Below are 72,089 nucleotides of genomic sequence, written 5' to 3'. Positions count from 1 at the left end.
CCGAGCTCGCAGCCGCAGACTATATGCATCTGGCACGCCAACGTCCGAGAGCTTCTCCGCGGTCATTTCCGGTGCGGTTCTCCTCTTGCTACCTGCGACGGTCGTTCGCTGCAGTACGGGAAGCCAGGATCCGTTTACCTTAAGGCTTTCCTCTTTCTTGTTGAAGCTGTTCGCCTGTTTTTGTATTTCTACAGCTTCTCTGAACAAGCGCGTGTGATAGTGCTTCTGTACAGCCAGAACTTCCGCGTCGCCGAATTTTACTACGTTGTCAGCCTCACTCAGTGCGTGCTCTGCCACGGCCGAGTTCTCCACCTGCCCCAACCTGCAATGTCGCTTATGCTCTTTGATCCTGGTGTTAATGGATCATCCAGTCATTCCGACATAAACTTTTCCGCATGTGCATGGTATACGGTATATTCCCGACATTGCAAGTGGGTCCCTTTTTTCCTTTGCCGATCTAAGACACTCTTTGATCTTCCTTGTCGGTTTGAAAATCGTCTTTACGCCACGTTTGCGCAATATACGGCCGATTCTGTCCGTCGCTCTGGGAATGTATGGCAGAAAGGCCGTACTCGACATTTCTTTTTCTAATTCCTTACTTCGCCGAGTGTTTGGCTCTGCAGTAAACGACCGTCGCAGGTAGCAAGAGGAGAACCGCACCGGAAATGACCGCGCAGTAACCCTCGGACGTTGGTACCTACATAGGTAGGAATGATCATCAAAATAAAATAAGAGAAATCAGAGCTCGAACAGAAAGGTTTAGGTGTTGGTTTTTCCCGCGCGCTGTTCAGGAGTGGAATGGTAGAGAGATAGTATGATTGTGGTTCGATGAACCCTCTGCCAAGCACCTAAATGTGAATTGCAGAGTAATCATGTAGATGTAGATGTACATACAGTCTGCAGCCGCGAGCTCGTCTCCAGTTCACCACCGGCAGTGGAGGATGAAGCTTTGACAATGCCAGCCACTCGTGCTGGCGAAATGTCAGTAAAATCATTAGATGAACGTCGGCCGAAGAACCCGAGACAGAAGCCAATAGGTAGTTTGTCAATATAGTTCGTGTTATATTCTGGACATTGCAAATGGGTCCCTTCTACCCTTTTGTCTTCTCGATCGGTCTGTAAATAGTCTTTACTCCTTGTTTGCGCAGCATACATCCGATTCTGTGTGTCATCCTGTGATTGTATGGGAGAAAGGCTGTACCCGACATTCCTTCTTCCAACGTGTCACATCGCCGAGTGTTTGATTTCGTGACACTTCTTATCCAACAGGTGGAGTACCCGTTGCTCCTCAGATAACTTTCCCAGTGTTCCATCTCGCGTCCGAGGCGCTGTGGCTCACATATTCGCCTTTCGTGCATTTAGAGAATATTAACTGTGACTCCTTTCTGGGTCGGGTGGTGATCTCACATTTTGTACAGGTATCGGTCCGTGAGTGTCGATTCCCGATGCACTCTGTGGCCCAGGTTCTCATCGTTCCTTGTAACGAGTGCTCCTAGAAAGTCAAGGTGTTGGTTGAAATGTCACAATGCTCGTGTGATTGTAAGCTTGACAATTCGGAAAGCAGAGACAATCCCTTCCGAAAAACAACCATAAGAACACGGGGAAAAGTCCATTTAGTGGTGAAATTGACAGACTCCTTTCCTAACTCACTTCACAGATTCACGTTAATTTATATATACAAGAGGAGTTCAAAAAGTAAGTTACACATTATTATGGCAGGCCAAGAACTTTTATATACTGACAGCCTACACATTAGAGCGCTGTTTCCCAACTTGGCGGTAATTACCCCCTGAAGCGTAAAATTAAATATTCTGAGGGATAAAAACCAAATGACTCGTTTCTGTTTCAGTCACGAAACTAAATTATTTTCAAAAGATCATCACTATTATCACAATTTTGTAAAGCTATAATACTTTTTGTATAAGGTATCAATAATTACTTTTTCTCAGTTAGTAGCATTAATTCGGTGGAGTTTACAGGTTCCTCACATAGTCCATCCATGAAAAACGTATTTCGTGCTTTGTAGCGTACATTGCTCATGATAGAAGTGAGGCTTATACGTAACAAATGCTGGATATCTAATGAAAATGTCTTCTTCAAACTGTAGATAGTTCGTGCAGTCGTCCAGAAATTACTTCGTTGAGTCGGCCACTGTAGCCGAGCAGTTCCAGGCGCTTCAGTCCGGAACCGCTCTGCTGATACGGTCGCAGCTTCGAATCCTGCCTCGGGCATGGATGTGTGTAATGTCCTTAGGTTAGTTAGGTTTAAGTAGTTCTAAGTCTAGAGGACTGATGACCTCAGATGTTTAAGTCCCATAGTGCTTAGAGCCATTCGAACCATTACTTCGTTGGAAATTTGTGGTAAGGTCTTATGGGATCGAACTGCTGAGGTCATCGGTCCCTAAGCCTACACACTACTTAATCTAACTTAAACACACACATCCATGCCCGAGGGAGGACTCGAACCTCCGACGGGGGAGCCGCACAGATAAGGCGCCTCAGGCCGCGCGGCTACCCCGCGCGGTGAAATTACTTCGTTATTTGTTTCAAAACAGGTAAGTGGATTAACTGACAGCACAACACACCAATAACTACATAACACTGTTCACAGTATTATTTTTATTATCATATTATTATTATTATTAGAGCGGTGAGACACAAAGCATTAACAACCTGAAGTCGTCCGATTTCTGCCAGTTCAGAAGTAAGAGCCCAGCAATCAAGTGACTCACAAATAGTAAGTATAGTGCAGACATCTGAACCTGTTTGATTTTAAATGGGATTGCGTTGTGCAGGTCAAGCGAGTGCCTCATTGGAGAGGAGTAATGCAAGTGAAATACGTTTTGTAGCAACATGTGAACTCTCACTGTGGATGCATAAAAAGTTCTCGGTCTACTTGACGCGTCAAATTTGGATTTGACGCGGCAAGTAAACCGAGAACTTTTTATGCAAGGACTCCGTCGCGAAAGACTTCGTAGTCTCACTGTGGATAGTTGACTTTCTTGTCTGAGAATGAGTTGTGTGTAGCACTTGCATTACACCGCAGAATTACACACACACACACACACACACACACACACACACACACACACACACACGCGCGCGCAAACACACACGAAAAATCATTCCTGTTTCAAATATTTTATGATTTTTAAAAATAAAAGTGTTCCAAGGAATATCTTTCATTCACTCATATTAGGTAAGTGCTGGGGTTGGTGATAGAGCGAGGTGGTGTGGTGGTTAGCACACTGGACTTGCATTAGGGAGGATGATGGTTCAAAACCGTATCTGGTCATCCCGATTTAAGTTTTCGATGATTTCCCCAAAATCACTTCAGGCAAATGCTGGAATGGTTCCTCTGAAACGGCAAGGCCGACTTCAATAATCCATCCGATAGGACTGATGACCTCGTTGCTTGGTCCCCTCCCACAAATCAACCAACCAACCAAAGTTGGTGATAATGTCAGGGAGGGCGGGGGGAGGCAGTGTCTGATTGCACTCAGACGTAGTGATGTAAGAAAGGTAGGGAACAACTGTTTTAGAGCGACACAGACAGATATCGTTATTCTTCAGCATGGTCGCTGAGTTTCTGTAAAGGTGATTTTAGTGTGCGACGACAGTCACAGAAAACTCTTTGAAAGATATAACTCTCATCTGAATGTACAATAACTTTTAATCCACAATCTAGATATCAGCCTTAGTCCATTGTCAAGTGTTACAAGTATCAGAATCTACACTCCTGGAAATTGAAATAAGAACACCGTGAATTCATTGTCCCAGGAAGGGGAAACTTTATTGACACATTCCTGGGGTCAGATACATCACATGATCACACTGACAGAACCACAGGCACATAGACACAGGCAACAGAGCATGCACAATGTCGGCACTAGTACAGTGTATATCCACCTTTCGCAGCAATGCAGGCTGCTATTCTCCCATGGAGACGATCGTAGAGATGCTGGATGTAGTCCTGTGGAATGGCTTGCCATGCCATTTCCACCTGGCGCTTCAGTTGGACCAGCGTTCGTGCTGGACGTGCAGACCGCGTGAGACGACGCTTCATCCAGTCCCAAACATGCTCAATGGGGGACAGATCCGGAGATCTTGCTGGCCCGGGTAGTTGACTTACACCTTCTAGAGCACGTTGGGTGGCACGGGATACATGCGGTCGTGCATTGTCCTGTTGGAACAGCAAGTTCCCTTGCCGGTCTAGGAATGGTAGAACGATGGGTTCGATGACGGTTTGGATGTATCGTGCACTATTCAGTGTCCCCTCGACGATCACCAGTGGTGTACGGCCAGTGTAGGAGATCGCTCCCCACACCATGATGCCGGGTGTTGGCCCTGTGTGCCTCGGTCGTATGCAGTCCTGATTGTGGCGCTCACCTGCACGGCGCCAAACACGCATACGACCATCATTGGCACCAAGGCAGAAGCGACTCTCATCGCTGAAGACGACACGTCTCCATTCGTCCCTCCATTCACGCCTGTCACGACACCACTGGGGGCGGGCTGCACGATGTTGGGGCGTGAGCAGAAGACGGCCTAACGGTGTGCGGGACCGTAGCCCAGCTTCATGGAGACGGTTGCGAATGGTCCTCGCCGATACCCCAGGAGCAACAGTGTCCCTAATTTGCTGGGAAGTGGCGGTGCGGTCCCCTACGGCACTGCGTAGGATCCTACGGTCTTGGCGTGCATCCGTGCGTCGCTGCGGTCCGGTCCCAGGTCGACGGGCACGTGCACCTTCCGCCGACCACTGGCGACAACATCGATGTACTGTGGAGACCCCACGCCCCACGTGTTGAGCAATTCGGCGGTACGTCCAGCCGGCCTCCCGCATGCCCACTATACGCCCTCGCTCAAAGTCCGTCAACTGCACATACGGTTCACGTCCACGCTGTCGCGGCATGCTACCAGTGTTAAAGACTGCGATGGAGCTCCGTATGCCACGGCAAACTGGCTGACACTGACGGCGGCGGTGTACAAATGCTGCCCAGCTAGCGCCATTCGACGGCCAACACCGCGGTTCCTGGTGTGTCCGCTGTGCCGTGCGTGTGATCATTGCTTGTACAGCCCTCTCGCAGTGTCCGGAGCAAGTATGGTGGGTCTGACACACCGGTGTCAATGTGTTCTTTTTTCCATTTCCAGGAGTGTATTAGAAATTAGTAGAACACAAAATTCAAATTTTCTTCTTTTAGTTATTCCATGCTCTTGTCCCTGGGGGCAGGGGTGGGCTGGCAGCAGCACAATTCGCCACTCTTCAGCCAAGAGATTACGTAAAGTATCACAGGAGAACAGTACATATATAAAATATGGGGATGAAATTTACGCATGAGAAGGGGGAAACAATTGGAGTTAAAATATACAAAAAAACAGGTAGTTTAGCAAGGCACGCTTACATAAAATCTACATAGAGATAGTGGCACTCGATGAAGAGATAGCAAATAAACTCTGGTGGCACGAGCAGCACACTTTAATACGACGTTCACAGTATGGGACGACGACACTGAACACAGACTAAAATTATGTTACATACATGGCAAGCACCAAAACACTATTCAGTAAATGCAGTAAAATTTGTAGGGCCTGCCGAAGGAGGGGGTGGTCAGAGAGGAAAGAGAGATGGGTGGTTGACAGAGGATGTGGGCTAGGAAGCAGGGGAGTGGGAGGAGTCGGTAGCACTTCAGTGGGCAGGAGATGAGGAGGGAATGTAGGGACTGGGAAAGGAGAAGTGAGATGGTCAGAGGGGGAGGGGGAAGGGGGAGCGAGAGGGATCCCAAGGAGCGAGGGGAGGGAAAGGGGAGGGTCACACAAGATTCAAAATTTTTTTTTCTGTATTGTACTTCAATTCCCCACCTGGGGCGGGCTGGCAGCAGCCAAAAGACAACAATGATAAAACAGAAGACAAAAAAGATTCAAAATCTGTATCTTCAGTTATGTAAACCAATTCTGTAAAAAGTAAATGAAAGAACATTTGTGTAACAGGCTAATTTACTGGCAGTTAGCATGACTTCTTTACTTGATATGGTTGTGGAATAAAACAGATGACCAAACCACAGATTTTGAACTTCGCTACACTGTGTCTAAGCAGGCATGGTCAGAACCTTCTACAAATATTTCTGTCCCTCAACGATAGGATTGCACTCCTTGGTCACAGGGCCATTCGGAAACCACTGTGTGAACGTCGTAATCGCTGGAAAATTTCATTCGCTGCAGATTTTTTTTTCAGTTTGTCAAAAAAAAAAAAAAAAAAAAAGGAAATCGCGTGATGCGAGATGTGGACTTTCGGTTCAGCATCGACCACGTCTGTACGTCTGTGCGGCACTGGTGAAGCAGTTGGCATCACTTCGCTATGGCTGGACACAACATTGCACTTGGCTCATATAGCCCCAGAATTTCGCCCTGAATTGTTAAATGGTGTAAATGGCTCTGAGCACTATGGGACTTCACATCTGAGGTCATCAGTCCCCTAGACCTAGAACTACTTAAACCTAACTAACCTAAGGACATCAGCAGCCGCGTGGTTCTAGAATGAACCTGAATTGTCCCACGTACTTCAACTTTGAAGTGTGCTTCCAATTGATGCGCGATTTCTTTCACACACTGTGATGCACCTGTTACTTGCACCACAGGAGAACTGTGTCTGCAGGAAACCTGGAACATGTACGCTCTTATGACAATGCATCCTCCCTTTGTTGACTGACCAAGTGCAACAGGCATGGAACAGCAGATATACCCCAACTCCCCCCCCCCCTTCCATCCAATTCCTGCAGTATGCCGATGGCACCACCTTCCTTGCCCTCGCTTCTGCCCTTCCATGGTCCCAACGCCTTCTCTAGAATCACCTTGACCTTTTTGCCACATGGTGTAACCAGTGGTTCCTCAAACTCAATCCTTCCAAAACCCAGGCAATCATTGTAGGTTGTACCACTTGCTCCTTCCGGCTCCTTGATTTTTCCCCTAACCATCTGTGGCTGTCCTGCCAACATCTCTCCCACCAAAAATGGCTCAAATGGCTCTGAGCACTAAGCAAATTAACTTCTGGTGTCATCAGTCGCCGAGAACTTAGAACTTATGAAACCTAAATAAACTAAGGACATCACACACACCCATGCCCGACGCAGGATTCGAACCTGCAACCCTAGTGGTCGCCCAGCTCCAGACTGTAGCGCCTAGAACCGCACGGCCACTCCGGCCGGCTCTCCCGCATCCTCACATACCTTCGACTCACCATTGACTGTCAACTCACCTGGATCCCTCATCTCTGCTCTATCCAATCCAAAGCCCACAACAACCTCCATCTCCTTAAATTCCTCTCTAGTCATACATGGAGATTGCACCCCTCTACCATCCTCCACCTAAAAATCCTTAATCCGTCCCATCCTCTATTATGCCAGTCCCAGTTGGACCCCCCCCCCTCAAGTTCTATAAGTCCCTCCAGATCCTTGAGAGCCGTGCACACCGCCTTGCCTCCCATCCCCCATGCGGATCCTCATTCCTTTTCCCCGACTGCTCCTTTTCCTCGAACATATCAGCGTCCTCTACACCGCTGCTGACATGATCCCACTCCAATCCCCACCCACTGCCATGCCTTCACCGCTGTGTCCCCCCTGCCATCCACCTCTACGTCCTTCATCTCCTTTCCCAAGGTGGCTTCCGTCAGCTCCCCCTCCTGGATGATGCCCTCTGTCCCTCCATTTGTCCCTCCTATCAACTCTGATCCTCAACTCCCCCTCCCTCCCTCTGTCATTTTCCCAGTCTCCCTCTCCCCCCCTTCCAACCTGTTTTCTACATGCCTACCCTCTCTTTGACTACATTCTCTCCCCAAAGTCCTTTTGCTTTACCCTCCACTGCCTTCCCCACTCCTTCTCATGTCTGCGCTACTACTCCTTTCCTGTGTCCTCTCCCTCCATCGGCTCCCCTTTTTTTTGCTTTTCCTCATCTCCTCCGTTTTTTGCCTTTCATCTGTCTGGATCCTCCCCCCCCCCCCTCCCCCTCCCCCCCATCTGCCGTCGTCTGCAGTTTTAAGTGAGTGTTCAGTGTTGTGCATCCCCTTTCAGTGTTGTAAACAGACGCTATACTGTCGCTAAGAAAACAGACTGTCGCCATGATTTTTTAATTGTGTGTCTTTCTTCGCATCATCATTATATTTTAACTTACCACAACTTTCCGCCATTCTACAGTTTTTTAAAAAGTCACCCTTTTATCGCCTGTTTTTTATTGTTTGTGATATTCTCATTCCGTTTTTCAACTCTTCTATAGTCTGTAGGGATGTAGAGCTGTAGAGCGGCCTATTACGCTGCTGCCAGACCCCCCCTCCCGCCCCCCCCTCCCACTGTCTTGGGGGGGGGGGGAGATCAAATTGCAATAAATGAAAAAACAAAAGGCATGGAACTCCATTCCACAAACTGACATCCGTCACCTGTACATCGCAACGTATGCACGTTTGCATGCTTGCACCCAGCATTCTGGGAGTCACACCGGTTATTAATGTGCAAGAATTTCGCATTTTCAGTGAGTTACCACGTGCTTACACCAACCTGTGATCTTACAGTGTTAATCACTTGAATATGTTATGTAGGCACATGTATTCCCGACGTGTAATTGTTCTACATTGATTATTTGTTGGTGCTGCAGTCTTTCTCCGTCCTTGTATTTCTTATACAAATTTTCATCATCCTGTTTACCCCTCTAGGGGCTGAATTCCCGAAACACAGAAACAAGATTTTTTTTTAATTTCTAAGCGAGAGCCTGATAACAATTTTCATAGATGTAACTTTAAATACAGAGGTTACAGTCACGAATAGAAATGCTATGACGTTACTGTAAACGTATTTCAGATGTATTTACCTGCAATAGACCAAAACAAAATTACTTCTAAAATATATAAAATCATTTCAGAACGAATAAAATGCGACCACAAAGATATTTACCGAAAACCTATGAGAAATACCAACAAGAAATTAAACAGATATGGCATAAAATGTAACAGACACAATACATTACTAGTGATACCAAAGGGTGAATATGTCAATACACTTTTAAAAATACAAATATAAAAAGTGGGTTCCATACTGAGAACAACATTAGAGATCTTATAAGGCACACCACCAGTACAAAATATCCATTTAATAAGTGAGACATCTGCAAAGTTTGATGCGACAATTGTGACGAAGTGTACGTCGACCAAACAGGTAGAAAGTTTCGGATACCTTTCAAAGTTTAAAATTGAAATTATTATTCCATTTATTCCATTCTTAGCTTTAGTCTTCGGTCAATATAATACCTTTGTAAATGCCAAGCTGTCACGTCAACAAGTCGGCATTTGTGAACCAAAACGAATAGAAAACACAAGATTCGAAATGCCGACATTTCATTATGTAAGGCATAGTTTGCTATTGCACTCAAATTATTTTAATTACGTTTACATTATTATTAAAGAGAAAAATCACAGAGTTGCTTGTCCTGGAACGCAACACGGAAGACAACGTTGGTGCCCGCTACATCGAGGCGCTGTTGTAACGCATCAGTAATGTTCTGAACGTACAGTATGCTGGGTTCATTTTTTTAAAAATAATGTAAACATGTAATGTTTAAGTATTATTACAAACAAATGTGTCTAAGTGATAAATGGACGTTTATTTACGTTTCTTTCGAATTGTTACCTAATAATTGTACTGCGTTACGCCTGATTCAATTCGTCAAGCAAAACTGGATGAGTTACACACCTGGACTGAAATCGTTGTACAACGGAAACGGTACGTTTCTCACAGGGCTTCCGATCCAAAATATTACGTGCCCATTACCCTCTACACGGTCTAGAAATTTGTACACTGAAATTTCCGAAGACAGAGCCATAAAATCACTTGAGAATAATCTAGAAGGCTGAAGCAATTTATGAACAAATAAAATTAATACAGCGTGAGTGAAAAATGAGACAGTCTTTTGACACTTTTAACAACTGAATACACTACTGGCCATTAAAATTGCTACATCACGAAAATGTGCTAACAGGTGCGAAATTTAACCGACAAGAAGAAGATGCTGTGATATGCAAATGATCAGCTTTTCACAGCATTCAAACAAGGTTGGCGCCGGTGGCGACACCTACAACGTGCTGACATGAGGAAAGTTTCCAACTTATGTCTCATACACAAACAGCAGTTGACCGACGTTGCCTGGTGAAACGTTGTTGTGATGCCTCCTGTAAGGAGGAGAAATGCGTACCATCACGTTTCCGACTTTGATAAAGGTCGGATTGTAGCCTATCGAGATTGCGGTTTATCGTATCGCGACATTGCGGCTCGCGTTGGTCCAGATACAATGACTGTTAGCAGAATATGGAATCGATGGGTTCAGGAGGGTAATACGGAACGCCGTGCTGGATCCCAACGGCCTCGTATCACTAGCAGTTGAGATGACAGGCATCTTATCCCATGGCTGTAACGGATCGTGCAGCCACGTCTCGATTCCTGAGTCAACAAATCTGGACGTTTGCAAAACAACAACCATCTGCACGAACAGTTCGACGACGTTTGCAGCAGCATGGACTATCGGCTCGGAGACCATGGCTGCGGTCACCCTTGACGCTGCATCACAGACAGGAGCGCTTGCGATGGTCTACTCAACGACGAACCTGGGATCACAAATGTCAAAACGTCATTTTTTCGGATGAATCCAGGTTCTGTTTACAGCATCACGATGGTCGCATCCGTGTTTGGCGACATCGCGGTGAACGCACATTGGAAGCGTGTATTCGTCATCGCCATACTGGCGTATCACCCAGCGTGATGATATGGGATGCCATTGGTTAGACGTCTCGCTCATCTCTTGTTCGCATTGACGGCACTTTGAACAGTGGACGTTACATAGATGTGTTACAACCCGTGGCTCTACCCTTCATTCGACCCCTGCGAAACCCTACATTTCATCAGGATAATGCACGACCGCATGTTGCAGGTCCTGTACGGGCCTTTCTGGATACAGAAAATGTTCGACTGCTGCCCTGGCCAGCACATTCTCGAGATCTCTCACCAATTGAAAACTTCTGGTCAATGGTGGCCGAGCAACTGGCTCGTCACAATACGCCAGTCACTACTCTTGATGAACTGTGGTATCGTGTTGAATCTGCATGGGCAGCTGTACCTGAACACGGCATCCAAGCTCTGTTTGACTCAATGCCCAGGCGTATCAAGGCCGTTATTACGGCCAGAGGTGGTTGTTCTGGGTACTGATTTCTCAGGATCTCTGCACCCAAATTGCGTGAAAATGTAATCACATGTCAGTTCTAGTATAATACATTTGTCCAATGTTTATCATGTGCATTTCTTCTTGGTGTTGCAATTTTAATGGCCAGTAGTGTAGATTTAGAAGATGTTGAAAATACCGCTACAGTTGTAAGGTTCGTTTTATTTTTCAGTGTGAGGCGAAACGAGCGTTGTTCTCATTGTAAGAGGTACAGAGTCGAAACGAGTACGCCGGGGCTTATCCCAGTTCACTTCTGCCCAGGGCCACGTCATCATAGCGCGCCTGTGATTAACATACAAAGGACTGAACCACAATACAAGAGTGGAATTAAAAATTAAAATAACTTTTCCAGACTTCGTCACCGCATGCTTCAGTGTATTAATGTTAATACTGTAAGATCTCTGAATGATCAAGGTAATATTTTAGGCGAAATATGTTTTCTTAATAAAAACAAATAAGTGGCGCTAAATAATAAGACTACAAGGCTGAAAGTTGTTCAAAATATGGAAATGTGTCTCAAAATTAATGGTTACAAGTCTCATCTTGATCAGAGCAATATTTTGCTCAAAATCGGCGTTTTTAGGGAAAAACTAAAGGCGCTAAGTATCAGACATAGAAAGCTGAAAAATTTCAGGTAGCCTAAGTTTAACGTAAAAACATTAAATATTTGACACCAATAGACTACCTCTATTAGTTTTCAAGGTAGTTACTGTGGTGTCACCGCCAGACACCACACTTGCTAGGTGGTAGCCTTTAAATCGGCCGCGGTCCGTTAGTATACGTCGGACCCGCGTGTCGCCACTATCAGTGATTGCAGACCGAGCGCCGCCACACGGCAGGTCTAGAGAGACTTCCTAGCACTCGCCCAGTTGTAAAGCCGACTTTGCTAGCGATGGTTCACTGACAAATTACGCTCTCATTTGCCGAGACAATAGTTAGCATAGCCTTCAGCTACGTCATTTGCTACGATCTAGCAAGGCGCCATTACCAGTTACTATTGATGGTGTAACTTAAGTACCGTCAAGAGCGATGTTCACCAATTATGGATTAAAGTTAAGTATTCCAAAAGATACATACGTTTTTTGCTACTCTCAATTCCTTGTCCTGTTCCAGGCCTCACGCCAGCCTGCGTGAGTTTAAACGCGTGCCTTTCGGCTTCCTCCTAGTGGGTTGGCTGTCTTGCCAATCCACAACAGTTACTAAAAACGAATTTAGGAACGAGAACGTCCTTATTTATGGTAGATTAAGTATCGTTTGTATTTGTAGTATAAGGTTCTAATTACAGCACTCGATTATATTCCTTCACTAATATAGCTGTACCACATATCAAGACGGTATTGTTAATAACTACGGTTACATTGAATCTTAAAGATGCAGTTCTGAGGTCATGTTCTACTCTCTGTTTCGTTCTAAAAATTCTAGCTGCAAAGTTTAAATGCAGTCGAGTTAAAACTTTTTCAGTAACTAAAGCAAACAGAGCTCTATTTATATAAATGTTAAGAAGACTGTAAATTGTTAAACAGCAGAGAAGGGACCATACCGCTACCTGTGCCTACGACGGCTGGTAGCAGAAGTTTCTTTGGCACTCTGCTGGAGCCATATATAAACACGGCCAGAGAGGCAGGCAAGAGACACAGACACTTCGCAGCTTTATATCAATCTGCTTGCGTCAGTCAAACGCCTGTCTCGGATGACATCGGAGTTGGGTAGACTTGAATGCGTTTTCCGTGAAAGTGGGAAGTGAACTCGAGAGGACTGTTCACCGTCCTGGATCGCTTAGATTTCACGGAAGTGACTGTCTGTGTGCTGCCTGTAATGTTGAAAAAACCGCGTGGCAAGCGGCGGCATTATTTTTGCACATATAAGGTGGGCAATTAAGTTTTGGTGAAAAGGCGATTGGCTATTTTACTTGGAGCTTACCGTAAAGGTCGCCTCTGAACTGTTAACAGTCTGTTCCCGATAGGGATATTATTATCATTCGGGATTTTATTATATTCTGCGCGTGAATTTTTACTGAGTATACACACATCAAAATAAGTTTTGCATCACCTCGGTTATGAGAGTTCCGGAACCTGTACAGAAAATTAGAATAGAGATCAACATAAACGTCATTCCCGACTTCTTTATTGCTCATGAAAACCACACATTGCATGTTGTACCACCATACAGCGAGACCTTCAGAGGTGGTGGTCCAGATTGCCGTACACACCGGTACCTCTAATACCCAGTAGCACGTCCCCTTGCATTGATGCATACCTGTATTCGTCGTGGCATACTACCCACAAGTTCATCAAGGTTGGTCCAGATTGCCCCACTCCTCAACGGCGATTCGGCACAGATCCCTCAAAGTGTTTGGTAGGTCAAGTCATCCATAAACAGCCCTTTTCAATCTATCCCAGGCATGTTCGATAGGGTTCATATCTGGAGAACGTGCTGGTCACTCTAGTCGAGCTATGTAGTTATCCTGAAAGAAGTCATTCACAAGATGTGCATGATGGGTTCGCGAATTGTCGTCCATGAAGACGAATGTCTCTCCAATATGCTGCCGATATGGTTGCACTATCGGTCGCAGGATGGCATTCACGTATCGTACAGCCGTTACGGCGCCTCACATGACCACCAGCGGCGTACGTCGGCCCACTTAACGCCACCCAAAAACAGCAGGGAACCTTCATCTTGGTGCACTCGCTGGACAGTGGCGTCTCCGACGATTGTCTGGTTGAAGACTTATGCGACACTTATCAGTGAAGAGAACGTGATGCCAGTCCTGAGCGGTCCATTCAACATATTGTTGGGCCAATCTGTACCGCGCTGCATGGTGTCGTGGTTGCAAAGATGGACCTTCGGGAGTGAAGTTGCGCATCATGCAGCCCATTGCGCACAGTTTGAGTTACGACGTCCTGTGGCTGCACGAAAAGCATCATTCAACATGGTGGCGTTGCTGTCAGGGTTCATCCGAGCCATAATCGATAGGTAGCAGTCATCAAATGCAGCAGTAGCCCTTGAACGGCCTGAGCGAAGCATGTCATCGACAGTTCCTGTCTCTCTTTCTCTCCTCCATGTGCGAACAACATCGCTTTGGTTCATTCCAAGACGCCTGCACATGCTTTGGTTCACTCCAAGACGCCTGGACACTTACCTTGTTGAGAGCCCTTCCTGGCACAATGTAACAATGCGGACTCGATCGAACTGCAATACTGACCGTCTAGGCATGGTTGAACCACAGACAACACGAGCCGTGTACCTCCTTTCTAGTGGAATGACTGGAACTGATCGGCTGTCGGACCCCCTCCATCTAATAGGCGCTGCTGATGCATGGTTGTTTACGTCTTTGGCGGGTTAATGACATCTCTGAACAGTCAAAGGGACTCTGTATGTGTGATACAGCACCTTCAGGAGTTTTTGGAACTGGAGAGGTGCAAAACTTTTTTTGATGTGTGTATTAACCAGTTAAAACTCAAATGGCAAGTAGGAAGATTTTCTTTCATTAAGCACAAAGAGTAATGCGGACTTGGGGACTGAAAATTATGGTCAGTATGCTCTCGATCGCTTTCTGGTTGACCGAAAAAATTATTTTCAGGCTCTTGTAAACGGCGAAGGTAGGTGTAAAGCACGCATAGGCAATTTAAGGGTATTTTCATAACGCCATAATGAAGTAATACCCATTTTGATTATTTACCCGCCGCCCCACAAATGTTTAAACAATTCCGTGCGTTGTTTTCGCTGGTGGTAGACCGCGTCCTGTTCTCATTCATCTAGCTGCTCGGGGTGGTAACCCAAAGTTATCACACCTGATAATGGGCGTGCAAGAGCCCGAAACTGGTCATGGTTTGGTCATGAAAAATAAAAAGAACCTCACAACTGAAGCGGCATTTTCAACCTCTACTACAATTCTCAGTTGCGGATGTTCCTCCAGCAGAATTGCTCGTAAACAGGTTTCAAAAACAGAGATTGGAGGTGTTATAGAGTATCTACTGCAATCTTTTCGTTAAGTATAAGTCTGTACCTGAAGGTGTCGGTGCTTATCTTTCAATACTTTTGTGAGTACCGGTAGGGTACAATAGTTTTCCTTATGATACTGCTAATGAGTAAAGTATCAGTAAGTTTCGTCCAGTCTCTATCCATACCTACTGACACTTCGACTTCCGTATGCAGGGCGTTTCCGTAACTGTTGTATCGTATTTGCATTGACCCATTACAGAACGTGCTACGAATCAACGACAGACCCACTCAAAATGGTGATGCACTGCCTCACTTCCGTGTGGATGTCCGCAACCATCTCAGTGCTGTATTTCCTGGTCTCTGGATTGGAAGGGGGGCTCCTATTCCATGACCTGCGAGGTCACCCGACCTGAATCCCTTTATTTCCTAAGAGAATGTCTAAAGTCACTTGTGTGTGAGACCCCAGTGGATATGGAGATGGGAATAGGTGCCAGAATTGTAGCTGACTGTGATGTGATTCCAAACACACCAGGGATGTTTGTCAAGGTGCGTCAGAATCTTGTTCGCCGCTATCATGCTTGCATTGAGGTTGATGGCCGTCAGTTTCAGCAGATTTTGTTTGTTTGGTTTGGCTCTGAGCACTATGGGACTTAACATCTGAGGTCATCAGTACCCTAGAACTTCGAACTACTTAAACCCAACTAACCTAAGGACATCACACACATCCATGCCCGAGGCAGGATTCGAAGCTGCGACCGTAGCGGTCGCGCGGTTCTAGACTGTAGCGCCTAGAACCGCTCGGCCACCCCGGCCGGCGCATATTTTGTAAGATACAGTAGAAATGGTACGTTCATTCTGTCAGTGATGGTATCTGCAGGTAACTGTAACTAATGTAAATAAAAAGTACACAGTAACGTGATTTTATTCCCATAATCTCCTTAAGTTGGCTCCTCCGACACGAGTTTCCCTGTCTCAAATTGTTCAGTGGAGCGTCCTGCATTGAAACGCCAAAGAAACTGCTATACGCATGTGTATATAAATACAACATATAAACGGGCAGAATACGATGACACGGTCTGCAACGCCCATATCAGACAAGTGTCTGGAGCAGTTGCTATATCGATTACTGCAGCTACAACGGTAGGTTATCAACATTTAAGTGAGTTTGAACGTGGTGTTATAGTCGACCCACGAGCGATGGGACACAGCATCGTAGAGGTAGCGATGAATTGGGGACTTTCCCTTACGACCGTTTCACAAGTGTGGCGAGAACATCAGGAATCCGGTAAAATCTACATCTACATCTACATCTACATCTACATCCATACTCCGCAAGCCACCTGACGGTGTGTGGCGGAGGGTACCCTGAGTACCTCTATCGGTTCTCCCTTCTATTCCAGTCTCGTATCGTTCGTGGAAAGAAGGATTGTCGGTATGCTTCTGTGTGGGCTCTAATCTTCTCTGATTTTATCCTCATGGCCTCTTCGCGAGATATACGTAGGTGGGAGCAATATACTGCTTGACTCTTCGGTGAAGGTATGTTCTCGAAACTTTAACAAAAGCCCGTACCGAGCTACTGAGCGTCTCTCCCGCAGAGTCTTCCACTGGAGTTTATCTATCATCTCCGTAACGCTTTCGCGATTACTAAATGATCCTGTAACGAAGGGCGCTGCTCTCCGTTGGATCTTCTCTATCTCTTCTATCAACCCTATCTGGTACGGATCCCACACTGCTGAGCAGTATTCAAGCAGTGGGCGAACAAGCGTACTGTAACCTACTTCCTTTGTTTTCGGATTGCATTTCCTTAGGATTCTTCCAATGAATCTCAGTCTGGCATCTGCTTTACCGACGATCAACTTTATATGGTCATTCCATTTTAAATCACTCCTAATGCGTACTCCCAGATAATTTATGGAATTAACTGCTTTCAGTTGCTGACCTGCTATTTTGTAGCATCATCTGAAAAAAGCCTCAGTGAACTTCCGATGTCATCCACAAGGTCATTTATGTATATTGTGAATAGCAACGGTCCTATGACACTCCCCTGCGGCACACCTGAAATCACTCTTACTTCGGAAGACTTCTCTCCATTGAGAATGACATGCTGCGTCCTGTTATCTAGGAACTCCTCAATCCAATCACACAATTGGTCTGATAGTCCATATGCTCTTACTTTGTTCATTAAACGACTGTGGGGAACTGTATCGAACGCCTTGCGGAAGTCAAGAAACACGGCATCTACCCGGGAACCCGTGTCTGTGGCCCTCTGAGTCTCGTGGACGAATAGCGCGAGCTGGGTTTCGCACGACCGCCTTTTTCGGGGAACCCGTGTCTGTGGCCCTCTGAGTCTCGTGGACGAATAGCGCGAGCTGGGTTTCGCACGACCGCCTTTTTCGAAACCCATGCTGATTCCTACAGAGTAGATTTCTAGTCTCCAGAAAAGTCATTATACTCGAACATAATACGTGTTCCAAAATTCTACAGCTGATCGACGTTAGAGATATAGGTCTATAGTTCTGCACATCTGTTCGACGTCCCTTCTTCAAAACGGGGATGACCTGTGCCCTTTTCCAATCCTTTGGAACGCTACGCTCTTCTAGAGACCTACGGTAAACCGCTGCAAGAAGGGGGGCAATTTCCTTCGCGTACTCTGTGTAAAATCGAACTGGTATCCCATCAGGTCCAGCGGCCTTTCCTCTTTTGAGCGATTTTAATTGTTTCTCTATCCCTCTGTCGTCTATATCGATATATACCATTTTGTCATCTGTGTGACAATCTAGAGAAGGAACTACAGTGCAGTCTTCCTCTGTGAAACAGCTTTGGAAAAAGACATTTAGTATTTCGACCTTTAGTCTGTTATCCTCTGTTTCAGTACCATTTTGGTCACAGAGTGTCTGGACATTTTGTTTTGATCCATCTACCGCTTTGACGTAAGATCAAAATTTCTTAGGATTTTCTGCCAAGTCAGCACATAGAACTTTACTTTCGAAGTCACTGAACGCCTCTTGCATAACTCTTCTCACACTATATTTCGCTTCGCGTAATTTTTGTTTGTCTGCAAGGCTTTGGCTATGTTTATGTTTGCTGTGAAGTTCCCTTTGCTTCCGCAGCAGTTTTCTAACTCGGTTGGTGTACCACCGTGGCAACATGGTTACTCTGCAATTCACATTTAAGTGCTTGGCAGAGGGTTCATCGAACCACAATCATACTATCTCTCTACCATTCCACTCCCGAACAGCGCGCGGGAAAAACGAACACCTAAACCTTTCTGTTCGAGCTCTGATTTGTCTTATTTTATTGTGATTATCATTCCTACCTATGAAGGTTGGACTCAACAAAATATTTTCGCATCCGGAAGAGAAAGTTGGTGACTGAAATTTCGTAAATAGATCTCGCCGCGACGAAAAACGTCTTTGCTTTAATGACTTCCATCCCAACTCGCGTATCATATCTGCCACACTCTCTCCCCTATTACGTGATAATACAAAACGAGCTGCCCTTTTTTGCACCCTTTCGATGTCCTCCGTCAATCCCACCTGGTAAGGATCCCACACCGCGCAGCAATATTCTAACAGAGGACGAACGAGTGTAGTGTAGGCTGTCTCTTTAGTGGACTTGTTGCATCTTCTAAGTGTCCTGCCAATGAAACGCAACCTTTGGCTCGCCTTCCCCGCAATATTATCTATGTGGTCTTTCCAACTGAAGTTGTTCGTAATTTTAACACCCAGGAACTTAGTTGAATTGACGGCCTTGAGAATTGTACTATTTATCGGGTAATCTAATTCCAACGGATTTCTTTTGGAAATCATGTGGATCACCTCACACTTTTCGTTATTTAGCTTTAACTGCCACCTGCCACACCATACAGCAATCTTTTCTAAATCGCTTTGCAACTGATACGGGTCTTCGGATGACGTTACTAGACGGTAAATTACAACATTTATCTGCGAACAGCCTAAGAGAACTGCTCAGATTATCACCCAGGTCATTTATATAGATCAGGAACAGCAGAGGTCCCAGGACGCTTCTCTGGGGAACACCTGATATTACTTCAGTTTTACTCGATGATTTGCCGTCTATTACTACGAACTGCGACCTTCCTGACAGGAAATCACGAATCCAGTCGCACAACTGAGACGATACCCCATAGGCCCGCAGCTTGATTAGAAGTCGCTTGTGAGGAACGGTGTCAAAAGCTTTCCGGAAATCTAGAAATACGGAATCAACTTGAGATCCCCTGTCGATAGCGGCCATTACTTCGTGCGAATAAAGAGCTAGCTGCGTTGCACAAGAACGATGTTTTCTGAAACCATGCTGATTGCGTGTCAATAGATCGTTCCCTTCGAGGTGATTCATAATGTTTGAATACAGTATATGCTCCAAAACCGTACTGCAAACCGACATGCTCAATAATATCAAATCTCTGACATCGCTGCGGCCGGGAAAAGATCAGGACCAACGGCGACTGAAGAGAATCGTTCAACGTGACAGAAGTACAACCGTTCCGTAAATTCCTGCAGATTTCAATGCTGGGTCATCAACAAGTGTCAGCGTGCGAACGTCATCAATATGAGCTTTCGGAACCGAAGGCCCACTTATGAACCCTTATGGCTTACGTACCTTTACGAATCGCCTGGACCCGTCAATACCGACATTCGACTGTTGCTGGCTGGAAACATGTTGCCTGGTTGGACGAGTCTCGTTTTAAATTGTATCGAGTAGATGGATGTGTACGTGTATGGAGACAACCTCATGAATCCATGGAACCTGCATGTCAGCAGAGGTCTGTTCAAGCTGGTGGAGGCTCTGTAATGGTGTGGGGCGTGTGCAGTTGGAGTGATATGGGACCCCTGGTACGTCTAGGTTCGCCTCTGACAGGTGACACGCACGTAAGCATTCTGTCTGGTCACCATCATCCATTCATGTCCATTGTGCATTCTGGCGGACTTGGGCAATTCCAGCAGGACAATACGACACCTCACACGTTCCAAATTGCTACAGAGTGGCTCCAAGAACACTCTTCTGAGTTTAAGCACTTCCGCTGGCCACCAGACTCCCCAGACATGAACATTATTGAGAATATCTGTAATGCCTTGCAACGTGCTGTTCAGAAGAAGCCATGGACCCTGCATGTCAGCAGGGGACTGTTAAGCTGGTGGAGGCTTTGTAATGGAGTGGGGTGTCTACAGTTGGAGTGATGTGGGATTCCTGATACGCTGACAGGTGACACGTACGTAAGCTTCGTGTCTGATCATCTGCGTCCATTCACGTCCATTGTGCATTCCGACGGACCTGGGCAATTCCACCAGGCAGATGCGACACCTCATATCTCCAGAACTGCCACAGAGAGGCTCCAGTAAGACTCTTCTGAGCTGAAACACTTCCGATGGCCACCAAACTCGTCAGACATGAACAATATTGATCATATCCGGAAAGTCTTGCAACTTCTGGAGATCTCCACCCTCTCGTACTATTACGGATTTATGAACAACCCTGCAGGATTCATGGTGTCAGTTCCTTCCAGCACTACTTCAGACATTAGTCGGGTCCATGCTACTTGCGCGGGCCCTACACTATATCAGGCAGGTGCACCAATTCCTTTGGCTCTTCATTGTTTATGTCCTGTTAAATTTTTGCACTCTCTTACGGAAACACCCTGTGTAGATATACAAGGATAAACTTGAATTTCGGCCTCTTTTGTACACTGCTATCCAGTCATGATGAAGAGGCAGCCAGCAGACGGCGATAGGCGACACGGTATTCTCTCTGCCGCGCAGACTTCCTGAAGCTCGCATCTTCAAGGCCGGCAACGGGCCTCGCTTATCAACGGAGCAGCGCAAACCGTTCCAAGGCTGCGACGCTGACTGACGCCACACTCTGCCCTCGCTTCCAGCACGTAAACACAACTTCATTTACTGCCTAACACAGTTCTTGAAGGCAGGACTCACCAAGAGAATGGCAACATGAAATGTCGTTAACACGATGAAAGCAGAAAAACTGAGGGAACTGTGGACACTAAATCAAAATTTATTATTCTCTCAAGTTCATAATAAGTAACACTAGAACAGCGGAGGAAATACTGACACTGTAATTTACGTTAATAGGTTTCCCGAAGGGCATACAGCTTTACTGTATGGTTAAATGATGATGACATCCTCTTGGGTAAAATATTCTGGAGGTAAAATAGTCCCCCATTCGGATCTCCGGGCGGGGACTACTCAGGAGGACGTCGTTATCAGGAGAAAGAAAACTGGCGTTCTACGGATCGGAGCGTGGAATGTCAGATCCCTTAATCGGGCAGGTAGGTTAGAAAATTTAAAAAGGGAAATGGATAGGTTAAAGTTGGATATAGTGGGAATTAGTGAAGTTCGGTGGCAGGAGGAACAAGACTTTTAGGCAGATGAGTACAGGGTTATAAATACAAAATCAAATAGAGGTAATGCAGGAGTAGGTTTAATAATGAATAAAAAAATAGGAATGCGGTAAGCTACTACAAACAGCATAGTGAACGCATTATTGTGGCCAATATAGACACGAAGCCCACGTCTACTACAGTAGGACAAGTTTATATGCCAACTAGCTCTGCAGATGATGAAGAAATTGATGAAATGAATGATGAGATAAAAGAAATTATTGAGGTAGTGAAGGGAGACGAAAATTTAATAGTCAAGGGTGACTGGAATTCAAGAGTAAGAAAAGGGAGACAAGGAAAGATAGTAGGTGAATATGGACTGGGGGTAAGTAATGCTAGAGGAAGCCGTCTGGTAGAATTTTGCACAGAGCATAACTTGATAACAGTTAACACTTGCTTCAAGAATCATAAAAGAAGGTTGTATACATGGAAGAATCCTGGAGATACTAGAAGGTATCATATAGATTATATAATGTAACTTCCTGGCAGATTAAAACTGTGTGCCGGACCGAGACTCGAACTCGGGACCTTTGCCTTTCGCGGGCAAGTGCTCTACCAGGAGAGCTTATGTAAAGTTTGGAAGTTTTTGTTGGAACAAAACCGTGTATTTGTTGGAACAACAAAAAGAAGCGCAAATACACGGTTGAAAGAACACAGAAGTCTTTGCCGATTAGGAAAAACAGATAAATCGGCTGTAGCAGAACACGCTTTTCAGCCAGGAAATCATTAAGTGAAGTTTTCCGAAACAAAAATTTTATCTACGACGACGAACTATTACCCACGGCTTTGTAGAGAAGCAATTGAAATATATAAACATAGGGATAATTTTAATCGGAAAGAAGAGACCATGAAACTTAGTGATATTTGGACAGTAGCACTACAGAATTGCTAGACAGTTTTATCCGTGACGAGATTACGATCGATAGTTAAGTTTTATCTCTGACAAAGGTTATCTCTGCATATCACGTGTAACTCTGGTCACGCCCACTTTCTACGATACATAAGTCGCTCTCAGGCGTCCGACCCGTCAGTCGGCAAGACTCACCGGAGGAGAAACACCCCTCTGAAGATGTCCAGCGCAGCTCTGGACGAAACGTTAGGAGCTGAAGAGTTTCATGGACCACGACCTTACATCCCGGAAGGTTTACCAGAAGATATGTCATCCGGTCGTGAAAGCCTTCATACTATGATTCAGAAATTTGCTAGTTTCTTGGCTATTACAACCAAATATTGTCAAAAATTAAAGCCAATTATTCATTTCAATTATCCTCAGTTAAGAATAGTCAAATTATGTACAAGATTTAAAAATAAACTTCCACTATTTACAGACTTAAGACTTACATCTGCTTTCCATACATCCATCATTCACAAGGTAGGTAGTTACTTGGCTTTTAAAACCAAGTATTGTCAAAAATTAAAGAATAATAAATTTTCATTAAAATGGTCTACTGCACTTGTTGAGATATTCATGGATGGAATAGAAGGAGTTGGCCACCAAAAATTCTTTTAAATTATGTTTATATTGTGACTTGTCTAAAACTAAACTCTTAATGGTTGCCTGTAACTTATTGAAAATATGCGTTGCTGAATACTGAACTCCTTCCTGGGCAAGAGTAAGTGATTTTAAATCTTTATGTATATTGTTCTTATTCCTAGTATTGATACTGTGTACTAAGCAGCTAGTTGGAAAAAGAGATGTATTATTTATAACAAACTTCATTAAGGAATAAAGATACTGAGAAGCTGTGGTTAATATGCCCAATTCTTTGAATAGGTTCCGACATGATGTTCTTGGATTTACACTATTCATTACTCTTATTATACGCTTCTGTATTCTAAAACTTTTTCTCGGTTTGTGGAGTTACCCAAAAATATGATACCATATGACATAATGGAGCGAAAATAAGTAAAATATTTCAGTTTTTTTTATATTTATATCTCCTATGTCAGACATCATTCGCATTGCAAACACAGACTTGTTTAGATGCATTAACAGTTCGTTAGTATGTCGCACCCAACTGAATTTATTATCGAGTTGTAATCCCAAGAATTTTACACTCTCAACTTCTCCTATTTCCATGTCATCATATTTTATACACATACTAGAAGGAGATCTCTTGGAAATTCTGCACTGCATATAGTGGGTCTTCTCAAAGTTTAATGACAGTGAATTGGCTATGAATCACTTATTAATGTCAGTAAAAATCTGATTAGCTGCCCTTTCTAAATTTATGTTTGGTTTACTTTTTATTGCAATGTTTGTATCATCTGCAAATAAGACAAACTTGGCATCTGGTAATGTAACAAGTCAGCTGGCCGGGGTGGACGAGCGGTTCTAGGCGCTGCAGTCCGGAACCACGCGGCTGCTACGGTCGCAGGTTCGAATCCTGCCTCGGGCATGGATGTGTGTGATGTCCTTAGGTTAGTTATGTTTAACTAGTTCTAAGTTTAGGGGACTGATGACCTCAGCTCTTAAGTCCCATAGTGCTCAGAGCCATTTGAACCATTTTAGATGTTGTTGTTCTTGTTGTTGTCTTCAGTCCTGACACTTGTTTGATGCAGCTCTCCATGTTACTCTATCCTGTGCAAGCTTTTTCATTTCCCAGTACTTACTCCAACTTAAATTCTTCTGAATCTGCTTAGTGTATTCATCTCTTGGTCTCCCTCTACGGTTTCTACCCTCCACGCTGCCCTCCAATGCCAAATTTGTGATCCCTTGATGCCTCAGAACATGTCCTACCAACCGGTCCCTTCTTCTTGTCAAGTTGTGGCATAAACTCCTCTTCTCCCCAGTTCTATTCAATACCTCCTCATTAGTTATGTGATCCACTCATCTAATCTTCAGCATTCTTCTGTAGCACCACATTTCGAAAGCTTCTATTCTCTTCTTGTCCAAACGTTTATCGTCCATGTTTCACTTCCATACATGGCTACACTCCATACAAATACTTTCAGAAACGACTTCCTGACACTTAAATCAATACTCGATGTTAACAAATTTCTCTTGTTCAGAAACGCTTTCCTTGCCATTGACAGTCTACATTTTATATGCTCTCTACTTCGACCATCATCAGTTATTTTGCTACTTTAAGTGTGTCATTTCCTAATCTAATTCCCTCAGCATCACCCGACTTAATTCGACTACATTCCATCATCCTCGTTTTGCTTTTGTTGATGTTCATCTTATATCCTCCTTTTAGATGACAGGTCATTAATATACACAAGAAAAAGTAGTGGACCTAGTATGGTTTAGTTCATGTGCGCTGGTTGGCATTGGGACACAGCGCTGCAACCGTCATTTCACCATACCCCACACATTTTCGATTGGCGACAAGCCTGATGAAGTGATGGACCAGGGCAAAAGGCTGACATCCTGTGACACCTAGAAGGCATGTGTCCGCGCAGCAACATGCAGTCGTGCATTGCCTTGCTGAAAAATGATGTCTGGGGTGTGGTGCAGAAAGGATATGGCTACGGGTCGCAGGATCAGGTTAGATTAGTACTTGTTCCATAGATCATGAATACGACACTTCGTAATGATGTGGAACGTGTCAAGTTAATAAAAGGTGTCTATACATGATATTACATGACAAAATATTACAGGACACTTAATTTTTTTTTGTTTTTTTTTTGTTTGGGGTTGGGGAAATTATCCACTTACTATAACCAAAAATGCATCTAATGAGTGGAAGGAGTTGCCATTAAGAAATTCTTTTAATTTCCTTTTAAATGCTATATGGCTATCTGTCCGACTTTTGATGCTATTAGGTAAGTGACCAAAAACATTTGTGGCAGCATAATTTAGCCCCTTCTGAGGCAAAGTTATATTTAACCTTGAGTAGTGAAGACCATCCTTTCTCCTAGTGTTGTAGCCATGCGCACTGCTATTACTTTTGAATTCGTTTGGATTGTTAATAAAAAAATTCATAAGTATATATATTGTGAGGCTATAGTGAAGACCACTAGCTCTTTCAATAAGTGTCTACAGGATGATCTTGATGAGCTCCAGCAGTTATTCTGATTACACGCTTTCGTGCAATGAACACTGTTTTACTCAATGATGAGTTACCCCAGAATATGATGCCATACGAAAGCAGAGAATGAAAAAAGGCGTGGTAAGCTAATTTACTGAGATGTATATCGACAGAATTTGCAATGACCCTAATAGCATAAGTAGCTGAACTCAAACGTTTCAGCAGATCTACAGTGTGTTTTTTCCAGTTCAACCCCTTATTAATGCATGCACCTAGAAATTTTGAATATTCTACCTTAGCTGCCGATTTCTGATCAAGGTCTATATTTAATAATGGTGTCATTCCATTTACTGTGTGGAACTGTATATACTGTGTTTGGTCAAAGTTTAATGAGAGCCCATTTGCAGAGAACCACTTAATGATTTTCTGAAAAACATCGTTTACAATTTCAGCAGCTAATTCTTGTCTGTTGGGTGTGATAGCTATGTTCGTACCATCGGCAAAAAGTACCAGCTTTGCATCTTCTTCCACGTAGGTCTCAATGGTCACAGAGCCCTGGACAAGCATCAACTGTGATTTGTGATTGTTCCCAATAGCACACTACACTGTAAGGCCGTGAGATGGCGAACCAAAATGCGACCATCATTTTCAAACAAATAGAACCTGGGCGCGTTCGAAAACACTGTCTGGTGTCATTCCTGTCCGCAGTGACGTCAGTCCATGCACCATTGCCGTGTAACATGTTTCCGCACATTCGTGAAATGTGTACGCAGAGAAGTGTATGACGCACACATACATAACCCACGCCGTAATAAACGGTGACGGAGTGTCACCCTGATACTGTACAATGTGTTCCACTGTTGCGCCGGCCGCGGTGGCCGAGCGGTTCTAGGCGTTTTAGTCCGGAACCGCGCGACTGCTACGGTCGGGGGTTCGAATCCTGCCTCGAGCATGGATGTATGTGATGTCCTTAGGTTAGTTAGGTTTAAGTAGTTCTAAGTTCTAGGCGACTGATGATGTCAGATGTTAAGTCCAATAGTGCTCAGACCCATATGAACCATTTTTTCCACTGTTTCGCCAGAGCCGAGGAGGACACAGGTATATCCTGGAATGGCATTCGGATGAGGAATCGATCTTCTCTCCGGGCGTCCTGACCCATCTCGTCGCGTTCTACGGCCCTCCATGAACCATTCTCCACACAGCCGTGCAACGTCCTCAGTACGTTACAAGTACCAGCTGTGCTCATAACAGTGTTCTGGATAGTTGTGTATGTCGTATTCGAACATAAGCAAATTGTTGGCGCTCGTGAAGTGCTTGCTTCCGTAACCAAGGGAGGTAAAGTGTTTGGTGTTTCAAGGGGCACCGTATCGAAGATTTATAGCACCTACAGGGAGAGCGGAAGACATCATCTGTTATGTCATAACACGGATGAAAGTGTGTGGAGTGATGTTACGGACGGTCACTGAAGACGGCTACGACGAAAAATAAGACGACGACAGCTGTAAAAGTCACTGCGGAACTGAATGTCGTAATCGCGAACCCTGTCAGCACCAAAACAACTAGTCTACATCTACATCTGCATCTACATGGTTACTCTGCAATTCACATTTAAGTGACTGGCAGTGGGTTCATCGAACCATTTTCATACAACTTCTCTACCATTTCACTCTCGAATGGCGCGTGCGAAAAAGGAACATCTAAATCTTTCCGTTCGAGTTTTGATTTCTATTATTTTATTATGATGGTCATTTTTCCCTACGTAGGTGGGTGTCAACAAAATATTTTCGCATTAGGAAGAGAAACTTGGTGATTGAAATTTCGTAAATAGATCTCGCCGCAAAGAAGACCGCCTTTGTTTCAGTGACTGCCACCCCAACTCGCGTATCATATCAGTGGCTCTCTCACCCCTATTGCGCGATAACACGAAACAAGCTGCCTTTCTTTGCACTTTTTCGATGACCTCCGTCAATCCTACCTGGTAAGGATCCCATACCGCGCAGCAATATTCCGGCAGAGGGCGGACAAGTGTAATGTAGGCTGTCTCTTTAGTGGGGTTGTCGCATCTTCTAAGTGTCCTGCCACCAAAGCGCAGTCTTTGTTTGACCTTCCCCACATAATTATCTATGTGGCCTTTCCAATTTTAGTCGCTCGTAATTGTAATTCATGGGTATTTAGTCGAATTGACAGCCCTTAAATTTGTGTGATTTATCGTATACCCAAAATTTATGGGATTTCTTTTGTATCCATGTGAATGACCTCGGACTTCTCTATGTTTAGTGCCAATTGCCACTTTTAACACCGTACAGAAATTCTCTCTAGATCATATTGTAATTCGAATTGACGGTAAATTACAGCATCCTCTGCAAACAATCTAAGGGGGCTGCTCAGATTATCACCTAGATCATTTATATAAATCAGGAACAGCAGAGGGCCTATGACACTACCTTGCGGAACGCTAGATATCACTTCTGTTCTACTCGATGATTTACCGTCTATCACCACGAACTGTGACCTCTCCGAGAGGAAATCACAAATCTTCAGTCACACAACTTAGACGATACTCCAATTGCACGCAATTTGATTAATAGTCGCTTGTGAGGAACGGTACTAAAAGCCTTCTGAAAATCTAGGAATTTGGAATCTATCTGAGATCCCTTGTCGACAGCACTCATTACTTCATGCGAATAAAGAGCTAGCTGTGTTGCACAAGAACGACATTTTCTGAATCCGTGTTGGTTACTCCAGAAACGAAAGATTTCAGGGTGAGGCGAAATTCAAAAATAGCTCACCGCTGATGCAAACGGCATAGCATGAAAATGTGGTGCCGAAGACATGAAACGTAGACTATGCAGCAATATGAGAAACTCATTTAGTCGGATGAATCACATTTCACACTGTTTCCAACTTCTGGTCAAGTTTATGGTGGAAGTTCGGTTATGATTTTGGCAACCATATCGTGGTATTCCTCGGGCATCACAGTTATTCTGCAAGGTCGAATAACTGTTAAGGAATGTGTGACCATTTTGGATGATCAGGCCCCATGATACAATGTTTGTTCCTCAATGGTGATGCTGAGTTTTCAAGACGACAGGGCCCTCCACACGGCTCGCATCGTCCAGGAGTGCTTTTGCGAGGACGAAGGCCACAACAGTCGCCAGATTTCAATATTAATGAGACTTTGTGGTCTACTTTGTTAGAGAAGCATGTGTGTGATTGATATCCACCTCCATTATCGTTGCCTGATCTGTTACTATTTAGCAGGAAGAATGGCATAAGAGTGCCTTGAAAACCATAGAAGACCTGTATTTGTTCATCCCGACACAACTCGATGCTCTTTACTCAACCCCTGCACTCATTCTTTACAGTAATGTGATCCGATACTTTTTATCTTATTTTTAGTTCCCGACTGGGTCAGGCCGATACTTGGTATTCGGGGTACCACATATCAAAATCAATTTCCTTTCCAAATAATCTTCAAAAGGGCGTTTCCATTTATCTGCAATTATCTATAAGTTTCATCTCTCGGTGTCAGCTGACAGCATTGCACATACGAGGGTTGGAACTTTAATACTGGCAACTATTTATTTACAGCTCGTACAAAATAGATACGTGTTTCAAAGTTTAGCCGACCTTCAAAGTAGTCACCAGCATCGCGTATAACCAACACCGACTCAAAGGAAGGCCTCGGCGCTTGTTGGTGACGTCACGTCAGCTAGGCTCGGTGAACGCCAGGTCTGTTGCAGGCGTACTCATAATGGTGGTGTCTCCCTCTGTGACACAGGAAAATGTGAAACTATTGGCGGTAGTTGACCAACACACATTGTTCTGAGAGATTTCTGCTATCAGTTAATTGTGCAATTCATTACACTTCTTAACAAATAGTGTACTCCCGAAGTTAAATTTCCACCTGTTTTAAGGATTGACATACAAAAACAACTTCGTGGTCCAGGAGCAACAGAATTCGTGCTTTTTTACCTTATTTGTAAATCTGAGGAAGTTGCGTTTGTACTGGGTTGCTTTTACAAGAAACTGTGAACATATTGGTGCTCTTCTTTAGGTATCTTGGTTGACTATGGGCTGAGGAGCACTGAATGTTAATGAAATACCTTGCGATTGTACGCGTTGCGGGAGGGGGTGGGGGACAGAAGAAGAGGCAAAAGAGAGGTACTCGTTTTATCAAATAAAATTTTTTATTTGTAAAGTTTCTCCTTTCAGTTGCAAGAGGGGAATATTTGTCTTTTCTAATGTGCATATTTTAAAAAGTTTAAGCTCAGCAGTATTTTAGATGTATGAAGCTATTTTGTTTCCTGTTTAGAATTCCTTTCGTTGAAAACGACTGTAATCTAATGACTGTCAACAGATGGACATTTACACATGTAAATTAGTTCACATTTCCAGCGACGGTGTCAAACGAAAATAAATAAATAAATAAAAGAAACGAGTTAATTGTAAGGGGGTTGGGGTAAGTTTCGATAGCAAAATGGATCAAGTAAATAAAGTTACTTGAATGTAAAATTCCCGATGCTTGCAATGGGACAAAGCAGCTTCTCATATTGACCGACGTTTGTTTCGACAGGATTCAGTAATACAGAACTATGATCTTCATTTGTAGCTTTACGATAGTAAGAAAATCTTTCATCTAAATAAAACTGCAGAATCCGAAACAATACCAAACATTTTGTCCAAAAATAAGAGATTTATAGTGATAAACACGCCCAGGCGTTTCTGCCTGCAACAGACCTGGCGTTCGCCGTGCCTAGCTGACGTGACGTCACCAACAAACGCCGAGACGTTCCTTTGAGTCGGTGCTGGTATAACCCGTTGCCAGCGATGTGGAAGTCGTAGCATACTCTTAGCAGTGCCAGTTGTGTTGACAGCTCGAACGGCGCGGTCTACTGCCCGACGAATTTGTAGCAGTTCCGAAGCGAATGCCGTGAAGTGTTTCCTTCAGTTTAGAAATCGAGTTGAACTTACGAGGACGTAAGTCAGGGGAGCGCAGTAGGTGGTATAGCACTTTGCAGCCCCATCAATCAAAAAAATCAGTAACAGCTTGCACAGTACGTGCTTGAGCATTGTCCTGCAAAATGATGGTCAGTTCCTGTAGAAAGTGTCATCACTTCTGTCTCTGAGCTGTTCATTTTTGGAACACAACCTTAGTAATCTACACAACGAAACACACATCGGCATGAGGTATGTGCCTGTCTACGTCTGCATCTATACTCTACAATCACTGTGAAGTCTACGGCAGAGGGTATATCCCATTACACCAGTTAGTAGGACTTTTGCCCGTTCCATTCACGAATAGGGTGCTGGAAGAACTATTGTTTAAATGCCTCTGTCCGTGCTGTAATTAAACTAATCTTGTCCTCACGATCTCTATATGAGAGATACGTAGAGGGTTGTTCTATAGCCTTAGAATCATCACGTAAAGCCGAGTCTTGAAACTCTGTAACAACACTTTCTCGGCATAATTCCCGTCTGTCTTTAAGAGTCTGACATGTCCGAAAGAACAGATACCACGTTCAAATAGTTAAGGCTAACCAGCCAGTGACCTTCTTCTTCTGTGTTGGATGCACACGTATTGCACGAACTCTTACGGGACGCGGTACGATTGTCTGCCGGTAGTAATGAGTGTAATGACCAGGGACACTACGAATGTAGTGGGTGGACATTAAGTTGGGAATGTGGGTCTCACAGGGAGCGTGCAAGGGATAAATCGCTGCAGTCGCACTATCTTCTGTTCGCTCGGCAGCTCAGATGAATACAGCGTCTGCCATGTAAGCAGGAGATCCCGGGTTCCAGTCCCCGTCGGGGCTCCCATTTCCAACTGTCCCCGTTGATGTATATCAACGCCTGTCGACAGCTTAGAGTCTTGCTTTAATTATCAAAAGAGTTCCATGTTTGCACCTCTTGCTGTCCTTCAAAGTAGTCACGAGCGTTGTGTAGAACCCGTTGGCAGCGATATGGAAGCCGAAGTATACCGTTAGCAGAGCCTGTTCTGTTGATGGTGCGAATAGAGCGATCTACTGCCTATCGAATCTCTGGAACAGTTCTGAAGCGAATGCCACGAGTGGTTTTTTCATCTTCAGAATCAAACCAAAGTCACAAGGACTAAAGTCCGGGGAGTATGGTGGATGGTACAGTACTTCCCAGTCCCATCGACCGAACAGAGCAGCCACAACTAGCGCTGTATGCGCCCGCGCATTGTCGTGCAAAATGATGGGTGGGTTGCGCAGAAAGTGTCGCCGCTTCTTTCGCAAAGCTGATCGCAGGTGACTTAAGTCCTTGTGACTTTGATCTGATTCCAAAGATGAAGGAACCACTTCGTGGCATTCGCTTCAAAACTGTTCCAGAGATTCGACAGGCAGTAGACCGCTCCATTCGCACCATCAACAGAACAGGCTCTGCTAACGGTATACTTCGGCTTCCACATCTCTGGCAACGGGTTCTGCACAACGCTGGTGATTACTTTGAAGGTCAGTAACAGGTGCAAACATATAACTCTTTTGTATCGGTTGTGAATAAATAGTTGCCACTATTTTAAGTTCCAACCCTCGTATTTCTAACGTAATAAATAAATAAAGCATTAATTAGACATTAATTACTGTGAACGGTTGTATCTACAGTAGGATAGAACCGCAGAAACAAATGTAGAATTACGTAACTCAATTATTTTCCTGAAGGGGAGGCTCGTTTTTGTTTTAGGAGCGAGCCAAAACGGATGCTTTTCTGTGATTACGGCAGGTTTATACGGCGCACCGCCTGTATTATTTATGTTTTGTTTAATGTAAGTGTGATTGTAAATTTATTGTTTACGTATGATAATTGAATATAGTGATATTATTTAATATGTGTTTCATTTTATGTTAAAATTCATCTCAGCTGCATTGCGTCTTGACACAGCGAAAGGTTCCGTGTTCATTAAATACATGTAAATAGTACAGTACGAGCATTTGTTCGATAGGTAAATGCTTTCGAACTCCGATAAAAGAAGTTTTCATTTGAAGAGATATCCACCGTCGAGTGAAAGGATCAGAACGGACCTTACACAGAAAGCCATTGTCAAGCGCGCCTAACAGAAATAACGTATTTACAAATAATATTTATTTAAGAAACTATTCCCTAGTATTTATCCCTGCATGAACCCGTCAGAATTAATAATAAAAGGAAATTTATACATCCCATACGACTGTATTTTTGGTAATAAGTGTGGATGCCATACCGAGTCAAATGCTCTTAGAATTTCGAGGAATATTGCATCCACTCGACTGCCCGGCTGCCTTGATCCATGGCTTTTTGTCAGTTGTAAGAGGAGAGCGCGAGTTGGTTGGTTTTCACATCATCGGCATTATCGGAAACCGTGCTGGTTGGCGTGGATCAAGTCATTCTGTTCGAGATACCTCACTACATTTCATCTCAGAATTTGTATTCCTAAGCTATTAGCCTAGAACCCAGTTACAGGTTGTCTATCTAATAGCCTCGACGGGCAACAGAAATCTGACTTTCAGTATTTCGCGTAACTATTCATCGTCATGAGGGTTCTACTCTATACCAGGTCTTCACATGTAGCTCTCCACGCAGTCCTGTTATTTGCTGCCCTCTTCGTTTCCTCATTATTGTTTCCTATTCTCACACTATTCACCTTCTGGTATCTTCTGCGTCCTCTTTGTTCTCCATCCATTCAACATTCCTTGCACAGCATCAACCAGTAAACAATCTCTTTTCATCCAGTGTCCAAGCCAACTGCGTTTTCTCTTCCTTGTTATCTTTAGAGTTTCTCTCTGCTTCCCCACTCTCTTCAACACCTCCTCACTTATTACTTTGTCTACCCACCTTATCCCTTCCATCCTCCTCCAAATCCACATCCCAGCTGCTCCTTCTTTCTTCCTCTTTCCCCAGCGTCCATGTCTCAGCTTTGTATGAAGTACTCCTCCAATCTCTTCCTCACGTCCCCTTCCACGCATCCACATAGAAGCCTCCTCTTCTATTTAAATACCTCCTTGACAGTTGCTATGCGCGTTTTCATCTCCTTATTGCATCTCATGTCTTCCGTAAGTATGCTTCCAAATAACTGAAAGCACTAACTTGTTCTATATTTTCCTGACCTAACTTTACGGTTATTCGTACATTTCTTGCACTTATCACTATTGTCCTTTTCGTATTAATTCTCATTTCGAACTTCTCACCTGTCTAATTTAATCCTTTTTCATTCCATTCACAGTTCCTTTGCTGTCTACGAATAACACCACATCATCCACAGATCGGATGCATCTACCTACCCCTTTCACTCCAATATTTCTGAAAAATAATTTCCAAGTACACGTTCAGCAGTATTGGGGAGAGACAGCAGCCTTGCCTCACTTCTCTTCCAATTCTGCTTTCCTCGGTCACCTCAATCGCAGTCTCTATTTGTGTTTTCTGTTGTAGATGAAGATTCTTAATCGGCTCCTTTCCCTTCAGTCGACTCCATTATTCCTCATAATCTTTTAATTCATTCCACTGCAATCTACCAGAGATTTTATCCAAGTCAATGAAAGCAGTGTAATCTCCTTTTCCTCTTTCAATGTACCTCTCGTCTACAATTCTCAGCAGTCTAATTGCATCTGTTGTGCTTTTCCAAATCCAAACTGTTCCTCTGCAATACGTTTTTTCAGTCTTCCGTCAAGTCTTCTGTTTATCACCCTTAGTAGAACTTTTGCTGCATCAGAAATAAAACTTACGGTTCTAAAATCCTCACATTTATTGGCATTTCTTTTCTTCTCATTCAGTGCCATTAATTCTGAAAGAAAGTCATCCGGCCATTCACTTTTTTCATATATCTTATTATAGCTAACACACCACTACTCCCAAAGCTCTTAAGCTATTTTACTGTTAGCCCATCAGTCCCACTTGTTTTACGATTCTTCATTTCTCACCAAGCCTTTTCCACTTCTTGCAAGATGCAGCATCCTTTGTCCTCTCCTATAACTCCTGTCTCCTCTCCTAATTCAATGTCTTTTAGTTTTTGGCGAGACTCATATAGACACACTACATGTTCTTGCCACCTTCCCAACACTCCCTTCTGTTTATGAAAATTGTACCATCACTTCTTTCTATTTCCATAACTGTCTTGCTATTCTTTGCTTCAAAGACTGGGTCAGCAGCTAATCTATACATAATTTCATATTTTCCTTCCTTTTCAAGTTCCTCTGTTTTTTTTTTACATCTCTATTTCATGCACGTCTTCCTTCCCTGTTCTGTTCTCTCTGTAATTCATTATTCAGCTTTCTGTACTTTCTTTTCCCTTCCTCAGTTCCTACTGTCTTCCAGTTCGTTATTTCTACCACTTCATCCAGCAGTGTCTTTGCTACCCATTCTTCCCTTACTCTTTCGAAATTCCTCACCCCCTATAACTTCTTCTGCAGATTTGTTAAGGTTTTATCTACTCCTCTTCCTTCATCGTTTGCACTCTCTTCATTACCGTTCTATCCCATCTTGATGTAAATGTGTTTTCCTACAGCATTGTTACCTTCTTCCTCTAGTTTTTCTAGGTCAAATTTCTTACTTCTTCTCCTCTCACCCTCTTCAGCCTTATTTGGAAGTTCGCCACCAGCAAGTTGTGGTCCGATTCTATGTCTGCTCCAGGGTATGTTTCCCGTGTTCGATTCCAGGCGGGGTCAGAGATTTTCACCTGCCTCGAGATGACTGGGTGTTTGTGTTCTCCTCATCGTTGCATCATCATTCATGAAAGTGACGAGATAGGACTGAGTAAAGGTTGGGGATTCGTATGGGCGCTGATAACTGCGCAGTTGAGCGCCCCACATTCCGAAACATCATCATCATCATCATCGTCATTGAACGTAGATACCAATGTATGTCTTGGTCTTGTGCGACGTTTTAACAATATATCTCCAGTCACAAGAGAAGTTTCAAGTGATTCAAATGGCTCTGAGCACTATGGGACTTGACATCTGAGGTCATCAGTCCCCTAGAACTTAGAACTACTTAAACCTAACTAACCTAAGGACATCACACACATCCATGCCCGAGGCAGGATTCGAACATGCGACCGTAGCGGTAGCGCGGTCCTAGACTGAAGCGCCTAGAACCGCTCGGCCACAACGGCCGGCACAAGAGAAGTTTCTCTGCCGAAATTAACCAGCCTTTCATCCCTGTTGTATCTGTTTCCCAATCCAAATATTCCAAACACTCCTCCTTCTTATTCCTCCACTACAACTGCATTCATATCCCTCATTACGGTGATGCAAGCATTTCCTTTTTCTTTGTGCATAATTTCTCCAGTCTTCGCATAATATTGCTCTACTTCCTCATCAGTGTGTTGACTTATTGGGCTTTATATTTCTGTTATTTTAATATCCTTCTTGTCATCTCTTAATCTCATCGTCATCAGTCTTTCGTCTGTCTACTCTACTTTCAACACATTGTTCATCAGCCATAATTACCACACTGTAGCTATCATACTTCTCCTTGCCTGAGTAAAACAGTTTGTACTCCTCACCACCCAACCCTCCCTACTTCCCCACTCACTTCGCACATGCCTAATACATCCAGTCGATTCTTTATCATTTCCTGTTCGGCATTTTCCAACTTGCAAGCCTGTAACAGTGTGAGCACATTCCATGTTCCCATTCTCAACGTTCCTTCCCTCTTCCTAATCCATTTCTTCCTTCATCCTCCACCAGCGCTTCTGTATTTGATCTCGATGTGATCATCTCCAGGAGATTCGACTGATGGAAAGTTTTGCCTCTGAATTCTTTTACAAAGAGAGCCACACCATGTGTTTCCTGGGAAAAATAATGTGGTGGTATCCCGTTTTTTTCCACATAGGCAGACGCTTGCCCAGCTGAATTCAGACGTTATTTGTAGCCACCTGAGTACATATGCTACAATTTCAATCTTCGGCCCTTGACGCCGTACTGAAGTCCATCTCCTCCGCAGCCTCCGACCTCAGAGATAGGAAAAGGAAAATGAAAGACACCCCAGGCCTCGAAACCTAATACCTTTGGACTCGCAAAAGGCAAGAATTGGCCAAGGGAGCCCTACAGAAAGGAAAAAAAGAAAAAGCCTGCCACATGTAAGTTGAAGCAATGTCAGACTCAGCTAAGGACCTATGTGCTTGTCACCCATATACTCCCAAGAAGGGACCCCCCTTGAGGGATTCCACTTGTCTGGAATCTCACCCACTCACTAGCATGGCGTATGTGATCCTACCAGGAGCATTGATACTGCCAGCATAGCTCAATAGACCACTGAGACACACAAGTCTCTCCACCAACGTTAAGGTGGTAGTCCATGGGGATGACGTAATTATTAACACTAAACATTTAAAATCTTGTCATAATTTACTCATTAAGAGGTATAATCTTAGATCGAAGATGAATATTACAGTTAGAATCTGCGTATATATGTTGAGGCAGTGTAACTAATTACACGCACATTCCCACTCTATACTCATCCAGTATGAGAATGAAAGCATTTAGAGACTTTCAACAATCTTTACACTTAATTTCAAATCTTTAAGAAACATTTTTTCGCTGATACACCCACAAAATGATGAGAGGAAAAAATTTATCGCTTACAACATTTTGCCGGCCACTATGACCGAGCGGCTCTAGGCGCGACCGCTACGGTCGCAGGTTCGAATCCTGCCTCGGGCATGGATGTGTGTGATGTCCTTAGGTTAGTTAGGATTAAGTAGTTCTAAGTTCTAGGCACCGATGACCTCAGATGTTAAGTTCCATAGTGCTCAGAGCCATTTCAACCATTTTGCTTACAACATTTACGGTGCTCATGCAGTAAAACTTCAGCGACAGATACAATATTTTAATGTATTACTTATTTAGTACTAACACTCTTCGCAGCAAACATTGCAGACAGTAATGGCAAGGAAAGCGTTTCTGAAAGAGAGAAATTTGTTAACATCGAGTATAAATTTAAGTGTCAGGAAGTCGTTTCTGGAAGTATTTGTATGGAGTGTAGCCATCTATGGAAGTGAAACATGGACGATAAATAGTTTGGACAAGAAGAGGATAGAAGCTTTTGAAATGTGGTGCTACAGAAGAATGCCGAAGATTAGATGGGTAGATCACATAACTAATGAGGAGGTATTGAATAGGATTGGGGAGAAGAGAAGTTTGTGGCACAACTTGACTAGAAGAAGGGATCGGTTGGTAGGACATGTTCTGAGGCATCAAGGGATCACCAATTTAGTGCTGGAGGGCAGCGTGGAGGGTAAAAATCGTAGAGGGAGACCAAGAGATGAATACACTAAGCAGATTCAGAAGGATGTAGGTTGCAGTAGGTACTGGGAGATGAAGAAGCTTGCACAGAATAGAGTAGCATGGAGAGCTGCATCAAACCAGTCTCAGGACTGAAGACCACAACAACAACCCACAAATGCCTCTGAATCTACCTGCAAAGTTATGTCAATGAATGACATACAGTTCAGTAAAATCGACGTAATAAACGATGCGTGAAAAACTACCTTTTGTTTAAAATGGAGTGCAAATTACTATGTTTATCATCCAGTGCTTTATAATGAGAGCATTTAGCGACTTCCAACAAATTTGAAGGATAATTTCAAACCTTTCATAAACTTTTCGTTGCTTACATGCTTAACGGCAACTATTTAACACATTAACTCGTTTATGAAGTAAGCTGCTTAAAGTTGTTTTATACACTCTGCTAAGTAAGATCGTGATCGGGTTAATCAGTAGAAAAATGTATTTGACAACAAACTAAGGCATATACGTACGTCACATATGAACAAAATAACAATACAATTACAATTATAATACGTCCAGTCACCAGTAGCGTCCATAAATGCTTGTCATCTCCGAGGCAAGCTTGAAACCAAGTTTTCCACGTACTTACAAAATAGACCTCCAAATGCGTCAGATTTGCCTTTACAGCAGTTTGGAAGTGAAGTTTACTTTCGCTTGACACAGTGTTGAGAATAAGTTTCCCGGAAAAATGTTAATAATCATTTTTTTCCTATTCTGGAACCACTTGACCAATAGAACGAAGTCTTCAAAATGTTCAAATGTGTGTGAAATCTTATGGGACTTAACTGCTAAGGTCATCAGTCCCTAAGCTTACACACTACTTAATCTAAATTATCCTAAGGAAAAACACACACACCCATGCCCGAAGAAGGACTCGAACCTCCGCCGGGACCAGCCGCACAATCCTTGACCGCATCGCCTGAGACGGCTCGGCTAATCCCGCGTGGCGAACGAAGTCTTCAAACTTATCCACGTTTTTAACCGATTTGTACAGAGTTACCCACTTTTCTACAAATTACTTTGATTTCCTTATATAGTTAGAAGACGCAGGATGACTCATTTTGGGATCTTTGGGGTGGCTACAGAAAAACACACTCTGAAAACGCGACGTTTAAGCTACACTCATGTCTCTTCTTTGTATCTCAGTCAAGAATTCAAAGTAAAAATGTGCTTTATGGACACTGCATAAAGGATAAAGGTTCCCTCTACTGGGCTGTGAAAGAACTAATGCGGTATCTTTTGCCTCATGTGTGTAATGCCGACCATGGTCTTAGTTAACAAAGTGTACGTGGAAGTTCGATTCCTTAGGGAATGAAGGTTTTACTGCTATTTTCTGAAGTAGTACAACGAATACAACGAATGGATGCAAAGGATATAGGGTGGCCATACGATAGTTTGCAGTCGAGGTGGTAATTGAGTGGGGGGGGGGGGGGGGGGAGGGGGAAGCTAGAACTGTAGTTATGGAGTATTTTTAAGTATTTGGACGACGAATGGCGACTTGTAAACACATAAATGCCCTTGTCAAGGACACAGTATTGTAATTTTCGGGTCCACTTCTGCTATTCTACTTGTAGATGGGTGTGACCTCTACCTTATTCCAACTACTGGGCACTATTTTTTAGCCCAGCGATCTACGGTAGTTCATAGTTTAAAAAGCAACCGTCGTCTCCTGAACAGCGCAAGATATTTCCAACAGGGAAGCAATGCGCTATGACTCACGCCCTCGGTTTCAACGAATTACGCAAGAGCAAGTATGAGTGCATGGTACGCTGCTGGAAATGTATCCACATGCCCAAAGCTGAGCAGAAAAAAGGGTTCGTATGGATGTGCCTTTAGTCGTTGTCCACGGTGTTGTGTTGTGTCGATTACGACATACTGACCAATGGAAGTATGTACAGTAATTGCGTGTATGTTGTTCGATAGTACCCAAGGGCGCACGTTGGCTAATCGCAGACGGAATAAAGTCCTCGTTACAAGCTGGAAAGAAAAAAAATTCACGCAAGAAGACAGGTTTTTTCAGTGATTGAAGGGTAGTGGAACTCTTTTCTATGTAAAATGCGTTTCGTGAAATACACGATGTGATTCATTAACATACTTTTTTCTCATAATACGTGTAGCTGCATTTGACGAAGAAGATTGCCGTTCAAATTTATTGTTATTCGCACGGAGCACTTTTCCGCGCAGACCGCAACGAAAAAGAAAAGCCTTTTAAATGTACTTTTCCCATACATACGAAGTAATTACGTTACTACATTTTACTATCGAGAATTAGTACTGTCTTGGTGCCAGAAACCGCCACAACATCTGGAGTAAACTAAATTGCGGTTTGTATCTCGCCGGCTCACAGGGTTGCATAACCACTCTTGTCACCAGGTGGCCCCATTCGACAAATTTGTCAGGTGGATCGTAACTTGTAAAAAAAGAGGTTGTCTTGTTAGGAGCCTCACCTTGTGCATGTTTCTCAAATTTTACTGAGTGAGAATTTAAAGGAATTCTGTTAAACGCAATCGCTAGTTTATTGCAAACATAAAATTTGCCTGTAAAGGTCTGATGTTACGAATTCACCGCTCTAGTGGCTCGTGGAACACGATGGGCCAGATTCTGTTGTAGCAGTTGTGCAGTAGGGACATCACATCGCCGCTATTACTAGGAGAAAACACCGCGACAATATCGTATCGATGAATAACTTCTTTTTGGCGTAGTAAGGCTCTGGCGCAGCGGAGATCGTCATTGGCACGCCACCAACCGTCGCACTGAATCCGGTAACGTTCCACAGGAAATGAGAGCTGACAACACGGTTCTGTTTCACCCAGCTTTCACTAGCAAATTACGCGAAGTCATTAACGCGTAGAAACCTACTGTGGTCGCGGCGGCGACTGCGCTACGAAGCGTGCACTAGAAAAGAACTTTTTAGGCCAATGATAGAGAACAATGAAACTTGCGAAATTTGAGCGAGAATCGTTTACTTTCAATCTTGTAGCGAACACTGACGCGAATCTCAAGCGTTGCTTTCGTAACTGTTTTCATACATCACCCAGTCTTTGTTTTGCAACGTACTTCCAGAAGATATTGCTTTGCATTGCGCAACCAACATGGCTGGCAATAACAGGTCATGAATTCAGCATCCATTTTATTCAGTCGACGTTTTGAGTATTAAAAACAAAATGAACATTTCGTGCAAATCTACAGTGCGTGAAGAGCATTAGCACGGCTGCTGTTTGTCTGGCAACATTCGACCTTCGTGTCTAATTTTGTCTTTCCTTATCTTGACTGAAACTTCAGTACAAGTCTGTCCTATTTACGATTTACTTACTTCCATATCAGTCGTTGAGATGATATAGACAACAATACAGTCAGCCTGTCCTTCATTATTTTAATATTTGATTATGCAATTTCAGAGTGCTATGCAAGGGAAAAGTATTGCGCTTGCTTTGCAGTCAGTGTAAAATGCGATTAAAACGTTCATGTCCTCGTATCAGGTGCAGAGCGCTACTTTTAAAACCATTTACTTCGCACCTTCTACGGGTGTAGCAGTTGCAAACTGAGTCGAAGGCAGTCTTCGTTGTTTCGCGGCAGGAAAGAAAGGCTAACGGGCGAATTGAAAATCCGTTCGACGGCAGCGAGGCGTGGCTGGCAGCTATGTTGCTGCAACAGCAGCGGATGTGGACGTTTAGATACCTCCGCGCCATCTACCCGCAGATGCGTCAAACAACATGGCGGTGCTGGGTGAAGGAGCACGTCTGGCGGTGGCCCCTCTCCCGCCATCTAGCAGCGGCAGGAGCAAACTACGCGGCGGTCCGTGCAGGAAGCGGGGAGTGTCATGGCGGGGCTGACGCCAAGTTGGCCAGAGTGCAACGCACGGAGCAGCAGTGTTGCCACGCGCTCAGCTGACGCCCACGGGAGAAACGTGCTCCGCGGCCGGACGCCGCAAAAGGGCCAACGCTGCGAAGCGGCTTTAAATATTCAGCTCCACGCCGCGGCTTCTCCCCATGGCCACCCCTTTCCGTTCAACCCCTACAAAAAAGATCCGTAGTATAGTCGCGGACATTTTCCTCTGCTGACGTCAGTTAACGGCCATAGTGCGACACGGAGTGCGTCACGCAGTATATCTCTCTCACTCTCGCTGTTGACTCACTTCTCAGAATTCTTTGTCAACGGTAGCCAAAGTCTTAACCAAATGAATCATAGTCGTCTGATGCTTAGTGTCCACCTACTACTTTTTCGTAAAATCAGAACTGTTCAGAATGTTGCACGAAAAATACAGAACAAATGAGTAAAAATGAGGATGTTGCAATTCATTCGCACAGACACACCGTAACCTTACATACTGGGTGTTCCAGAGGGAATACTCAATATTCAGAGAAATCTTAGAACAATCATTCGAAACAATAAAGTACAGTAAATATGGAAACAATAAAGTACAGTAATTATGGACACTAAAATGCGTTCCATAAGGGCTGCCAGCACATCTTCGATACTGTGAAACAAATCTCTTTTCCGGTAAGGTCTTTCCTATCCGTATTTTGAGAGATGGTAGTATGGACCGAAACAAGACAAAAATGTCCGCGAAACACGGGTTCTGCGGGGCGTATCTTACGAACTATGAGCATTTTAAAATTCACATATGAGCACCTGTTCAGCTTCGCTAGTGCGAAAAAGTCTGTTCTACTGAAGAAGTGCTCTTAGCTGTTAAGGTACGGATCTTAGAGCCCATGTTTGCCGAAGCAAGACAAAAATGTCCGCGAAATACGGGTTCTGTAGGGCGTATCTTACAAACTATAAGCACTTCTTCAGCTTCGCTAGCGCAAAAAAATCTGTTCTACTGAAGAAGTGCCCTTAGCTGTTAAGGTACGGATCTTAGAGCCCATCTTTGCTGGAATTTTTTTTCTTGTTTTGCCGCATATTACCACCTTCCAGGATATGGGGAGCAGAGAGCTCAATATAAAAGAGATTTGAATGATAAAGAAGTGCTGATGATCGCATTTTAGAGCTAATGTTTAATGGACTTTTTTGCCTGGCATAATCGTTCCTCCATATCCCTCAACATTGACCATTCATCTTGGGACACCCTGTAGTAGTACTAACTGGTGGTCAGTAGTATTACTGAGTATCAGATTTACGTTTCGTACTGAAGTCAACTATGTAGCACTGTTGGAATTTCAGTAGCACATTTGAGTAGTCCATATTTGCCGTAGAAAGTTACTCAAATTACTGACCACATCGTAGAGGCACACAAAAATGCAGACAAAAATAGCTTCCGTTATCGTCAAACCTTACGTGATCGCTTAAAAAAAAAATAATAAAAAAAAATACAAATAAAAATGGCGTCGACTCGAACCAAGGTACGCATATGCATGTACAAAAACTTAAGAAATTGCTTTGTGTATTATCTGGTTTTTTTCCCCAAACTATTAAGGTGTAAATGCAGTAACCCTAAGTAACATCCTAGCAAGTTCTTAGTTTAATATCACTGCTATTCTCCTTAACGGAATGTTAACCCTTTTCCACAAGCTGGGGGGATTTTATGCGTACTAAGCGACACAAGCATGTCTGATTAATTCGCAAACGAATGTATTAACCAATTTGTCACTTATGGTATTGTAAAGTTAAAATTTAGGTTAGCTATAACTAGCTCGATATGCTGGTGGAAAGATCGGAGGAAATTGCCTATTTAGGCACTATGATGTTCAAACCGACCTTCGGGTTGGCGAAGAGGTTACATTTTTGTCGTTTAAAAGTAGTGTACCAATCATGTAATATAATATGAACAGTATCACGTAAGACGAAAAGAATGACGGTAAAAATACTGGTTATGAGAAACTATTTTCAGTTGTGACAAAAAAAGGGGAATAATAAATTAAAGAGTACAGACTGGACTTAATTCGAGTCAGACTACAATATCTAACCGTAATATTAAGAAACATTTCGCGATGCAGAAGAACACAACAGAGCAACTTAATGCCAATCAGGAAATAACAGTTTAATATGGGCTCTTAATTAATGAAAGAGAATTGAACAAAATGCCACAAAAAATGCGCGAAACAGCGAAACGAACAGTTTTTGCGACTGAAAAGCAAAGACACACTTTGAGCAATAATACGTGTGATTATGATCTGAGAAAACAGTCTGAAGCCTAGAAGAAATGAAACTTCACTAAACAGAACTGCGAAGAACTCAAGATCCGCTGGCAGAGAACAGACAACAACTTCAAACTTACGAAACAAAATTTCAGAAAAAATTAACTGTGGGAAATGGAACAGAATACCAGACGTCTATCAAACGTTTAAGTTAAAGGTACAAACCTGTTCACCGCCGAACATGTTTCAAGAATGACATCGGATATTTAGTTTTGAACATCAAACTGAACTTCTGCTATATGGCAAACTGTGGACCTCCGCATGGTAATCTGATTTCATCTACACCTATATATATATATATATATATATATATATATACTCCGCAAGCCACCATACGGTGCATGGTGGAGGGTACCTTGCACCACTGCTAGTTATTCCGTTTTCTGTTCCACTTGCAAATGGAGCGAGTGAAGGACTTTCTACCCGGCCTCCTACGAGCCCTAGTTATTCGTATGTTGACCCTACGGTCCTTCGCGAAATGTTTGTGACAGTAGGATGATTTCACAGCCTTTCATAAATGCTGATTCCTAAACTTTCTTAATAATGTTTCGCGAGAAGAAAGTCGTCTCCCATACAGGGATTCCCAATTTGAGTTGAAGGAGCATTTCCGTAGTATTCCAGTGTTGATCGAACCTTTAATCTGACCTGGTGGAGACCCCCCCCCCCCCAAACTGGAGCTGTACACAAGAATGCGCCTCACAGATCTGCTGTACACTGTCTGCTTTATACACTCCTGGAAATGGAAAAAAGAACACATTGACACCGGTGTGTCAGACCCACCATACTTGCTCCGGACACTGCGAGAGGGCTGTACAAGCAATGATCACACGCACGGCACAGCGGACACACCAGGAACCGCGGTGTTGGCCGTCGAATAGCGCTAGCTGCGCAGCATTTGTGCACCGCCACCGTCAGTGTCAGCCAGTTTGCCGTGGCATACGGAGCTCCATCGCAGTCTTTAACACTGGTAGCATGCCGCGACAGCGTGGACGTGAACCGTATGTGCAGTTGACGGACTTTGAGCGAGGGCGTATAGTGGGCATGCGGGAGGCCGGGTGGAAGTACCGCCGAATTGCTCAACACGTGGGGCGTGAGGTCTCCACAGTACATCGATGTTGTCGCCAGTGGTCGGCGGAAGGTGCACGTGCCCGTCGACCTGGGACCGGACCGCAGCGACGCACGGATGCACGCCAAGACCGTAAGATCCAACGCAGTGCCGTAGGGGACCGCACCGCCACTTCCCAGCAAATTAGGGACCTGTTGCTCCTGGGGTATCGGCGAGGACCATTCGCAACCGTCTCCATGAAGCTGGGCTACGGTCCCGCACACCGTTAGGCCGTCTTCCGCTCACGCCCCAACATCGTGCAGCCCGCCTCCAGTGGTGTCGCGACAGGCGTGAATGGAGGGACGAATGGAGACGTGTCGTCTTCAGCGATGAGAGTCGCTTCTGCCTTGGTGCCAATGATGGTCGTATGCGTGTTTGGCGCCGTGCAGGTGAGCGCCACAATCAGGACTGCATACGACCGAGGCACACAGGGCCAACACCCGGCATCATGGTGTGGGGAGCGATCTCCTACACTGGCCATACACCACTGGTGATCGTCGAGGGGACACTGAATAGTGCACGGTACATCCAAACCGTCATCGAACCCATCGTTCTACCATTCCTAGACCGGCAAGGGAACTTGCTGTTCCAACAGGACAATGCACGTCCGCATGTATCCAGTGCCACCCAACGTGCTCTAGAAGGTGTAAGACAACTACCCTGGCCAGCAAGATCTCCGGATCTGTCCCCCATTGAGCATGTTTGGGACGGGATGAAGCGTCGTCTCACGCGGTCTGCACGTCCAGCACGAACGCTGGTCCAACTGAGGCGCTAGGTGGAAATGGCATGGCAAGCCGTTCCACAGGACTACATCCAGCATCTCTACGATCGTCTCCATGGGAGAATAGCAGCCTGCATTGCTGCGAAAGGTGGATATACACTGTACTAGTGCCGACATTGTGCATGCTCTGTTGCCTGTGTCTATGTGCCTGTGGTTCTGTCAGTGTGATCATGTGATGTATCTGACCCCAGGAATGTGTCAATAAAGTTTCCCCTTCCTGGGACAATGAATTCACTGTGTTCTTATTTCAATTTCCAGGAGTGTAGTTGAGCTACACTACCCAGGAAGAAATATAGACTGAGATCACAATTTAGTAATGATGGAGAGTAAGCTGAAGTTTAAGAGAATAGTCGGGAAGCATCGAAGCGCAAAGAAGTGCGATACGGAAATACTAAAGAATGGAGAGGTACGCTTAAAGCTCTCTGAGGCTATAGACATAGCGGTAGTGAATAACTCAGTAGGCGGGTCAGTTAAAGAGGAATGGACATCTCTGAAAAGGATAACTACAGAAGTTGGGAAAAAATCGTAGGTAGAAGGAACCAAACTATGAAGAAACCATGGGTAATAGAATAACTTCTTCAGTTAATCGACGAAAGAAGGAAGTACAAAAATATTCAGGAAAATTCAAGGATACAGAAATGCAAGTTACTTAGGAATCAAACAAATAGGAAGTGCGTGGAAGCTGACAAAATGGCTGCATGAAAAGCGCGAAGAAATCGAAAAAGAAATGATTGTCGAAAATGCTGACTCATCCTACAGAAAGTCAAAACAACCTTTGTTGAATCTAAAAGGAAGAGGAGAGAGAGCGGATAGGTGGAAAAGTCTCCATGACGAGGAAGATTTGTCTGCTGTGACAGAAGATGAAATAGGAGTCGACAGGAACGACATACGGGTTCTAGTATTAGAATCAGAATTTAAAAGAGTTTTCGACAACTTAACATCAAATAAGGCACACGGGATGGATAACATTCGACATGAATTTCTAAATTAGGGGAAGTGGCAACAAAACGGTTATTCAAGTTGATGTGCAGAATGTATGAGACCGGCGATGTCCCATTAAACTTTCATAAGACGACTGCAAGAGCCGACAACTGCGAGAATTATCGCACAGTGAGCTTAACGGCTCATGCCTCCAAGTTACTGACAAGAATAAGATACAGAAGAATGGGAAAGAGAATTGAGGAACTGTTACATGACGATCAGTTTGGTTTTAGGATAGGTAAAGGCATCATTGTGGTTGGTAACGGAAGCAAGATTGAAAAAAACTCAAAGACACTTTCATACGATTTGCCGACCCGGAAAAAGCGTTCGGCGATGTAAAATGGTGCAAAGTGTTCGAAATTCGGAGAAAAACTGGGGAAGTCTACTGTCAAAGACGTGTAATACACAGTCTTTCGTTCCTGCTGTTCTACTTATACGTCGCAGAGGTAATGAAGAAAATAAAAGAAAGGTCAAAGAGTGGAATTAAAATATAAACAGAAATGATATCAATAACAAGATTCGCTGATAACATTGCTATCCTCAGTGAAATTGGAATTACAGAATCTGCTGAATGAAACGAACGGTCTAATGAGTACCGAATATTGATTGAGAGTAAATCGAAAAAATACGACAGTAATGAGAAGTATCAGAAATGAAAACAGCGAGAAAATCAGACTTGGGGATCACGAATTGCCGAAGTTATGGAATTTTGCTACGTAGGCAGCAATATAACCCGTGATGGACAGAGCAAGAAGGACACAAAAAGCAGACTTGCACTGGCAAAAAGGGCATTCTTGGACAAGATACGACTGATAGTTTCAAACATAGGCCTTAATTTGACCTGAGGACATGCATTTGAAGCACAGCACTGTATGGTGGTGAAACGTGGAGTTTTGGAAAATCGAAACAGAAGAGAATCGAAGCACTTGAGATGTTTTGCAGCAGACGAATGTTGAAAGTTAGGTGGATTGATGAGAATGACATGGTTCAAAGGCTCTGAGCACTATGGGTCCCAACTGCTGAGGTCATTAGTCCCCTAGAACTTAGAACTAGTTAAACCTAACTAACCTAAGGACATCACAAACATCCATGCCCGAGGCAGGATTCGAACCTGCGACCGTAGCGGTCTCGCGGTTCCAGACTGCAGCGCCTTTAACCGCACGGACACTTCGGCCGGCAGAATGACATGAGGAGGTTGTCTACAGAATCGGGGAGGAAAGGTATCTATGGAAAACACTAAAATAAATAAAGAACAGAATGTCATGGTACCTGTTAACAGATCAAGGAATAACTTCCACGGTACTGGAGGGGAGCTGAAGAGGGTCAAAACTGTAGAGGGACACAGAGATCCAAATACATCCAGCAAATGATTAAGGACGTAGATTGAGATGAAGAGGTTGCCACAGGCGCGTAATTCCAGTTAGAAGACGTATGACTCAATAAAAATGAGATTTCCTGTAATTGTCCTAGTAAACCCAAGTTGCTGCGCCTAGATCTATAATCTACGTAATTGCGTATTCGAAATTCCAGCATTCCAGGATTGGTTTCGCTACTTATCCGCATTAACCTACATTTTTACACATTTCGAGAAAGTTTCCATTCATCACACCAAACAGATATTCTAGTCAAGTCACCCTGTGTCCACCTATAGTTACTCAACGACAGTCGCAGCTTTCTGTTCCCGCTATACGTCAGTTGATTACCACTTTCCCTGGAACGCGTGTGACTATACCTTTGTCTCTGATGAGCACTCGCGTCCCATGACAACGTAATGAGTCCTACCATTAAAAACGTCTTCGTGCCCCTCTCATATCTAAGAACCCATTCCGTGTATTCGGACTTCCGTTAACAGTCTGCCATGGTGCCCTGTGTCAAACGCTTTCCGGGAATCCAGGAATATGGAATCTGCCTCTTGCCCTTCATTAATGGTTCACAGGATATCGTGTGAGAAAAGGGCAAGCGGCGTTTGACACGAGAGTGCTATTTTCCGCACAGACTCTATTCTGTGTCAAGGAAATTTATTATATTCAGACATAAACTACGTTTAAGAATTATGCAGCAAAGCCGACGTTAAGGTTATTCTTGTGCAATTTTATGTGTTCATTCTTTTATCCTTCTCCTATACGGGAATCATCTGCGCTTTTTTCCAGTCGTTTGGGACTTTCCGATGGCCGAGAGATTCGCGGTAAATGCAGGTTAAGTGAGAAGCCAATTCCGAAAAGTACTCTCTGTCAAACGGGAAATATGTGGTCATCTTGCGCATGGGGTTCCCCTATTGCTTTTGAGCAAAATCTAGACTTCTCGGAATATTGCGCGAAAAGTACAGAACAAAAGAAAAGAAATCAAGACATGATGAGATTGGTTCGTAAAGACCGACCAATAATCGAACGCATCACAAGTGGAACGTCGATAACATTACTGATGAAACTGCAGCGCCTGACAAAATCAACGAACAACTCCTTAACTACGGAAGACTGATGTTGTAAGTAGACTCTGGAAGGAGTTGGTGGTATGTGAAGTTCGGAAGTCGGCGGAGTAGATACAGCTCTACAAAAAAGGAGGAAGATAAGTTTGTGTGGATTGTAGAGGAATTAACCTGCTAAATACTTCTTACAGACTCTACCCAAGAATTATTAACAGTAGAATGAGAAAGATAGTGACGCCCTCCCATGGAGGAAAAAAAATGATTTAGAACGGAACGATCTTGTTGTGACAATGTCACTACTGCACGTGACTTAAATGAAAAACGACGAGAATACAACTTCGAGACTCCTATCGTACTTACAGATTATCAAAAAGCTTTCTATAGAGTGAGTAGAAGCGAACTTCAGAACATCATCGAACTAGCAGGAAACAGGCACATAAATAGTCTATTGATGACCAAATTAATTATTTAGAAGACAGAAAATGGCCTCCAACTGGCAAGACATCGCCTAAATCAAGTACGTTAGAAATACCACCAAAAAACTTCAGTTAATCAACTGAAGCAGTGACCTTCAAGGGGAAATTTCCAGTACTGATAGTTTTATTTACGTGACATAGACCCACAGCATGGAACACATATCCAAGAAGTTTTGTTACAAATCTCTTTGGGTGTCCTAGGCTATTTCTGCCAAACTGTAAGTGACACATAAAGATACTTGTGTAATGTTCTACATCAGATCTTAGCTAAATCCCATGTTATCTACATCTACATCCATACTCCGCAAGCCACCTGACGGTGTGTGGCGGAGGGTACCTTGAGTACCTCTATCTGTTCTCCCTACTATTTCAGTCTCGTATTGTTCGTGGAAAGAAATATTGTCGGTATGCCTCTTTGTGGGCTCTAATCTCTCTGATTTTATCCTCATGGTCTCTTCGCGAGATATACGTAGGAGGGAGCAATATACTGCTTGAGTCCTCGGTGAAGGTATGTTCTCGAAACTTCAACAAAAATCCAGTACCGAGCTACTGAGCGTCTCTCTTTCAGAGTCTTCCACTGGAGTTTATCTATCATCTCCGTAACGCTTTCACGATTACTAAATGATCCTGTAACGAAGCGCTCTGCTCTCCGTTGGATCTTCTCTATCTCTTCTATCAGCCCTATCTGGTACGGATCCCACACTGGTGAGCAGTATTCAAGCAGTGGGCGAACAAGTGTACTGTAACCTACTTTCTTTGTTTTCGGATTGCATTTCCTTAGGATTCTTCCAATGAATCTCAGTCTGGCATCTGCTTTACCGGCGATTAATTTAATATGGTCATTCCATTTCAAATCACTCCTAATGCCTACTCCCAGATAATTTATGGAATTAACTGCTTCCAGTTGCTGACCTGCTATATTGTAGCTAAATGATAAAGGATCGTTCTTTCTGTGTATTCGCAGCACATTACACTTGTCTACATTGAGATTCAATTGCCATTCCCTGCACCATGCGTCAATTCGTTGCAGATCCTCTTGTATTTCAGTACAATTTTCCATTGTTACAACCTCTCGGTATACTACAGTATCATCTGCAAAAAGCCTCATTGAACTTCCGATGTTATCCCACAGGGAAATTTATATATATTGTGAATAGCAACGGTCCTACGACACTCCCCTGCAGCACACCTGAAATCACTCTTACTTTGGAAGACTTCTCTCCATTGAGCATGACATGCTGCGTTCTGTTATCTAGGAACTCTTCAATCCAATCACACAATTGGGTCTGATAGTTCATATGCTCTTACTTTGTTCATCAAACGACTGTGGGAAACTGTATCAAACGCCTTGTGGAAGTCAAGAAACACGGCATCTACCTGGGAACCCGTCTCTATGGCCCTCTGAGTCTCGTGGACGAATAGCGCGAGCTGGGTTTCACATGATCGTCTTTTTCGAAACCCATGCTGATCCCTACAGAGTAGATTTCTAGTCTCCAGAAAAGTCACTATACTCGAACATAATACACGTTCCAAAATTCTACAACTGATCGACGTTAGAGATATAGGTCTATAGTTCTGCACATCTGTTCGACGGCCCTTCTTGAAAACGAGGATGACCTGTGCCCTTTTCCAATCTTTTGGAACGCTACGCTAGAGACCTACGGTACACCGCTTCAAGAAGGGGGGCAAATTCCTTCGCGTACTCTGTGTGAAATCGGACTGGTATCCCATCAAGTCCAATGGCCTTTCCTCTTTTGAGCGATTTTAATTGTTTTTCTATCCCCTCTGTCATCTATTTCGATATCTACCATTTTGTCACCTTTGCGACAATCTAGAGAAGGAACTACAGTGCAGTCTTCCTCTGTGAAACAGCTTTGGAAAAAGCATTTAGTATTTCGGGCTTTAGGCTGTCATCCACTGTTTCAGTACCATTTTGGTCATGTTTACGGCAAAATTAACCGTTTCCACGAGCGAAACTGAAACAACAATACGTGATCAATTAACGAATGAATGCACTAACTAGTAGGTTTCATTTTGACATTGTATAGTTTAAAAATCTCCTTTGTAGGAACCAATAAAAGTTCAGAAAACAACGAATGTGAGAAACCCATTTCGCTCAGTTCGTTCGCGAGACCCAAAGAGCAGTAGATGCTGGCGCCCAGGTAGGAGCCGCGCTGCTCGACTTCTGGAATGCGTTCGACACAGTTTCGTTCTGCCACCTGACGAACAAAACTCAAGCGTGCTGAATATCAGACCACCTGTGTCACTGGATTGAGGATTTTCTGACAAACAGAATACAGCATGTCATTCTGAACAGGGAGAAGCCTTAAAGCGTAAAAGTAGCTTCGGGCTTGTCCCATGGGAGTGGTATAGGACCACTACTTGTCGCAATATATGAAATACTGGAACACGTCAGGCAATACTGACCTTACGACTTATCCTAGAAGATAGATTAAGGAAAGGCAAACCTACGTCCCTAGCATTTGTAGACTTAGAGAAAGCTTTTGACAATGTTGACTGGAATACTCTCTTTCAAATTCTGAAGGTGGCAGGGGTAAATCACAGGGAGCGAAAGGCTATTTACAATTTGTACAGAAACCAGATGGCAGTTATAAGAATCGAGGGGTATGAAAGAGAAGCAGTGGTTGGGGAGTGATACAAAGTTGTAGTCTCTCCCCGATGTTATTCAATCTGTATATTGAGCAAGCAATAAAGGAAACAAAAGAAAAGTTCGGAGTAGGTATTAAAATCCATGGAGAAGAAATAAAAACTTTGAGGTTCGCCGACGACATTGTAATTCTGTCAGAGACAGCAAGGGACTTGCAAGAGCAGCTGAACGGAATGGGCAGTGTCTTGAAAGGAGAGTATAAGATGAACATCAACAAAAGCAAAACGGGGATAATGGAATGTAGTCGAATTAAGTCGGCTGACGCTGAGGGAATTAGATTAGGAAATGAGACACTTAAAGTAGTAAAGGAGTTTTGCTATTTGGGGAGCAAAATAACTGACGGTCGAAGTAGAGAGGATATAAAATGTAGACTGGCAATGGCAAGGAAAGCGTTTCTGAAGAAGAGAAATTTGTTAACATCGAGTATAGATTTAAGTGTCAGGAAGTCATTTCTGAAAGTATTTGTATGGAGTGTAGGCATGTATGGAAGTGAAACATGGACGATAAATAGTTTGGACAAGAAGAGAATAGAAGCTTTCGAAATGTGGTGCTACAGAAGAATGCTGAAGATTAGATGGGTAGATCACATAACTAATGAGGAAGTATTGAATAGGATTGGGGAGAAGAGAAGTTTGTGGCACAACTTGACCAGAAGAAGGGATCGGTTGGTAGGACATGTGTTGAGGCATCAAGGGATGACAAATTTAGTATTGGAGGGCAGCGTGGAGGGTAAAAATCGTAGAGGGAGACCAAGAGATGAATACACTAAGCAGATTCAGAAGGATGTAGGTTGCAGTAGGTACTGGGAGATGAAGAAGCTTGCACAGGATAGAGTAGCATGGAGAGCTGCATCAAACCAGTCTCAGGACTGAAGACCACAACAACATGAAAAAGAGCAGTAGATAAAGGCGGAAATTCCCTGAGTCTTTTTGCAGACGATGCTGTTGTATACGGAGAAGTCGCAACGCTAGAAAATTGCAGCGAAATGCAGGAAGACCTTCAGAGGATCGAAGCTTGTTGTAGAGAGTGGGAACTGACCCTCAACATAAACAAATATAACGTACAGCGAATAGATAAACAGAATGACCCTTTATTGTATGATTACACAACTGCAGAACAATCAGTGGAAGCAGTCACTTCCATAAAATATGTACGGGGTGGTGCATTGATCGTGACCAGGCCAAATATCTCAAGAAGTAAGCGTTAAACGAAAAAACTACAAAGTATGAAACTTGTCTAGCGTGAAGGGGGAAACCAGATGGCGCTATGGTTGGCCCGCTAGATGGCGCTGCCATAGGTCAAACAGATATCAACTGCGTTTTTTAAAATTTGAACCCCCATTTTTTATTACATATTCGTGTAGTACGTAAAGAAATATGTTTTAGTTGGACTACTTTTTTCACTTTGTGATAGATGGCGCTGTAATAGTCACAAACATATGGCTCACAATTTGAGGCGAACAGTTGGTAACAGGTAGGTTTTTTAAATTAAAATACAGAACGTAGGTATCTTTGAACATTTTATTTCGAATGTTCCAATGTGATACATGTACCTTTGTGAACTTATCATTTCTGAGAACGCATGCTGTTACAGCATGGTTACCTGTAAATACCACATTAATGCAATAAATGCTCAAAATGATGTCCGTCAACCTCAGTGCATTTGGTAATACGTGTAATGACAGTCCTCTCAACAGCGAGTAGTTCGCCTTCCGTTATGTTAGCACATGCATTGACAATGCGCTGACGCATGTTGTCAGTGGATAACGATGGCAAATATCGTTCAACTTTCCCCACAGAAAGAAATCCGGGGACGTCAGATCCGGTGAACGTGCGGGGCATGGTATGGTGCTTCGACGACCAATCCACCTGTCATGAAATATGCTTTTCAGTACCGCTTCAACCGCACGCGAGCTATGTGCCGGACATCCATCGTGTTGGAAGTACGTCGCCATTCTGTCATGCAGTGAAACGTCTCGTAGTAACATCGGTAGGACATTACGTAGGAAATCAGCATACATTGCACCATTTAGGTTGCCATCGATAAATTGGGGGCAATTATCCTTCCTTCCATAATGCCGCACCATACATTAACCCGCCAAGGTCGCTGATGTTCCACTTGTCGCAGCCATCGTGGATTTTCCGTTGCCCAATAGTGCATATTATGCTAGTTTATGTTACCGCTGTTGGTGAATGACGCTTCGTCGTTAAATAGAACGAGTGCAAAAAAATCTGTCATCGTCCCGTAGTTTCTCTTGCGCCCAGTGGTAGAACTGTTCACGACGTTCAGAGTCGTCGCCACTCAATTCGTGGTGCATAGAAATATGGTACGGGTGCAATCCATGTTGATGTAGCATTCTCAACACCGACGTTTTTGAGATTCCCGATTCTCACGGAATTTGTCTACTACTGATGTGCGAATTAGCCGCGACAGCAGCTAAAACACCTACTCGGGCATCATCATTTGCTGCAGGTCGTGGTTGACGTTTTACATGTGGCTGAACACTTCCTGTTTCCTTAAATAACGTAACTATCCGGCGAACGGTCCGGACATTTGGATGATGTCGTCCAGGATACCGGGAAGCATACATATCACACGCCCGTTCGGCAGTTTGATCACAATAGCTATACATCAACACGATATCGACCTTTTCCGCAATTGGTAAACGGTCCATGTTAACACGGGTAATGTATCACGAAGCAAATACCGTCCGCACTGGTGGAATGTTACGTGATACCACGTACTTATACGTTTGTGGCTATTACAGCGCCATCTATCAGAAATCCAAAAAAGTGGTCCAACTAAAACATTCATATTTCTTTACGTACTACACGAATATGTAATAAAAAATGGGGGTTCCTATTTAAAAAAAAACAACGCAGTTGATATCCGTTTGACGTACGGCAGCGCCATCTAGCGGGCCAACCATAGCGCCATCTGGTTTCCCCCTTCAAGCTAGACGAGTTTCGTTCTTTGTAGTTTTTTCGTTTAACGCTTATTTCGTGAGATATTTGACCCGGTCACTATCAATGGACCACCCTGTATAAGGGGTGATCTAAAAGTTTCCGTCCGCAGGGAGTACAGTACAGAACTGATATTCCAGTCAGGCGAAGTTGTGAGTGTTAAGGTAATCACCCGTTTGGCCAAACACCTTGTCCAGCTGCTTGAAGACGTCCCTAAGTGCCTGCCGCACATTCTCGTCCCACAGGAATCGCCAACCATTCGAGATCTTTCTTAAGCGACCGAAGGCATCACAAACACATGGGGAGAGACCAGGACTATAGGGCACGTGCTTAAGTGTCTTCCACTGGTGTTGGCACAAATTCTGTGATACGCTATTTGCGATATGGTAGGCGCGATTTGTCACGCAGCAGCATGGAGCATGGCGCATCATTCCACAACGGTGGATTTCGACAGGCAGGCTGCCTCATACACATTCTTCAGTCCCCGATGGGTGTCTGCCGGTGTTTGTTCTTCGGCAGCCAACAAAAGTACATTGGCCGTCTTTAGACGCATTTGGAAATAATGTCGGCAGAGTTCACGCTGCCGCATTTATGGCTCTGAGCTCTATGGGACTTTTGAGCACTATGGGACTTCTGAGGTCATCAGTCCCCTAGAACTTAGAACTACTTAAACCTATCTAACCTAAGGACATCACACACATCCATGCCCGAGACAGGATTTGAACCTGCGACCGTAGCGGCTGCGCGGTTCCAGACTGACGCGCCTAGAACCGCTCGGCCAGACCGGCCGGCAGCCGCATTTATCGCATGCAAGTCGGCAAGATAAGAATGCCTCATTAATCCCTTGTCTACATGTCGGTGGTTATACACCCGCATAGGAGTTGCGCTACGTTCCGTATACGCTGCAGCAACGCCATCAAATGGAAACTTTTTGATCCCTCCTTAATAGGAGGATACCTAGAAACTGATTTGAAGTGGAACGACCACATAAAATTAATCGCGATTAAGGCAGATGCCAGATTGAGATTCATTGCAAGAATCCTCAGGAAAAGTAATCCATCAACAGAGCAAGTAGCTTACAAAACACTCGTTCTGCCAGTCCTTGTATATTGCTCGCCAGTATGGGATGCGGACCAGACAGGAATGGTAGAGGAAATAGAGGAGATCCAAAGAAGAGCAGCACGTTTCGTTAGCAGGTTCAAGCCTCATACAATGCACAATGTAGCGAAACGGAGAGTTTTTGTGGCTAAAAAGAAAAATGTTAAATGTGGTTCAAATGGTTCAAAGCACTATATGACTTAAGATGTGAGGTAAGCAGTCCCCTAGACTTAGAACTACTTAAACATAACTAACCTACGGACAACACACACATCCATTCCCGAGGCAGGATTCTAACCTCCGACCGTAGCAGCAGCGCGGTTCCAGGCTGAAGCGCTTAGAACCGCTCGGCCACAGCGGCCGGCATTAAATGTGGAGATGCTCTAACAACACCATAGAAAGCCTATAAGAAATGGGCTGTACTGGACAGAACATCGAAGGATCGGCCTCATACAATGCACAATTCAGCGAAACGGACACTCGTTGTGGCTAAAAAGAAAAGACACCCTATGTGGACTGTTAAATGTGGAGATGCTCTAACAACACCATAAAAAAACCTGGAAGAAATTGACTGTATTGGACAGAACTTCGAAGAATTGACTATCGAAAGGGAAAGAACAAGCAAGACTTTCGAAACCATCAAAGAAAAATTCAGAAAAACTCAGTTGCCGGAAATGAAACAGAACTTCGAGAAACGTAATACAGAAGATTACACTTGTATCACACGTTTAAGATGGAACTTCGAGGATATTGATAGCCGAACATCTATTTCAAGAATAACTTCTGATCTTCTCTTCAGTACTCCTCTGTTTGCGCTTGTTATTGTATGTTTTCTTCTAAGAGCCTGTGTGACATATTGGAATTCATGACATGCTCTAAACATGTGACGTGGCCATTATTTATGTAATGACAGAAGGGATCGTGTGGCTTAAATTGTTTTAACCCTAATCCGTGAAGATGGTCTGTGACCGAAACCGGTCGGTATTTAGTTTTTAAAAAAAAGCAGCTGATGGTCAGACATCCGTATATATATACTATGTGATCAAAAGTATCCGTACACCTGGCTGAAAATGACTTACAAGTTCGTGGCGCCCTCCATCGGTAATGCTGGAATTCATTATGTTGTTGCCCCACCCCCACCCTTAGCCTTGATGACAGCTTCCACTCTCGAAGGCGTACGTTCAATCAGGTGCTGGAAGATTTCTTGGGGAATGGCAGCCAATTCGTCACGGCGTGCTACACAGAGGACAGGTATCGATGTCGGTAGGTCAGGCCTGGCACGAAGTCGACGTTCCAAAACATCGCGAAGTTGTTCTATAGCATTCAAGTCAGGACTCTGTGCAGGCGTCCATTACAGGGATGTTATTGTCGTGTAACCACTCCGCCACAAGCTGTGCATTATGAACAGGTGCTCGATCGAGAAGAAAAATGTAATCGCCATTCCCGAATTGCTTTTCAACAGTGGGAAGCAAGAAGATGCTAAAGCATCAATGTAGGCCTGTGCTGTGATAGTGCCACGCAAAACAACAAGGGGTGCAAGCCCCCTCCATAAAAAGCACGGCCACACCATAATACCACCGCCTCCGAATTTTACTGTTGGCACTACACACGCTGGCAGATGAGGTTCATCAGGCATTCTCCATACCCGCACTCTGCCATCGGATCGCCACACTGTGTACCGTGATTCGTCACTCCACACAACGTTTTTCCACTGTTCAATCGTCCAATGTTTGTGCTCCTTACACCAAGCGAGGCGTCGTTTGGCATTTACCGGCGTGATGTGTGGCTTATGAGCAGCCGCTCGACCATGAAATCCAAGTGTTCTCACCTCCCGTCTAACTCTTATAGTACGTGCAGTGGATCCTGATGCAGTTTGGAATTCATGTGTGATGGTCCGGATAGATGTCTGCCTATTACACATTACGAGCCTCTTCAACTGTCGGCGGTGTCTGTCATTCAATAGACGAGGTCGGCCTGTACGCTTTTGTGCTGTACGTGCCCCTTCACGTTTCCACTTCACTGTCATACCGGAAACAGTGGACCTAGGGATGTTTAGGAGTGTGGAAATCTCGCGTACAGACGCGTGGCACACGTGACACCCAATCACCTGACCACGTTCAAAGTCCGTGAGTTCTGCGGAGCGCCCCATTCTGCTCTCTCAGGATGTCTAATGACTACTGAGGTTGCTGATATGGAGTACTTGGCAGTAGGTGGCAGCACAATGCACCTAATATGAAAAACGTATGTTATTGGGGGTGTCCGGGTACTTTTGATCACATAGTGTATATCTCAAGAATGGCCCCAATAAATTAAATTTGAACGTCGAACAGAATTGCTACAACCTAGAAAACTGTAGATCTCCGCACGATAATCTGACTTTCCCGGATCTTTCCAGTTCAGTCCCAGCGAATGTTGTAGTGGTATCATTCCGTAGCCTGGTTTGGTGCACCTCTCCAAGCCACTCTATCCTGTGCAAGCCTCTCCGTCTCCCCATAGGTAGTGCATCCTACATCCGTTTCCATATGATTTCTGTATTCGAACCTTGGTCTCTTCAATTTTTACCCTCCTCATGTTTCTCCATTATTAAAATAACGATTCCTTAATGCCTCGGATCATGTCTTATCAACCGGTACATTCTTTCAAATTGTGCTACAAATATCTTTTTTCCTCAAGTTGATTGAGTACTTCTTCATTCTTTATTTGATTTTCTTTCCATCAGTCGCCGAACTGGAGTGATGCGACCCACCACAAATTCCTTTCCCTTGCCCATCTTTTCATCTCAGAGTACCAATTGCAACCTATTTCCTCAATTATTTTCAGAATCTATCCCAATCTCTGTCTTCTTCTACAGTCTTTACCATTTACAGCTCCCTCTAGTACCATGAAAGTGAATCCTTGGTGTCTTAGTGGATGTTCTATCATCCTGTCCCTTCTTCTCGTCAGTGTTTTCCATATATTCCTTTCCTTGTCGATCCTGCCGAGAGCCTCCTTATTTCTTGCCTTATTAGTCCACATAATTTTCAACACTATTCCGTGAAACCACATCTCAAATTTTTCGATCCTCGTCTGTACCGGTTTTGCCACAGTCCATTTTACACTACCATAGAGTGCTGTGTTCCAAACGTTGATTCTCAGAATTTCTTCCTTGAATTAAGGCCCATGTTTGATACCAGTAAACATTTCTTGACCAGGAATGCCCTTTCTGCCAGTGCTAGTCTGCTTTTGATGTCCTCCTTTCTCCGTCCGTCATCGGTTATTTTGCTGCCTAGGTAGCGGAATTCCTTAACCTTTTCCTTTACTAAAGCCAAATTGATCGTCATCCAACACATCCCCAGTTTCGTTTCCATTTTTCTGCATATTTCTCTTGTCGGCAACTTGGGTCCATGAGCTGTTAAGTTGATCGTGCGATAATTCTCGCACTTGCCGCCTCTTGCAATCTTCGGGATTGTGTGGATGATGTTTTTCCGAAAATCTGTTGCTATATCACCAATCTTATACATTCTTCACAACAGCGTGAATAGTCGTTTTGTTGCCACTTCCCAAACGATTTTAGAAATTCCGATGGAGTATTATCTATCCCTTCTTCGTAATTTGAGCTTAAGTCATCGACAGCTCTCTTAAATTCTTATTCTAATATTCGATCCCCCATCTCTTCCCTGTCGACTGCTGTTTCTTCTTCTATCACGTCATCAGGTAAGTGCGACCCATCATAGAGGCCTTCAGTGTACTTTCTCCATCCATCCGCTCTCTCCTCTGGATTTAAAAGTGGATTTCCCACTGCACTCTTAACGTTGCCGCTCTTGATTTAATTTCGCCGATGGTTGATTTGACTTTTCTGTATGCTGGGTCAGTCCTTCCGACAATCGTGTCTTTTTCTGTTTCTCCTCAAATTAGGAAGAACGGATCGATAACACTCCAATGGAATTTCTAAAATAATTTGGGAAGTGTCAACAAAACTACTATTCACGTTGGTGTGTAGAATGTATGAGTGATACAGCAACAGAGAATTTTCATACAGCCATTTTGCCTTAGCTTCCCTGTGCTTCATGTTTATTTCATTCCTAAATTAATTGTATTTCTGTGTATCCCCAATTGCCCTGAACACTTTTCTACTTCTTTGTTCCTTTATCGTTCATGGTTTCTTCACAGTTGCCTTTCTTGTACCTTCGTTTTCCTCTCTAACTTCTGTGATTGTCCTTTTTAGAGATGTCCATTCCTCTTCAACTGAACTGCCAACAGATCTATTCATCATAGAGTCTGTGGTCTCAGAGAACTCCAACCATATCTCTTCATTCCATAATACTTCCACAGCCCACTTCTTTCTGCATTTATTCTCCCTGAACTGTCTCTTAAACTTCAGCCTGCTATTCATCACTACTAAAATGTGATCTGAGAACGTATTCCTGCTTACGCCTTACAATTCAGTGTCTCATTTGGGATTCTCTCCATGAAAAGGATGTAATCTAATTGGTAACTTCCCGTATCTCCCAGCCCTTTTCAGGTATACAGCCTCCTCTTCTGATTCTTGAACAGAGAGATCGCTACTAATAGCTCAAATTTATTGCAAAACTCAATTAGTCTTCCTCCTATCTCATTCCCCCTATCTACCCTATAATCTTCCGAAACCCTTTCTCCTACTCCCTCTCCTATAACCGCATTCTAATCCTTTTCTTCTTCTTTGATATACTGAATTAACCGTTAAATATCCTCATACACCTGCTTGCCACAACCTCCTCTTCTGATTCTTGAACAGACAAATCGCTATTAATAGCTCAAATTTATTGCAAAACTCAATTAGTCTTCCTCCTATCTCAATCCCCTATCTAGCCTATAATCTCCCGAAACACTTTTTCCTACTCCCTCTCCTATAACCGCATTCTAATCCTTTTCTTCTCCTTTTATATACTGAATTAACCGTTAAATATCCTCATACACCTGCTTGCGACAGCCTCCTCTTCTGATTCTTGAACAGAGAAATCGCTATTAATATCTCAAATTTACTGCAAAACTCAATTAGTCTTCCTCCTATCTCATTCCCCCTATCTAGCCTATAATCTCCCGAAACCCTTTCTCCTACTCCCTCTCCTATAACCGCATTCTAGTCCTTTTCTTCTCCTTTTATATACTGAATTAACCGTTAAATATCCTCATACACCTGCTTGCGACAGCCTCCTCTTCTGATTCTTGAACAGAGAAATCGCTATTAATAGCTCAAATTTATTGCAAAACTCAATTAGTCTTCCTCCCATCTCATTCCCCCTATCTAGCCTATAACCTCCCGAAACCCTTTCTTCTCCCTCTCCTATAACTACATTCTAATCCCCCACGTTTATTAGATTTTCTTCTCCTTTTACATACTGAATTAACCGTTAAATATCTTCATACACCTGCTTGCGACAGCCTCCTCTTCTGATTCTTGAACAGAGAAATCGCTATTAATATCTCAAATTTACTGCAAAACTCAATTAGTCTTCCTCCTATCTCATTCCCCCTATCTAGCCTATAATCTCCCGAAACCCTTTCTCCTACTCCCTCTCCTATAACCGCATTCTAGTCCTTTTCTTCTCCTTTTATATACTGAATTAACCGTTAAATATCCTCATACACCTGCTTGCGACAGCCTCCTCTTCTGATTCTTGAACAGAGAAATCGCTATTAATAGCTCAAATTTATTGCAAAACTCAATTAGTCTTCCTCCCATCTCATTCCCCCTATCTAGCCTATAACCTCCCGAAACCCTTTCTTCTCCCTCTCCTATAACTACATTCTAATCCCCCACGTTTATTAGATTTTCTTCTCCTTTTACATACTGAATTAACCGTTAAATATCTTCATACACCTGCTTGCGACAGCCTCCTCTTCTGATTCTTGAACAGAGAAATCGCTATTAATAGCTCAAATTTATTGCAAAACTCAATTAGTCTTCCTCCTATCTCAATCCCCTATCTAGCCTATAATCTCCCGAAACCCTTTCTCCTACTCCCTCTCCTATAACCGCATTCTAGTCCTTTTCTTCTCCTTTTATATACTGAATTAACCGTTAAATATCCTCATACACCTGCTTGCGACAGCCTCCTCTTCTGATTCTTGAACAGAGAAATCGCTATTAATAGCTCAAATTTATTGCAAAACTCAATTAGTCTTCCTCCCATCTCATTCCCCCTATCTAGCCTATAACCTCCCGAAACCCTTTCTTCTCCCTCTCCTATAACCACATTCTAATCCCCCACGTTTATTAGATTTTCTTCTCCTTTTACATACTGAATTAACCGTTAAATATCTTCATACACCTGCTTGCGACAGCCTCCTCTTCTGATTCTTGAACAGAGAAATCGCTATTAATAGCTCAAATTTATTGCAAAACTCAATTAGTCTTCCTCCTATCTCATTCCCCCTATCTAGCCTATAATCTCCCGAAACCCTTTCTCCTACTCCCTCTCCTATAACCGCATTCTAGTCCTTTTCTTCTCCTTTTATATACTGAATTAACCGTTAAATATCCTCATACACCTGCTTGTGACAGCCTCCTCTTCTGATTCTTGAACAGAGAAATCGCTATTAATAGCTCAAATTTATTGCAAAACTCAATTAGTCTTCCTCCTATCTCAATCCCCTATCTAGCCTATAATCTCCCGAAACCCTTTCTCCTACTCCCTCTCCTATAACCGCATTCTAATCCTTTTCTTCTCCTTTTATATACTGAATTAACCGTTAAATATCCTCATACACCTGCTTGCGACAGTCTCCTCTTCTGATTCTTGAACAGAGAAATCGCTATTAATAGCTCAAATTTATTGCAAAACTCAATTAGTCTTCCTCCTATCTCAATCCCCTATCTAGCCTATAATCTCCCGAAACACTTTCTCCTACTCCCTCTCCTATAACCGCATTCTAATCCTATTCTTCTCCTTTTATATGCTGAATTAACCGTTAAATATCCTCATACACCTGCTTGCGACAGCCTCCTCTTCTGATTCTTGAACAGAGAAATCGCTATTAATAGCTCAAATTTATTGCAAAACTCAATTAGTCTTCCTCCTATCTCATTCCCCCTATCTAACCTATAACCTCCCGAAACCCTTTCTTCTCCCTCTCCTATAACCGCATTCTAATCCCCCACGTTTATTAGATTTTCTTCTCCTTTTACATACTGAATTAACCGTTAAATATCTTCATACACCTGCTTGCGACGTCGGCATGCGTACCTAAACTATTGTTTTCGGTGTTGGTTTGCTATCGATTCTAGTGGAAACAGTCCTATCACCAAACTGCTCACAGAAATTCGCTCTCTGGCCTACCATCCTATTCGCGACGGGTCCTATTCCCGTTATACCATTTTCTGCTGCTGTTGATATTACCCTATACTCTTCTGATCAGAAATCCTTTTATTTTTTCCGTTTCGCCTTGAATGACCCCTACATTTTTAGATTGAGCATTAGCATTTCCCTTATTCAGATTTTTCAGCTTCCCTACCACGTTCAAGCTTCTGACATTCCACGCCCAGTCTCATAGAACTTTACTCTTTCGTTGATTATTCATTCTCATGGTCACCTCTTCATTATCAGTCCCCTCCTGGTATCCAAATGGGGGACTATTTCGGAAATTTTTGCTAAAGGAGGGATCATTATTAGGCTTTTTCAATTACGGGTTTCCATTGCCTTCTGCATCCTCACGCTGCTGATCACTGCTCATTCTTCCGCCTTTTACGGGCAGTTTCTGAACACAAGGGCAAGAGAGTGCCCTCAAACTGTTTGCTCTTCGGTCCTCTTTGACTAGGCTTTTGACAGAACGCGGGTGACATCGAACGCCGGAAGTCTTCGGCGGCCATTGCTGATGATTTTTCTTGAGAATTTAAGCGGTAGTGAAATTCGGACCCAGGACCCGGGATGATTTAATTGCTAGTCAATTACGCTACCCTTAAAGCACGGGTGCTACCCCTTCTAACCATCTTCTGCATCACCACATTTCAAAAGTTTCCATTCCCTTCTTGTCTGAACTGCTGATCGTCAACATTTCACTGCCTACAAGAGTACACTCCATGCAAAGACCTTCAGAAAAGACCTCCGGCAATTTAATTTTATGTTCGATGTTAACAAATTTCTATTTTTCAGAAAGGTGCTTCTTGTTATTGACAGTCTGCATTTTATATGCTTTCTTTTTCGGTCAGCGTCACTAAGTTTGCTTCCCAAATAGCAGAACACATCGGCTACTTCTAGTGTATAATTTGCTATTATAATTCTGTCATCATCACCTGATTTAATTCGCCTACATTCCATTAACTTTGTTTTACTTCTGTTGATGTTCATCCTCTAATTTCATTTCAAGAAACTATCCATTCCGTTTCTGAAAGAACGACGATTTCATCGGCAAACATCCAAGTTTTTATTTATTCTACGTGAACTTTAATTCTCGTTGAAATTTCTCCTTGTATTCCTTTGCTGCTTCTATGTTGTACAGATCGACTAGCACTGGAGAGAAGCTACGACCCTGTCTCTCTTCAGTCTCAACCACTGCTTCCCTTTCACGTCCTTCGACTCCTAACAATCACAGTCTGGTGTCTACTGAAGTTGCAGATTATCTTCTGGTCCCTAGAACTGCTGTTGTCTAACCGTGGATCTCCGCGACATAATCCTTCTCAGAAACATTGATTAATCTTTCCGACTCAGTTCCACTGGACGACATGCAAATAAAAATTATCAATAAAAAGCCTCAAAAATATGCAGCCAATTATCAATATTTTCAAACGCATTACAAAACATCATGGAAGCCAACGAGATCAGCAATTAGAAGAGTGCCAAGGACGGTGTAGAAGGACGATGACCCTGTGTGAAACGGATTTTAAATCTGGAATTTATACTCAGGTAAAGAAGAAAAAGAACCGAAAGCATCTATATAACATTAATATACTTCAGAAAAAGCATATGATTCGACTGACAGGGAAAAATTATCGAAAACCTTAAGAGAGTTTGGAGCTGACAACAAATCAGTGGCAATCATAAAAGACACACTAATAAATACTAGCTGCAAAACTGATTTTTCAGGAGAAATCTTGAAGGCGTTTGAGACCAAATCTGAGATAAAACAAGGTGATGGATTGCCCACACTTCTGTTCAGCTATGTGCTAGAAAAAGTAACCAGGAAAAGAACGGAGAACAAATGAATTTAAGAAATCTTAATTGGGAGAAAAAATAATCTCAGGATTGATGGTACAGCTTTTGCAAACAACCTTGCAATCTTAGCTGAACTTGTAGAAGATGCAACAATGCAAACAAATCTCCTACAAGAGACCAGCTTCAAAAACGGGCCTACGCATATCTTTCGAAAAAAATGGAGAACATGGCAGATGCGAAGGAGGCACCAAAATGACATGGAAACCGATTATGAAAGAATTAAAAGGGCTACAAAATTTAAATACATAGGTGAAATAACACGGCCAAATGCTGTCAAGATATCAATTAACAAAAAGCCTGTACAACAAGAAATCTGTTTCCATAAATGGAAAACTCTGGCAATGTAACACTGACTTTACACCAGAATGCCCTTTAGCTAAATACAGAAAAGAAGGAAAGAAAAATACGCTAGGTCGAGGATTTAAGTACGCTTCAGATCTGAAAGAATATGTAGTAACTTCACTTTATATACGCAGTCTTATATGCCATACATTTAAGCTTTCACGGCTTTCTATAACACCTTAGCATGTCCAAGAGACATGCTAAGGTGTCCCCTTGAAGACCAGGAAAGCAGTAAACATTCAGCAGTTACTGTCGTATATTCTCCACGGAGGAGTAGAAAATATTTTCTCCCAAGCGCTCGTTAAATAGGAGAACGAGGCCAGACTAGGTGATGTTACTGAAGAAGGCTGAAGGAACATTGTTAAATCAGTATTTGTAAAATAATTGACGTCTCGCCAGGATTAAAAAGCGCAGTTTATATTTTGTATATCTTATTTTGTTTGGTTGTTCTAAAGGTATTAAATAATACTACTGCTCGAATATTATTTGTTATTTGCAATAATGTAAGAGAGAAAAATTTTACACGAGTTTAGCGGTCATTCAGGAAAATATATTAAACCACTATTGAGTATAGAATTTAAATGTTTTCGGACCAAAAAATATTATTTTACTTGAAAATAACAATATCAAAAACAATAATAAATACTATTTTAGAAATATTTTTAGATACAAATTGTAAAATGGGCTTACCTCTGTGCACTATAAACACCATAAAATACCCTTTAATTGCTTCTGAAATGAAAAGTGTTGAAATAAACTTGTCCAAAAATAGCATGATTACACACTTCAAGGACTCCCATTCTTCAAAAGAGTAAGGCTATTCATTAAATTGTAATTAATACTTGCTTCCGCGCGAAAGCTACGGTCGCAGGTTCGAATCCTGCCTCGGGCATGGATGTGTGTGATGTCGTTAGGTTAGTTAGGTTTAAGTAGTTCTAAGTTCTAGGGGACTGATGACCTCAGATGTTAAGTCCCATAGTGGTCAGAGCCATTTGAACCATTTAAATACTTGCTTGATTTCCTGTTGAACATTTCTGAAGACGTCCCGTAATTTATTCGGCGGTTTTCTGAAATCTTGTGCGGAAGCTATGAATGTTCTGTTCCTGAAAGCTTCGTAAAAATAATTACTGTCACCTTCTAATCCGCCCGGGTCCGCACTTGTGATAAAGTGGCACTTCCGATGGAGAATGGATGACAATCGTTTGCGTTGCCTTGAATTAAAATTGTAGAAACGAAAAATATTTCCTTAAAGGAATATGACCGTGTTTGCAGGTCTTAAACTATCCACCCATCCTTCACCGATCCGCACGATCTATGAATCGCCAAAATATCTTGAACCATACGATTCGATCAGTCAAATTAAATCTCCAACAAATCTCTATGAATAATTAACAAAAATAAATCCGGGAAGAAGTCGTACACTATTGCCCTGCACTTTCATAACTAGATTGTAATAAGATTAAAATGAATCGAAAATTATGTAATGGTGGGTGCCAACAATGTGTAGACCATATCAAAGAATCTACTCCTCAAACATCGAGTGCCTAGTTCAAGCTTTCAAACAGAAGTAAGCCTATCTCATTTTCATTTTGGTCAAGTCTCATTTCACGAAGTAAATGCTGCAGTCCTAACAACACCGAACTCTCCCGTAGGCGCCAGATTCGCTCGTCAGAAAACTGCAGTTCATATTTTCCGCAAGGGAATAAAATATCATTTTATAATTACCATACAATACGCGATATATTACAGCGTCACGTCATTTTTATCTGGGTTTGCTACATTCACTTGTCACCTGAAGACGCTCTAAGAAACGGAAACCACGTTCGTCACCAAATAAGTATAATTTTGCAAAAAAAATCAGTGTTTTCCTATTTAATAAACTGATCATTCCTTGATATATGAAGATGTGCCATCGATTTGCGGTCTCATCAGTTCGGCTCAATATCCCTTTGTTAGTAATGCGAGCTACCTACCTAATCCTCAGGACTCTTCTCTTCTTGTCTGAACTGCTTATTCATATTTCACTTCCGCACAAGTATACTCTCCAGGAAAATGCTTTCAGAAAAGATTACATAACACTTATATTTATGTTCGAGGTTAAAAAGTTTTTCTTTTTCAGAAACGCTTTTCTACCACCGTCAATCTCGATTTTTTAAACCGCCATCCGTTATTCACATGACTACTTTTGGTACTTCCTTTCCTAATATAATCCCACCAACCTTTCAGTTTATTCGAATACACTGGATTACCTTTGTTTTAGTTTTGCTGATACTCGTCTTATGACCTTGAGATACTAAGCATTCCATTCAACTAATCTTTGGAATTCTTTGCCATCTCTGACATAATTGCAATGTCGTCAGCAATGTTCACTGGTTTAATTTTTTCTGCCTGTACTTTAATCCCCTTTCCAAATATCTCCTTGGTTTTCTTTACTGTTTCCCCAACGTGCAGATTGAATAAAATATAGTGGTATGCATCAAACCTGTCTCACACCCTTCTGTAGACTTGAGCTGTGAAAGTTCTACATACCTCGTCACTCCCTGTATTTTTTCCCTACTACCTTCAGAATTTCAAAGAATATATTCCAATAAGTATTCTCAAAGCTTTTTCAAAATCTACAAATGCTATAAACGTAGGACTGCCCTTTTTCAGCACATTTTCTAAGGCAAGTCATACGATGAGTATTGGCTCGCAAGTTCTCGCATTTCTCTGGAACACTGTTGATGTACCCGGATTGTTTGAGTTCCTCTATCCTTCTGTAAATAATTCGTGTTCGTATTTACATTGCTCAACTTTCAGTCTATAAGATTAATGGACGCTCAGAATATAAAAATAACCAAAAATCACAGGCAGTGTTTCCTCTATTAAACAGAATAATAGGCACATGTAGATTAAGAGAAACTTTAAAATATATACATATAAAAAATGTGAGTACTCGCGGATTCCCCCGTGGGAAACGTAGAATAGTGAAGCAACAACAGGAGTACGTATAGTCGAAGTTAGTCGACAAACCTCGTGTTCTTCCGAGGCTGTCACTAACATAGTTATAGCTGGAAGTTATTCACATAGAAGTTCAATTAATTCCGTTTATTTTTAAGTTCTTTTATTTTGTTGCAATTTCAATACCCTATTTTACTTCTGCATTAATGTTAACAGTTGTTGCTATTAGCATAATTTATAAATGCGTTTTCAAAATCGATTTTTGTAACTGGTATCACTTACACTACAGAAATGGGAATAGGTAGAAAGGTGCGACTTGCGGCATAATTCTTGCACAAACGTTAGGATTTTTATTTGTGTTTGCTGGTTTGTTATTGATGAAAAAGAGTACCCACTTCCCAGCAGATGCCACAGTGTGTGTCGAATGACTGACAGAGACCAAATCTGACACCGATGTCCAACGCAAACCCCTTACATTTTTTTTTTCCTTTGGGGCTTTGTGAAGGTTGCTGTCTACTAAAACCGGGCGTGAGACTCGCAGGAGTTGCGGGCTCGAATCAGAGCAACAGCTGCGCACGATAATAAGGATATCCTACGCCAGACATGGGGAGAACTGGAGTATCGTTTAGATATCCTATGTGTTACAGTTGGTGCACAGAATGACTTCTGTTGAACGATTTCTAGAACCTCAGGTGTGTGTGAACATTATGCTCTAAACCGAGTCTTTCTATCTCTACCTGTCCCTAAAATATACATGATTGGATTTGTAAAGATAGTTCTGGAACCTCCTGTTTCTTCCTTACTTCTTCTATTCATTTAGTTTATTATAACAGACTTAATTTAAGTATACATTCTTGCTACAAATAAGTACTGTTTCAGTGTGAACGTCACTATAGTGTGTTTTGACTTATCCTTGTTACTTTCATGTGAAATTTATTGCATATCGTAGCTGCTGATCTACATCTACATCTACATCTACATCTACATTGATACTCCGCAAGCCACCCAACGGTGTGTGGCGGAGGGCACTTTACGTGCCACTGTCATTACCTCCCTTTCCTGTTCCAGTCGCGTATGGTTCGCGGGAAGAACGACTGTCTGAAAGCCTCCGTGCGCGCTCTAATCTCTCTAATTTTACATTCGTGATCTCCTCGGGAGGTATAAGTAGGGGGAAGCAATATATTCGATACCTCATCCAGAAACGCACCCTCTCGAAACCTGGCGAGCAAGCTACACCGCGATGCAGAGCGCCTCTCTTGCAGAGTCTGCCACTTGAGTTTATTAAACATCTCCGTAACGCTATCACGGTTACCAAATAACCCAGTGACGAAACGCGCCGCTCTTCTTTGGATCTTCTCTATCTCCTCCGTCAACCCGACCTGGTACGGATCCCACACTGATGAGCAATACTCAAGTATAGGTCGAACGAGTGTTTTGTAAGCCACCTCCTTTGTTGATGGACTACATTTTCTAAGCACTCTCCCAATGAATCTCAACCTGGTACCCACCTTACCAACAATTAGTTTTATATGATCATTCCACTTCAAATCGTTCCGTACGCATACTCCCAGATATTTTACAGAAGTAACTGCTACCAGTGTTTGTTCCGCTATCATATAATCATACAATAAAGGATCCTTCTTTCTATGTATTCGCAATACATTACATTTGTCTATGTTAAGGGTCAGTTGCCACTCCCTGCACCAAGTGCCTATCCGCTGCAGATCTTCCTGTATTTCGCTACAATTTTCTAATGCAGCAACTTCTCTGTATACTACAGCATCATCCGCGAAAAGCCGCATGGAACTTCCGACACTATCTACTAAGTCATTTATATATATTGTGAAAAGCAATGGTCCCATAACACTCCCCTGTGGCACGCCAGAGGTTACTTTAACGTCTGTAGACGTCTCTCCATTGATAACAACATGCTGTGTTCTGTTTGCTAAAAACTCTTCAATCCAGCCACACAGCTGGTCTGATATTCCGTAGGCTCTTACTTTTTTTATCAGGCGACAGTGCGGAACTGTATCGAACGCCTTCCGGAAGTCAAGAAAAATAGCATCTACCTGGGAGCCTGTATCTAATATTTTCTGGGTCTGATCGTACAAGGCACATGCTTGCTGTCGTCGACAGCACTGAAAATCAACTCTGATGCCCCCCCCCCCCCCTCACCAGATGGGAGACTGTTGCCATCGGATAGCTTATCGGTGACAGACTTTATGTGTCTCGGGAAATAAGCCGATTTCACCCAAAATGTTCAAGGTTTTCAGAGTCCTTATTTGGGGTAGACAGTTTGAGTGATTGCAGGCCTACCCCTAAAATTACATCAATTAAGGTCACGTTCTAATTCAAATGAGCAAAAAATAGGCATCGTTTGCGAATCTTTTTTGAGACGATGAAAAAAATATACAAAGAATCTGTTTGGTGATTTATGATTGATCAGATTGTGAACTTAAGTTTAGATTTTCAATTCAAAAACAAAAACTAAATGGTGCCCGTAATTATGGTTTCATCAAGGGCCTGCGAGTTAGAAGCACGCAGAGTTTGTGCAGTGTAGCCCCTTAGGAGCTAACTCAAATAAAAAAATAGATAACCTCAGTCGATACTACATTAAATTTATGGGAACTTATATCTAACCACAAAAAATGGCTCTGAGCACTATGGGACTTAACATCTGTGGTCATCAGTCCCCTAGAACTTAGAACTACTTAAATCTAACTAACCTAAGGACATCACACACATCCATGCCCGAGGCAGGATTCGAACCTGCGAACGTAGCGGTTGCGTGGTGCCAGACTGAATATCTAACCACAATGAAATACCTTAAATGTAACGATATGGTGCTAACAGAAACTTTTGAGTTCGATTTTTGGGGGTTTGGTTCCTTTTCTTTTCCATCAGTCTTCTGACTGCAACCTGCGTCCTCAATTATACGCTGAAAGTATTCCAATCTCTGTCTTCCTCTACAGTTTTTGAACCTCTACAGCCCCCTCTACTACCATGGAAGTCATTCCCTGACGTCTCAACAGATGTCCTATCATCCTGTCCCTTCTCCTCGTCAGTGTTTTTCCTCTCCCATTGTGCGCAGAACCTCTTCATTCGTTACCTTACAGTCCACCTAATTTTCAACATTCTTCTG

This window comes from Schistocerca serialis, chromosome 10, assembly GCF_023864345.2.
Source record: "Schistocerca serialis cubense isolate TAMUIC-IGC-003099 chromosome 10, iqSchSeri2.2, whole genome shotgun sequence".
NCBI lineage: Eukaryota > Metazoa > Arthropoda > Insecta > Orthoptera > Acrididae > Schistocerca > Schistocerca serialis.
Note: the sequence above shows the minus strand (reverse complement) of the source record.